Source organism: Malus sylvestris, chromosome 1 (genome assembly GCF_916048215.2).
Source record: "Malus sylvestris chromosome 1, drMalSylv7.2, whole genome shotgun sequence".
Lineage (NCBI taxonomy): Eukaryota > Viridiplantae > Streptophyta > Magnoliopsida > Rosales > Rosaceae > Malus > Malus sylvestris.
In genome coordinates, this window is record NC_062260.1 from 24502831 (window position 1) to 24572444 (window position 69614).

Genomic DNA, 69614 nt, shown 5'->3' on the forward strand with positions numbered 1-69614 from the left:
TTATCCACACTAGTGACCGAAGCAATCTAACGAAGGTCACAAATTTGACACTTTCTGTTGTACCAAAGTCCTCACTGATTTTGTGCATCAACAGATAATTTCACCCGATGCCCTTTGGTTTTGTACGACGATCTATTACACAATATTGACGATGTTACTACCCGATGCTCATAGAATATCTCTCATTCCACATTATTTCACCATACGTTTGGAAGGTCCATTGTTGGTTAGGTTTCATGTTATTGCATTGCGACAAATACAAATAAGGGAAGTTAAGTTATCCTTTGCCTCAAGACATTTGCCATCAAAACCAGCCATCTATCCTGTTACTTGTGTCAGACACATCTGCTTGGAGTCCTCATTAGTATTTGGGCTGCATCACGGATTTTTACGTGGAGTAATAAGGGCCGGACATGTAATAAAGTTAGGTGAATAGATGCTACCCATTTCGACATGCTGGTAGTCTCTATTTCTAATTTGAATGGGGTTTCAGAAAGTTCCAGATGGTCATGCACCATGTATCTCTTGAGACAGCCGTCCTCAGTTTTGTTAGACATCAATCGATGAAATAGTCAGTACGTAAGTTGTTCTCGTGTCTATGTGAAAAGGGATACGACGCTTCTTTGCACTAAGCCTTACTGCTTTGGATATCATTAGAATGGTCAAAAGAAGTGATCCGGCTATAGAGGAAACACGGTTCATAAGGCACAATTGGGAAATGGCATCGTTTAGCGGCACAAGTCCTAATTCAAGATTAAGCTTTTTTGTTCTCTCCTCATACTCTTGTTCATCATACCTACTGCCAAAATTAAGCTCCTTAGTGTAGGGAAATAAAGCTCGGTAAGCATTTCCATTTGAAAAAGCGCATCTTAAATGGCAATATCGGTTGTTAGCAAAGAATCCCTCTACATAAACATTCACTACATTAATTATCACAGTGATGAACTCTTCGTTATAGTTGAAAAGCTGGATGACTTGGAATAAGCGTTCTTGATATTCCACCCTCGACGCTTCACAAAGCACTGGAAATTCATGTACTGTGGGCGCATTAGGACCAAGCACCGCATCAAAGAGCTCTGATGAAATCTACGCTTGCAGCATGGTCATCTCCAACTAGATGGAACTTGAGACCTAACATGTAGTATAAAAAATACTAGCACTTTCATCATCATGTTTGAATTTGAATGTGATAGAAAAGTATGTGAAATTTGACTGTTGAAGAGCATTTGGTCAAAGGTCTAACTTAGTCTCACTGATCTGATAGTGATGTGATATCAATTTCAAAATGACCTAGTATTTATAGGCAAAGAGACTTAGTCATGTATATGGAACTAAAACCATGCATGTCATGTTCTTGTTCTTCGTCCTAAGTTGCTAGTACAGTTAGAATTCAGGCTTCATTGATGTTAACCTAGTTATGCAAAAAGTTTTCTTGCACTCATATCCAATTTGTTCACTCGCGCTCTCTCTTTCTCAATGAACCAGAAGCAGTACTGTCATCATCGATATCAGCTTGCTCTATCTCTGCCATAACTTCCTCCCTATCGCCGCCTACCATAGGTTCCACCTCATTTTGCACTTAATCAGAATGAATTTTAGGTTCTTGAATTGCTTTGTCTGGTTCAACTGAATTGTGCACCGTGGATTGTGGACATGGATACGTTGAGACTGTCAGCATAGATGTCGCCAATAGATTCTACAAGCAAGAAAATGCTAGTTGTAATGCTACGAATCAAAAGTTCTAAGAAAATTAATATGCAAGCTGTAGATTTTATATACTTCAATATTAGTTTCAGAAAATGTAGGACAAATTTGACGGAGGATGGAGCTGATGTTATTATAGATTAACTCTCCCGCATCCTCTCCCGCATCTAAGATAACACCAACTCCGTTTAGTAGGGCAATTTCAAGGACCATTTGTAATGAAAACCCCTAATTTTATATTTCAATATCATGTTACTAGTTATTTGGAACTTCATATAGTTCAATAATGTTCTCATATGTGAAATTTATAAACAATTTTTAGCTTCTCTTGTACTCCTACTTATTTATGGGCATCGAATTGAATAAATCAAACATAAATTATAAGCATAATTAATTAAATAAAAGTGTGAGAAAATTTAAAAAAAAAATGTTATCATTTTTCTTATATATACACACACACACCATGGAAAGGGATCCTCTCCAGATCCCTTCCACCAAATCTACACAATTAATCAATTCAGGTCCTTGAAATTTGATTCAACGGCTACAAACAGGGAGCTCATTTAAAAGTTATAATAACCTTAGCTGTTTGATCAAATTTCAAGAATCCAAATTAGGTGATTGGATGAATTTGGTAGAAGCGATCCGAAGATGATCCTTTCCATACACCATAATCTGGAGCTTTGATTTGTTCAAAGTCTTCCTCAATAGTCCATCATATGGGTCTTATCCAAGGTCTTAAATGCCGATAATATCGGCAATATTTCACCAATATTATCGGTTTTTCACGTTATCGATATTTTAATAGGTATCCAACGGGTTTTCGTCAAAATATCGCGATATTTCCGAAACTATCGCGATATTTTGGAATTGTGCTAATCGGAGAAGAAAGCTGGAGCTTCTACAGCTCCGAGCGACTGTAAAAGAGCATCCTAGACTCCGATCTAGGTATGAAAATGAAATAGAAGACGAGATGAATGTTTTTATAAATTCTGTTTGCCGTGAAACGGTCGGAGGTGTACTGAAAGTTCGTCGACACCCACGGCCTCGCCGGAGATGGGTGTGCCTATTCCCGAGCCGATTTCGTCCCAAAAACCTTGCAAAAACACGATTTTGAACTTAAATTTCACATATAAGCTTCAATCTAGAACATAAAGAGGCAAACCCGAAGCTTACCTAACCGAAGAAATTCAAGAAACTCGCCGGAGTTCCTGCGTTCACCGAGTTGCAGAGACGAGAAGGAGAGGGAGAAAGATGAGGTTACTGATGATGATGGGTGTCTTCCTGAAGCAGGTGCGATGGTGTGCGTGTGTGTATGTGGGTCTCGGACCCTCGGTGCAGAGAGAAAGGAGAGAGATGGCGCCGACAAGGGAGGAGCAGAAGGAAAGGTGGACTTATTCTCGAATATTTGAGATGAGAGAAGCTGGAATGAGGATCGGCTACAAGAGAAGTGGAGACTAGTGTTGTGCTTTTGTGCACTGGAAGGAAAGGTTCTGGAGGCGGCAAGAGGAAAAGATGGTAGAGAGTGAGAGTGATAAAAGTAAGAGTTTTAATGGGGAGAGGAAAAGATGGTATGGAGAAAGAAAGAAAAGTAAATAAAAATATAAAAAGGGATGACAAAACCAAGATCAAGGCACAGAGTAGAAAATTAAATAAAATATTAAAATGATTGATAGAAAAACTTTACAAAAGAGAGAGAGAGAGGGAGAGAGAGATGGAGTGTTTGAGTCTGATTGATGACTACACGAGAACCGAGAGAGTGGGTCACGCGGACCAACATCCAACAAAGAAAGAATATTAAAATAAAATTACTACATATTTTCTATACTAATAATGTTTGACAGCTTGTTATATAATCAACTTAAATCAGTTAAATTCATCATGCAATGTATTTCCTTCCAATTTTTTGTGATAAACTAATAGATAATTGACTAAATAAACATCCTGCAAAGTTTCAATAAAAATTTCCAAGTTTTTCTTACAATTTCCGTGGTTTCCATATTATTTTTATCGATATCGATAATATCCTGATATTTCCATTGATATTTCCGTGTTTTCAAACTACCGATATTTCCGATATTATTTATATTTATTACCTTGGTCTTATCTGTGGGGTATGGGTCTTATTTGGGGGGATTGACCAAGTTCCTTGATCCAACCACCAAAATGCAGGATGCAGCCTTCTTTCAAGTTTCATGTTTCAATTACTCAATATTAGAGTACTGTTTTTTTTTTGTCATGCTTTTCTTGCGTTGTAATTATTTGATATATTAACTTTCTTTTTTTATTTGTTTTTGTTTTGTTCCAATAATATATAGGACCTTCTATATGTCATATCCAAAAATGAAGATATAAAAAGAGGTAACACAAAATAATGATATACTAACTTCTCATGCTATTTTCGCAATCCAAACACTTGAAACCTACATTATATATCGATAAAATTCAATTATAATTCAACAAAAGACTAGCAAATATATCGATAACATCACGAGAAAATTTTCATTGTGACGGGAACATGGATGGTACACCACATGTTTTTATGTAAGTGATGGAAAATTTTATTTTTTAAGATATTAACTTTTTAACACACATATTCCATCATTTATATAATGACACATGATACATCACCTCTTATACTGATCACATTGAAAAATATCTCGTAACATCACGTAACAAATACAAAAATGGGCCATAGAATAAGATGGGGTTGTGCAGTTTAAGGCCAATGGAAAAAAAAGAGGCGATGATGATGTGATATCCAAAAATGAAAGATATTAAAAGAAGTAACACAAAATAGTGATACATTAACTTCTAATACGTTGTCATTTTCACAATCCAAAAACTTCTAACCTATCGTTATACATCGATAAAATTCAATTATAATTCAGCAAGAGACTAACAAATATATCGATAACACCACGTAACAAAAACAAACATCGGCCATGGAATGTGTTGGGGTTGTACAGTTTAAGGCCAATGGAAAAAACAGAGGCGATGATGATGTGATGTGGGTGCCTGCTGACTACAATCGCATACGCTTTACATCCACGCAATCTCTTGCAACAAAACAGACGCCGAAATTCCAGGTGGATTTACTCTGTCTACGTGGATATACAAATCCTAACAGCTCTGCCAACGTGTCAATTCTCTCTAGATTCATTGGTCGAGCTTTCCACGGGGCGGTCCCGGCTGTTCCAGCGTCCGCACTGCAGGCAATTTCCACGAGTCACCACGTGCCACGTCCGCCCGTAGCCAAACGGGACCCACCACTCCCCCTCCATTATTTCACATTCCACTCAATCCATAACTAAAATGTGCACGCCACAATTTAAAAACTCCAACACCCTTGATCTGACCAGAAGTCATCACCACCAACGGCCCAGATCATATGATCATGTTCCACGCCAAGGATTTATACTCCGCGCCCACGTGTACCGCGTGGGGACGAAGCATCCGAACACGCGCTGCCTCGTGCCGTCTTCCTTTATTAACCGACTCTTTGAATTCTAACCGGTCTCGCAAACGAGAAAAACTGCAGTCAGTTTTGGATTCGGAAACCAACTCCGCCACTCTCCGCCGTCTATTTAACAGAAACCGCCACTGCTTCCACCACAAAATCCTGACTCAGGTTCAAAGACGTCCGCGGCAAGAAAACGTTTCCGGGAAACGTTTCCAGAAAACGCTGATAGTTGCTTGGACGACGACGTTTTGTCTGTTGTTGCTAATGGCGTCGCTGGGAGTCCAGTTCGGAGGGAATAACAACGCCGTTCTTGATCACCGCCGTCAGAACAGTCTTTGCATCTGCAGTCCTTCCAAACAGAGTGTTTCGATGATACGTGGATCCGGGGGCAAAAGAGGAAGTGAGGTACTGGCGATGGCGGGGGCGGGATTGGAGGCGGTGGGGCGGGAACGGCGACGAGGCGGTGGGAGCGACGCGGCAGCGGCGGCGTATGAGAAGTTGGACGAGTGGATGAGGGAGTCGGTTGTGGAGATTGTCAAGAATCTCCGGGAAGCACCGCTGTTGGTTAACGTGTACGGGAGAAGCACGGACGGGAGGCCGAGGCTGGAGACGGAGAAGCGGGTGGAGGAGGAGAATTGGGACGGGCTCAGACGGAAATGGGAGGCGGGTGTGGCGCCGTTCCCCGACGGCGTTATCTTTGTGGAAGAATTAGATGATGATAACGGTGACGGTAGCGGTAACGACGAGAGAGGGGATGCGATCACGAGGGCGTGGGGGTTAGTGGTGCAGGGGAGGGGGGAGGAGAGTGCTCCTGCCTGTTACTTGTTGAAGACGAGTAAAGTGGATAGCGGGCCGGGTTTCGGGCTGGGAATGGGTTTGGGTTGTACTCATTTCTGTTTGGTTCGGGTCAATAGTTTCAGGGAGAAGGCCCAGTCGCAGCTCAAGAATTGTTGGCTATTGCAGTCCCAGACCCAGGCCCAGGCCCAGGCCCAATGAAACTAATTCCCTTTCCATTCCAGCACAATTGTAAATTAATACCAAATTGATTGATCTCTCCAGAAGAAAACAAAAATGTAAAAAAGGGGGATGAATTGATGTTAAGTTGAATGATTTAGTTCATGATGATTATGATATACCAAGAAGAAAGCAATTTACTAGAAAGGTAGAAACTCATTTCCTTTGGTTTTTGTTTGTTTGATTATTTTAATTATATTCGAATTTAGGGGCGTATGTAATTGAGATTTAGGTTTTTCGCATTAGATTTGGCTGTGAAAGTACATGGGGATCTCTTCTATAAAAAAGGTTGATGAATACACAATTAGAGGTAAGATTTTAAGGCAGTTCCATTCACTCTTTGTTATCTCCACACATATTTGTTAATATTTTTTTTCCATTGATGTTCTTTAATATATTTGATATGATAGCCGGAAATTGAAAACTCTTGTTAAATCTTGTTCATTGATTTTCTTCGATTTGATGGCCGAAAAAATGAAAATAATGTGTGAGGAACAAGGTATTAAATATCGGTAATATCGGAAATATCGGTATTCCGAAAACACGGAAATATCGATGGAAATATCGGTAAAATATCGATATCGATAAAAATTACATGGAAACCACGGAAATTGTAAGAAAAACTTGGAAATCTTTATTGAAACTTTGTAGGATGTTTATTTAGTCAATTATCTATTAGTTTATCACAAAAAATTGGAAGAAAATGCATTGCATGATGGATTTAACTGATTTAAGTTGATTATATAGCGAGCTGGCAAACATTGTGAGTGTAGAAAACATGTAGTAATTAATGAAAGAAGTTTAAACACACCATAATCATTTATATATAATGCAAATTTTCAAAGTATAATTCGTGAATTAATGTCTAATTGACGATAAAGAGAAAAGACTCTAATATGGAATTAACCTTCACCTTGTCCATTTGTTCTAACGCTTAAAATAAACTATGGATATTAACTTAAAAACGAAAATTTTTAACTTGACACAAAAATTAAAAACCTAAAATTTCTTATTTCCCACCCTCAAACTTAAATCACACATTGTCCTCAAGGTGTGAAAAATAAATAAACTGTAAATAAAAAGAACCTAAACTCAAATAAATATACTAAACTAAATAAAAACAGGAAAAGAACACAAAAAAAAACTAAAAAGAACTGAACTAACAGAAAAACAAAAGAAAAAAAAAATTAGATATGAATTCACATGGGATGCTCTGCATCCCTCTGCCTCGAGACCAGAGCCGAGCCAACGGCTCTTTGCATCAACCCCGAGCCCAAAACAGCCCTTGATGTCCTTTCCATTTTTTTTATTGTTTTGTAGAAACCAAAACAGCCTTTTAGAAAAAGGAGAAAGGCTCTCTCTCTCTTAGACCCCTCACTCTCTCTCAGTTTAGTTCTCAACTCTATCTCGTTCTCTCACTCCCGTTCTCTCACTCCATTTCCCCGATCGCACCCACACCCAGGCACACCCAAATTTGTCCACCCCGATGCCAGCGCAGCATCTCCACCACCCTCCTGAACTTTCCCTCCCTCTCCTCCGTCTCTGGGAAGCACGGCGACGTGTAGAGGAACGCCGATGACCCCAATGACACCCAGATCCGACGAGGCCGTGAGTGTCGAGCCACTTTCTGAACACCTCCGACCGTTTCACGGCAAACAGAAGTTATAAAAACGTTCATCTCGTCTTCTATTTCATTTTCATACCTAGATCGGAGTCTAGGGTCCTGTTTTACAGTCGGCCGGAGCTTCTACAGCTCCGGCGTTCTTCTCCGGGAAGCCTGTTTCGATATTATCGTAAATTTCGATAATATCGCGATATTATCCCGAAAACCATTTGGATAGTGCAAAAAAAATCGGTACCCCTGAAAACCGATAATATCGGCGATATATCGCCGATATTATCGGCATTTCGGACCATGGTGAGGAGATAAAAATGAATGTTTAAATAGCACCACCCAAGATTTTAATGTGATGTGAGATAAAGTCCTAATTATTATAAACATTACTTGACGAAAACTGACCGTACGATGCACGATGAATTGATGTGATTTGAGGATCTCCAAGATCCTCACAAAGAGAATCCGACGAGGATCCTCTCTCAATAATTTTGAACACCTAAAACCTATCCATGCAACCAAACAATCCCCTAATAAGGAACGCGTGGGAAAGGAAAAGCATGACGTGTCCCCCTTTGGCCCAAACCAAACAAAAACCCCTCCATCCCAAAACCTGGTTTGAATTTGAAAAACAACCCACGTTGTTTGCCGTTGTCAAATCTTAAAAGCTTCCTCCCAAATCACAATTTAAAACGAACAACGTTTGTAACTCAGTAGCGAGAGAGTGCGCGCTCTTCTATTTTCTCTGCAAAAATTCAAATTTGATAATCTCGAAATCGAAATAATAATAAAAATGTCCAACGGAGATCTGCCCTCCTGCGCACCCCCAATCAAAAACCGTAACCCCAGCAACCCCACTTCCCTCCCAATCGAAATCTCCGACATTGCGCTTCCGATTTCTTGATTTCTGATCGGAAGAACGAAGACTCGTCGTTTTGGGACAAACCCTTTTCGTTTCCGGGTGGAAAGTTTTCAAATTTTCGCGCCCATGAGATAAGTTTAGTGGTTCTTGCATAAGGGTCGCTCTGAAAGTTTCGTTTTTTGAATTGGGTTCGAAGGTTATGGAGAATCGATGCGATTCGGGGAGAGTTTCCGACGGGGCAGTCCCGATACATAGATTCGATTCAAAGGTGGGTTTTTTTTTTCCTGCGCTTAGTTCAAATCTATGGCATTTATGTTCTGGGTTTTGATTCATTTTATTGGGTTTTAGATTGCTGGCCAGAAGCGAATCAGTACTGAGATGGGACGAGAACGTGAGCTGGGACCTCGCAAACGGCCGAAAATGCGAGATCTTAAGACAGTGTGCCGGTTCGAAGGTAATTTATCTTAAATTTTAGAAATTTCTTGTTGCTGTATTGATTTTATTGGTGTGGAATGTTGTCTCCCTTTTCAGGAATGATTTTGCAATTATTTGGCGCTTAAAATGTTGATTTTTAAACCTATTAAATTTTAATGTTTCATGTGCTTTTATTGTGCTATAGAAATTGTTCAATTACAAGTACTTGTGCAAATTGCACTCAGTTTACAAGTCAGAGTTTAATGCATTTGAAACCCACTGAAAATGTATGATTTATCTGAGACTTTGATGTCCAAGATTTTAAGTAGGAAGTAGCTTCATGGGCTTTGCATTTGAGTTGTGTTTGAATATCATTTGTGAATTCGTTTACTTAACGAGGTTGGTTTTGGTTTGTGATTTGGAGTGGTTTGGGGTTCATTGCTTAACTCCTATTCTTTATACCACAGTAATCCAACATTGTTGAAAAACAAGGAATCAAGTGATCAAGTTCAATATGGTGATGATGAGATGTCTCAAGTTACTGAGGTGCCTATAACTTTGGGTGTAGATGCTTCCCAAGCTGGAAAGTTTTGGAGAAATACACTGTCAGTACCAGTCAATCATGCTTCTAGACTAGATCTGACTACTGGTGCGTGCATTGGCAAACGTACGGTTCTAAACAACAGTCAGCAATGCACCGAGAGTTTTGAGATCACCTTGCTTAGGGATCAGAGTAAATGTGAAAAGGCGAAAGGCATTGGATTGGATCTCAATGCAGCAGATGTTTCTGCTTCAGAAAAACAAGATCCATTTTATCCTTATAAAAGCACCAAATCCTTGAAGCCAAGAGCTGCCTCTGAATGTGGGAGTTGCACTGGCCCACTGGAAGAGAAAGATCCAATGAATGTTTGGAAGGAGATGAAGCAAAATGGTTTCCTATCATCCACTCATGGAGGCATACCGGTGCCAAAACCACGTCCTAAGAAGACTAAAAATGACGAGGTCAAGAAAAAGATGGAATGCGCAAAGAGGGAACAAGTGGACAGGTTCGCGAAGATTGCTGCTCCAAGTGGACTGCTCAATGAACTGAACCCTGGGATTATCAACCATGTCAGGAACAGAAAACAGGTCCGTTCAATAATAGAGTCCCTTGTAAAATTAGAAAGACTTGAAAATGACCGCCTGGGAAACAAGCAAACAACCCATCCGAAGAGTGGAACTTGTGAAATTGGGAACAGGCAGGACGTTGGAAATATGAATGATTCTGCAATACATCTCTATCATGAAAATCAGCCTCCAAATACTATCCATCATGACTGGCAGACAAGAGGGCTGCCTATATTGACGAACAAATCTTCTTTGATTCCAGTAGACAAAGGTGGAGATGTCGAACAAACCACAGTAGAGAGGTTTAGTGGTAAAAGTCTTGAATCGCACTCCATCCCTGAAAGAGAGGAAGATTTGCTAGCATTGAAGTTGTCATCATCAATGCAGGCGCCTGAGGATGACAGCCCTTTGTCTAGTGAGGAAACATCATCCTATCTCTCTATCAAAGGTCATTTTTTTTCTTCATTTTTTTTTATCTTAAATGTTCAGTAATTTAGGTATACTTTATTAATGCATGAAAGTGGTATAAGTTAGTAGTTAAGTGATGGTTAGGGAAGATCATACATGAATACACTGTTGAAAAAGGTTGAATGTGATATCTGATCTAAGTTTTAGTTCTTTTGCAGCTGCTACCATTGCTTCTCAATGGTTGGAACTTATTCTTCTGGACGTCAAAGGACGTCTTGAAGGTAATGCTCTATCTCTTATATCACTAGTGGATCTCGTTGATGGAGCATATTCTTATCTGTTCTTTATTATGTAACTGCAGCATTGCGGCGCAGTAGGAAGAGAGTTCGAGATGTAGTAACTACAGATTTGCCATCTTTGCTGGCAAAAGAATTTTCACCAGATCAGGAGAATAATTCTCAGATCACGAAAACTTCCGCCCATGGATTTTCTAGATGTGCTATTGCAGATATGCATAGAGCGAGATGGATTCCGCTGTTTGAGCAAATGGACAAAGCACTTTCTGAGGAAGAGGAACAACTTGTGAGTGCTCGAAAAGAAACCTTGAATTCATTTCATAGCTTGTTTATTGCACGCATTTCCTTACAGAACATACTGGTAATAAATTTCAGGAAAGTTGGTCGAACCAAGTAAAAGAAATGCAGCTTCACTGTGACCAGGGCCTTCAACTTGTCCAATGGAATGCTGCTCCCGGCATTCAACATTTCGGAACATCTGAAAATGGTGCCAGGTAAATGTTTGCTTTCATAAATCTAAGCAGAATTCTTCTCAAAAATTGCTTAGAGTCGATTGCAACGCAGTTTTTTCAACTAAAGCAAATGCTGTAATCTTATCATTTGTCTTTTTGTTTGTCTTGCAGACCACTGATGTTGGATAACTCAGAAAGGGCATTAACTGTTAGGGCTGCTGCAGCTTCGATTTACTCGACGTGCAACTTCCTGTTGTCGACAAACGTGCCGTGTTTCTGATCTTGTTCAGGACTGCAGTCGTTCCTTCAATCTCTGTCTAATTAAGTAGATTAGGTTCTTGAGGCTATGTTCATTAAGTGTTTGAGTCTGTAACATTAACATGTAATCTGCCGGCTTTTTCTTGAGATTTTTCACTTTGATTTGGATAACAATGAGATATCGATTCTCAGCTTCTTTTGAAGATTTGAATTCTAAATCCGTTTGGAACATTTGGCGGTTTTATTGGATAACAATGAAGTGATGACATGTAAGTTTTTGTCCACATGTTCTTATTTTATTGGCACGGGACGTGCTACATAAGTTCTCAATTGATCAAGAAAAGAGTTAAACAAAACGTCAAATTCCAGATTAGCCAAATTAACGATTTTCCTGACCAATTTGACGAAACAAGATCACATTAAACACAAAATGAAAAGCAAAGTGCGATTTTCTGCGAAATGCAAGGGGCATATAAGCAAAGAATGGAATATCAACCTTCAAGGGTTTACACAGGATTCAAATACAACAGTGCTCAACATAAAGACACATAGATACATAATTTTTACAATCTAAATTCACATTTGTAGGGGCTTCTATAATTTACAACGCGGAATGTCACCATGTTTGCTCGTGATAAAATACAACTTAAACAGAGGCAGAAACTTCTTAAACAACCAAGTTAGTTATAGCGTGGCATATTGCCGACGAAGTAGTATGGCCTACAGCCAGTTAGGTGCCATCTTGCTTGACGTTGGCTTGGATGTTGGGTCGTCGGCTACCTTGGCAAGGGAACGATACTGCAATTTCACGCTCTCTGCGTTATCCAACGTCTTTACCACATACCTGTTGAAGCAATTTGTGTACATTAAAACAAATCTAAGCCGGCATCTCATTTGACAAAGGTATGTAAGGCAAGCAATATATATCATTAAGGTGGAATAAAACTCGAAATATGACTAACCATCCGTTTAAGCATTGTGTTGTCACAACAGCCTCGCGTCCGACGAAGCGTTGTGGTGTCCTCTTGTTCCCCTGTGACAATATCACTCCAATTATTGGTTCGAACAAACAATGGAACAAGAACGAGAGCCAAGATTGGGACTTTAGTCTGCTAACCTTTATAATAACTCTGTCAGTCACAGCGAACGGAAACTGAACACCTCTACCCCTTGGAGAATCCATGAAAGCTAAATCACCACCACCACCCTTTTCCTACATGAGAAAATAAAGGACTTAGTTTTGAGGTTTTGATAATCTTTTCCTCAGTTTCTTTTAAAACCTAATGATGCAACAGTTTCTGAATCATGAAAAAAGACAAACCTGGTCAAACCTTTCTCTTCTTCTTTTGGATGAGCGATAAAACTGTAACTCTTCTTCCCGACGGAATGCCTGTACAGCAGCTCGAAGAGCTGCACGTGTGAGACAAAACTGTTATACTAGAATGATTTCTAAAACAAATCAATGTTGTACAGTTTGTCATCCGACAGTTATTCTTTCATCCTTTTTTTTCATCTATAGGATCCCCAAAGCCTGATCTTTCCACTTAAATTGTCAATGTTTTTCTTTTTCTAAGACACTTGATGATCCCTACGTATTTTACTCCAACGTTTCTGATTCCATCAATCTCTTTGAGAATTCAATTTTTCCACATTTTTCCTACACTGGAGTTTTACTAAATAATGTTTACATCAGAGAATATTACACCATGGATTCCAAGCACATTAACATTAATTCCTTTTTTTCAGGCTACTGATGCGACTTTGGCATGGAGAAGTTCAGCATGTAACAAACAAAACCAAGAAATCGGGAAATGATTGTGCTGCCTCTTCCATTACATTGACGATGTGCAAGCAGTATAATTTCAGTTATGGTTTGTCAGAAAGAGATGTATTTTGACATGGTAAGGGATTATAAACCATCAATGACAAACTTTTACTTACAAAGATTTGGAGCAATTGAGTCTTCTGAAATCGACTGAGAACAGGTGCAGCAAGCTTTCTGGAAATTATGAAAGAAAATAAAACTTCAATTTGACAATCAAAACGAAACAAGAATTTGCAAGTGATAGGGCACAACTTCTTATTGGTTCATAGAATCCCACATGCATGTACCAGATATACTTTGCAAGCAAAAGGTTCAAAATAATGAATGCAAAAACATATGCTTATGAAGCCACACTAGGTCTCGTGCATGCAAAATAAATTTAACGAGAGCCTTTTTGTCTTTGCCAAACCATTTAGCAGCAGTAGCTCTCTTCATTGAGTGCCGGCCACGGAAAACAGTTAATGACATGCATATATGATAACTTGTTGGCACCCTGAAGAAATGGAAACAATGAAGGGAACTGTAACGAAAAGCTCCCGGTACTGTTCACTCTAACGAAAAACCACATTTTTACACTAAAAAGTCAATCCTGGAACTATTCACTTTACTCTTTATTTTGTCCTTATCGTTAAAACTCAAGTTTTCAAGTCCTTTTCATTAGTTTTCCTACAATTAAAAGCAACAAAAATACTATGGGCCGTGACTATCTTTGTTTCTAAGTTTTAACCCGAGATTGTAATTATGCATGTTATTAGATTTGATGTAGAACCATATGCACATACACAGCCAAAATACAGCAGAGAACATATGTTAGCTTGTGGTCTAGCTTTAGAGGTTGTGACGAAAGTTAACATTCCCAGCAAGAAAGCAATGATGTTTGAGATATATATATATGTTTTTTTTGTGTAGGATCGTCCAAATATTGTCAAAGCAAACAGAAACGATCACATCTATATATGAGAGAAAAATGTGTGTCCTACTCCGAGGAACTCACCATTCTCATAACATGCTGAATTCCACCACCTCCAAAGGAATGTCCACAAGGCAATATCATTGCGTCATCCATCAGACCTCCCCTGAAATTCAACACACAGCAAAGACTCGGCCACAAATTCTATAAATCGATGAATCAAATGCAAAACCAGTATATGAAAACACAAAACTCACGTCACAGGATCAGAAAGAATGGCCCTCAAAGAGTCTCCAGACTCGCTCGAGTACATAACATCCTTTCTTCCACTAAGACCACAACCGTTTTCCACAACCAAATCCTTCGGAGCAGAACCAGACCCGTCAGAGCCCTGCAGATACTGCGAATAATACATGTCGCCATCCGGTTCAGCAACCGTGACGGCATTGTGGTAATTCCCCAGTCTTCCTTGCTGCGCATTACTACTGGGACTAGCCCTTGTGTTGTTATTCACTGTTTGCTGCCCAGCACTATGTTCTTTCACCAACACTTCTCTACTTGATCCTACTATTACAGTCCCACCTTAAAATTAACAAAAAAAAAAAGAAAAGGAAAACAACATTCCAAAAAATCAAACATTCGACAAAGGTTTCCAAAATTAGAAACTAAATTATGAAACGATCAAAACTTTCCACAAAAATCTCTTACCAAAAGAAGAAAGGTGCTGCTGCTGATGATGCTTAACTTTCCCGTTTACCATTTTGTCCTCCCCATTACTCCCATTATTACCGGCAATGCCCTTGTTTCTGCTCTCCACTCCGACAAGCCCGCCATCACCTTCATCATCGTCGTCCACGTCATCATCGTCGTCGTCGTCGTCATCGTCGTCGTCGTCCGATCCCTCGCCACTCGGCGTCGTATCAGCTCCGTTCGAGTTCCAGTTTCGCGGCTCGGGCGGGTCCCGCCGATCCAGGTTCTCGCTATACATGCTCCGCCGGAAGTCCGAGCTCTGTGGCGCGAAGAACCGGTCGTCGATGAACCCGGTGAGCTCGCGGGTCTTGGGACCCGTTTCCCCGACCCGGCGCTGCGGCGGAGCTCCGCAATTGAATCGCAAGTTCTCGTCTTGAAACACGATTGGAGAGTTGAGCCCGTTCTGGGTCGAAACCAGACCCAATTCTTCGGAGGACATGCTTGGGGTTGGGGGGAATTGGGTAATTGGGAAACTGGAAACCCTAATTTGGGGAATTGGGCATGATTTTGGGATTGAAATTAGAGGAAATTAAGCTGCTTTTGGAGGGTTTGGGGAAAGTGAATTAGGGTTTTAGGAGAGTGATTTGGGTGGGAAAAAGACACACTCTACTACTCTAGAGAGTGTTTACTTTGCTCACTTACATGGAATTTAGGGGGAAAGTGAAAAGGTGGAAAGGTTCTAAGATTTGGGGAACTCAGGTGGAAATTAGAAAAGATGAAGGACTTAAATCTCAAAATTTTAATTGCAATTAGGAACACTGTAAAATTGGGAAATTACAAAATCATCTGAATTTTCTTCAGAAATAGAATTCTCCTCCTTGGAGAATCGGTTAAGCATTTGGAGCAGCTGGCCATGTCATCTTGGAACAGTGTCGAATGAATGAGGTGGCAATGGTGTTTGTGTGATGAGACAACAAAGGACAGAACTATGAAGGGACTAAAGACGTTGACGAGGATTGAGGAAGATGGAGAAGACAAGGAAACCGACACACATACAAACCAAAACAAGTACATAAAATCCACATTGACACTGACGTTGACACTGAAATGAATGAGCTGGAAAGTTCTTAGATGTTACGGTGTTATATTTCGCTCCCTCTATCTCTCTCATTACGTGAATTTAACGAATGAACGTTTTATGATTTTCATTTTTCATTTCCTTCGAATGTGGTAAGTTATGAGTATTTTGCAAGTTTGAGGTAAGGGGTTTAAGTTTTTAGAGCCAGTTCTGGTAAAGGCGAAAAGAAATGCAACTGCTTTTGGAGTTAATTTGTGGTTTTACTGTGGTACTGTTTGTTGCAATTCAACCTTAGTGTCAATGGTTAAGATGCAATCGTCAAATATGTGTCAATTTTCCCCATCAGTGACTCCACAATCTCTTTACTTTTTGAACGTGGGATGGGACAGTTCTTCACCTTCTCGCATTGGTTTCTCTTCATTTATCGAGAATGATCGGATTTTTATCGTGTGTGAAAGATGAGCGCAATGCATGCTCGTGTATAAGTTATTTTTATCGAGAATGATCAAACCAAACCAGCTGATTAACCAAATTCAAAAAAATTGATGAAAATCGTTCGAGAATCAAAGACCAGCTGAAGGCAATCCTGTGAATGAAAGTTTGCTTCAACTATATTTCCAATGTTTATTCTCAACATTGTTGTGTTGCCTCTGAACTCCATCGCGAAAGCGATCATTTGAATGTTTATGAATGGTTTGGTTTGTGTGTGCAGTAATCATGATGTTCTTTTCGGATTTAGTTTTCTTAATAAAACACATTCAGGATCAGATTAGTTTGGTACATGTTCTTGTAAACTGATCACTCTCTTTAACTGATAACCTTGATCAACTTGGTGAAAATATGGCTTGAATCCTGAGGCCATCTCCAACCGAAGGGTTCAAAGGGCAAGAGAGCCGAAAAACGCCTGAAAACCGTCACCAACCGAAGGCTAGGCCAGAGAGCTCGTGGGCCCCACGGAATCTGAAATGGCCAAAGGGCTAGCCCAATCCAGATTGACCAGAAATGTGAGCATTCCACCAAATTTTTAAATGCAACGGCTAGCTGACGTCAGCTAACTGTTATTTTTTATTTTTTTTATAGTTTTTTTTTATTCAATTTTTTTTTTCCTATAACTTTTATTTTTAAATTCTATTTTTTTCTATAACTTCTATTTTACAAAATTTGTTTCGTATTATTTTTAAATTCTATTTTTTTTCCTATAACTTCTATTTTACAAAATTTGTTTCATAATTTTTTTATATTCGGAAGCGACATCTGAAATCCTCTTCTGTGTATACTGAGTTGGGGTTGAAGTAGTTGTTCATCAGATTGGCATGCGTCATCGCTTTGTTTTGTGGTTTATAAGAGCGACTAGCAATAGAGCCACCACATTGAGGTTGTTCCTCAGTTGGCTGACACACCATGGCCGCAACCATGGCTACTGCTCTGTTTTGTTTGTTGCGCCTTACTTGAACTTCTTCGTCAAACTCCTCATCTTCTTGTCTCATTTGCGCCCATTTTTCTTCCAATTTGGAATTGGATGAGGACCCCCAGTTGAAATCCAAAGAGGATCCAAAGTTGGAATTCATTGCAAACTTGAATTGAAAGAAATTTAATTGAAATAGATTGAATTCAAAGTTGTGTGAATTATAACCCAATATCCACCCTATTTATAGCAAAAAAAATTCAAATCCAACGACCAACTGACGTCATGCTGACATCACTTAGCCTTTGGATTTGAATTTAAGTTGTATTTTTTTAATAATAAATTATGTTTGGCCCTATGATCCTTTAGACCTCGGTTGAAGACGGTTTTTTTGTGACAGGGCTAAAACGAGCCCTATGGCCCTCGATTGGAGATGGAGGCAAATATAGCCATGTACTATTCATTAAAATATTAATTTCTTGGAGTGCTAGAGGGCTAAAACGAGCCATCTGGCTAGCCTTCGGTTGGAGATGGCCTTATATTTCATGGTTTTAGTAAGCGCTTTGAGCACACTTTTGAGAATTCGAGCTTCCGAGATCAAATTAATCGCAGTTGAAGCATTTGGTCTGATATACTTCTCACCTCCTAAACCCTTGTTTATTTCTTTGAAGCTCTTATTTCTACAAAAGAATTGCGTCCTACTTTGTTGGGGTACACTAATTTTTCTTCAGTACGTGTTTGCACTAAACACAAACACATTGCGAGAAATATAGTAATGTTGGTGTTTAAAGCGGTAGTGTTGATGCTTCAATTGAGTGTAATGCACAATTTCGAAAAGGCAATGCACCACTCCGAACAATGAAACGAATAATGTACTTGGACGATGTGAAAAATGAAATAATAGCATCAAATTGTTAGAGGGCATGTGCTGGTAGGTGATACAAGGTGGTGCCCCTACCATCAAGGCAAGGCAACCCAACAGCAATAGGCACCAGTTTCAACTGCTGTGAGACCAAAAGCTAGAGACTTCTAGTTTTATGAGGACGGACTTGGATTGTCTGCCATTCTCATTCCATGTCATTCCCATGCGTTCTTATATTATGTGGTCACGGTTAAGTCACGTCAACATTTTATATTAATTTTTTATAAAATTAATAAGACAAAAAGTAATGGAAATATAAAATATTGACATGACTTAACCGTAACCACTAAATAAGAGGGCATGAGAAGGGTATGAAATTGGAAGGGCAGACAATCCAAGTCCTATGAGGACATCGTGTTGTTGCCCCTCACCAAAGCAAAAGCATGAACAAAGAAAACTACCAAACAAAAAAGCAGATTTCTTTATTATCTCCAAACAATGGAAGCAGCAAGAAACAGCTTTTTACAGCTTTTCGTCTAAGTGCTTTTCCCTTGGTCTGTAATTTGAATGGTCCTCCCAAGCATTTAGAAGTACTTAAATTGTGAAAGCAGAGTCTTTACCTTGACTGACTGCCCATACCAAAGCACTTCTTGGGCTTAATGCTCATGTTTTGGTCCCATCAAAGGTAGTGGGTTTCTTCACTTTCAAGAACATTACATGGAAATAAACATTGTGAGAATTAACAAGCAAAAGATAGATAAAAGAGGATGTACAAACGGTAAAAAAGTAGATTAATTTTTCAAGAAACACTTCAAAATAGAAGAATCTATCTCTGATTCTGCATCTCATTCTCCATTCTAATAACGAGAGAAATAGACAAAATGAAATAACCAACCGGTTACAATACAAATTGCTTCTTGAACACGCACTAATAATATTTATATAATTATAAATAAATAAAAAATTAGAGCATTTGATCCTTGTTTCTTTGACCTGCATTAATCATCCAAATCCAAAGAAAATCATATAATTTCTGAAGGAGCCATGTGTAAGGTGATAATTCAAATGCCAATGTATTTATAATTTAATTTAATTAATCTCTTGGGCCCAAAACCATATATTTATTTGGCTGAAAGCATTGGCTAATGACTAGGGACAACTCATTGGCATTGGCATTGCTCAAAGTCTATGCACATGGCTATGCAAGTTTATTATATTCTTTGACCACCCTTTACAGATATGGGCGTTGTGGTTGTTAGGAGTGCCACATTTTTTATTGTGCTTTTGGAGATATTTTCTTACGTGTCAAGGAATATAGTTTCGTATACTAACGAATATAATATAAATGATTGGATATTTAAAAGAAAAAATTTATAACCACTTGTATTATGATTTTTGATGTACTTAGCTGTGTTCTCGACATATTAAAAAAGTTTATCGTGCCTTTGGCTAGAGGAGAGAGAAAGATGAGTTAGACCGTTTTTCTGATTATTTGATAACGACAAGCATATTGATATGTTATCAAGGGAAGAGATCCTCTTCGAATCTCTTTCACCAAGGCCACTGGATCCAGTGATCTGGGCTATTGAAATTTCATCCAACGGCTAAAAATTATTTTAGCTCTTAAAGAGTTAAAACAGGTGGGCCGTTTGATGAAATTTCAAAAGTCCGGATTACTTGATCTATTGGCCTTGATGAAAGAAATCCGAGGATGATCTCTTCTCTGTTATCAAATCATCGGTATATTTATTAGTGAAGGTTTACATGACAGATAATTAATAACGAGTTCTCGTTTTATTAATTAATCTGACCATTCAGCTGATTAGACGCTCTAACTAAATTTTACCCAAGAGGAGGGGAAATCTATGCAAGTTACCATCAATTCATTGGAAAGAAAAACATTGGGGAGGGTATAAAGAGGAATAAACAAATAGCTTCTGCAGATAAATATAAGATAGATAAATGGGTGGTAAAATATAAAAACATAGCTTCTATTCCGACAGGGAGCTCCCTAATCTATATATATATATATAATATTAACGTACAATTGTATATGCCCTACCACTTTGGTTTCTTCTTGCTTTTGCATTATTCTACTGAGCTCTTTAGATTTATTTGACTTTAAAGTGGGCACTAAGATTCTCTGGTCTCAGGCCTCTCTACTCACTTTTGACTTCCAGAAATTGTATTTTATTTCCCATCATTGGGACACACATGGGGGCAAGAATAACAACAAACCACCTTCTCAAACGTGTCTTGGGAAGTCAATTCTGTCCTAGACGGGTGCCACCGTGCCGGTATTTTCAACACAACTGCGCTTTGTCGTGCATTTTAACTTTTTCTTACTACGCTATTTGTTTTCCTTGTTTTCCTTTGTTTACAACGCAATTCGCTTAAAGCGTTTTCCTTTGTTTACAACGCAATTCGCTTAAAGCTTGAAATACCGTTAAAATGACATTCACGTGGATAGCAATCAGACAAACTAAAATGTAGGATCAGTGACATGTTGCGAAAGTTTCCAAGCATTTGGAAGTTGACAAATAGAATCAGCTCTTAGTAAGAAACACGAACGAAGAGAAATTGGAAGAGTTCAGAAGATTAGTCGTGACAATTTCTGACCGGGACTCGAATCGGAATCCGGCAAAGGAGAATCTGGTGACCTAGCTACTTGTAGCATGGAGGAGAAACTACAGAAATGTATCACAAGAAATCCACAACAGAAGGATAACAAATACAACAATGCAGAAAAAGAAAAACCTTCAAACAATTAAAATTTCCTTCTCCCTCGATGGAACGAACAAACTGGATTCTTCTGTGCCGGATAACTTGCTGTGAATCCCTTCAGTGAATATCGGTTAAGATTAGTTTAATGCATCACAACTCCTCTTGGCCTTCGGAAGGACATCGGATCATCTCCAAAATGTTGACGACCTCCCCCATGTCTGGTCTGTTTGATGGCACTTGTGACGTGCATATCAAGCCTAGTTTCATCACAGGTATAGCCTCTTCTGATGGGAAAATTCCTTGGAGCCGAGCATCAACGCATTCTTCTACCCTGCCTTCTTCCAGTGCTTCTCTCACCATGTCACAAAGCACCACAACATCATCTTCCATGTACTCGACAGGTCTTTTCCCGGTGACAATCTCTAGAACCAAAATCCCAAACCCGTACACATCACATTTCTCGGTTATCTTTACCGTTTTGCAAGCAAACTCTGGTGCCATGTAGCCAAGGGCGCTCTGAATCTTGCTGCTCAGAACATATCGGTCAAGCATTGGCAACAACCTAGCCAGGCCAAAGTCTCCCACTTTGGGTTCGCCTGAGCTGCCAATCAGGACATTGCTGGACTTTATATTGTAGTGAATTATGTTCATCTGGTGCAAGTGAGCCAAACTTTTCGCAGTTCCAAGAATTATGTTGAACCGGTCATTCCACGACAGGAAGTTTCCACCTGCTCCATCATGAAGATGCTTGTATAAACTACCACCGGCAACATATTCGTATATGATGAGCTGTAATGATGGAGTCCAGTAATAGCCTTCGATCTCCACAAGATTATCGTGCCTCACTTTCCCCAATTTCTTCACTTCCCTTTCAAATTCTCCTTGAGACTTCACAAGACTAGAAACAGTGAGCTTCTTGATTGCAACTGGTCGTCCATCTCGAAGAACAGTCCGATAGACTGCTCCAAACCCGCCTCGCCCAAGCTCACAGTCCTTGTTGAGCAGTGCATGTGCGCTGGTGCTGAAGTCAGGCTCACCTGAGAACATGACAAGCTTACCAGAGTTTCCATCTGTTGTAGGGGAATGGCTGAAGTCATCCCCACCTGAAAATGCGAGGGCTGCCGCCGGTTGAGTTGTGGAAGAGGAAGACCGGACACGGAGATTAAGCACGGTAATGGCAATTACACCAATGACAATGACAGCGGCTGCAGCAATGGCAATAAGCGAAGAAATACTGAGTAAGATTCTTCGATGACCAAGATTTGATGAGATTTCTCCTGTGCTGGAATCAGAAGAGGAATTGGGATTGAGGACAATGGGTTTGGGAAGGACTCCCGGGCAAGACTTATTAACTGCAGAACCACAGAGAGATGGATTTCCAGAGACGGAGGAAGGGGAGATGGTGTTGAAAAAGGCACCCGCAGGTAGTTCACCCTGGAGGTTGTTGTGGGAAATGTTGAAGGAAAGAAGGTTGGGAAGATTGGCTAAATGCTTCGGCAGGCCTCCCGTGAGGCTATTGAAGGACAAGTCCACATTTTGTAAGTTGGTAAGTTTGGACATTGCTGCAGGTATTGGACCAGTCAATCTGTTCTGTGATACAATTCTGGAGAATTCAACCAAAACCAATATATCAAAAACCAACAAAAAAATTGTCGAAGAATCTCAAACAACAGAAAAACATACTAGGATTAAGGTAAACACGATTCGTGCGTAAAATCATTCTCATATCTTGATTAAGTAAGTGCAGAGGATTTCTAATATTAACAAGTTACCACCCTTGTAGATTAAGAAAAATTAGGACACGAAAATGAAATGTAAGAGAGAAAAGGGAACTTACAAAGTGGTTAGAGAAGAGCAATTCTCGATTGAAGTTGGAATGGTTCCATTGAGCCGATTTTCGCTCAAGTCGAGATTGTCCAGGACCTTCAAGTCTCCAATGGCCACAGGAATAGGACCAGCAAGAGAGTTACCAGAGAGGTTCAAAACGTGCAAGCTGCTTAAGGCCCCAATGTCAGACGTAATTTCACCCGAAAATTGATTAAGGGATAAATCCAAGACTTGGAGATTCTTTAGTGCATTTCCTGCTGATGAAGATAGAGGGATGTTCTTGCTTCCACTTAGTTTTTTCTCTGAAAGTGAAACTTCCTCTGTACCTGCCGCGAATATCCACACAGGAAGCTCACCCGCCATCGAATTCTTGCTAAAATCTAAAGCCATAAGGTTTGTGCAGTAAGACAGAGACTTTGGCAAGCTACCAGTGAACCCATTTGCAGAAAAATTCAATACTTTCAAAGACTCAAGATTGCCTATTGAACTTGGAACTTCACCCGAAAATTGGTTGCTAGAAAGGTCCAAAGTCTCAAGGCTCTTCATCTCTCCAATCCACTCTGGAACCTCACCGGAAAACGTGTTCTGGTGCAAATTCAGATAGCTGCACAGGCCAAGTTTCTGCATTGTCTGAGGGAGATTACCCGAGAACGAATTCTCGCTCAGGTCAATGGACCTCAAGAGCAACCAGTTTCCAATTCCATCTGGAACTTGCCCAGTAAACCGATTCCTGGCCAAATTAATTCCTCGCAAATTATTCAATCCTTCAACCCCCTTTGGAATTCCACCCTCCAACAAGTTATCAGACAAATCCAGTGATCTAATCCCACTCAAGGACCAAACCCCAGCCGGAACCGAACCCGAAAACTGGTTCAACGACAAGTTAACAGAAGCTAGACTCGGACACGAGCCCAAACTCTCCGGAATTTTCCCGGAAAACTTGTTTTTCGCCAGAGAAATCACTCTCAGTGACCCACATTGCCGGAAAAACTCTTCTGGAACATCACCGGAGAAACTGTTCTCACTCAAATCGAGGACTCGGAGGTTGTCGATGTGAGCAATGTTAGGCGTTAAGCTTCCGGTGAGATTGTTCTTCGAAAGCGAGAGCTTCCGGAGCGCTTGCAGTTGCAGAAGGCCACGCCCGATGTGACCCGAAAGCGAGAAGTCGTCGAGGTTGAGCTCGATGACCCGGTTGGATCTCGGGTGGCATTTTACCCCGACCCAACTGCAAGCACTGTCGTCGTCTTCGCTCCAAGACGATAACTTTCCCTTCGGATCTTGGATATTCGCCTTGAACACTATCAGCCCCAACACGTCGTCGTTCAGAGACGGGTTCAGAGATCTCGCGAGAACCGGAGACAAAACGACAACGGCGAATAGGAGGAGCAGCGGTTTCATGCCTGAAAAGGGTCGCATTGTTCGGTACTCAAGGGCTCCACTACAAGGCCATAAAAACCAGAGAGCTCAAAGCTAAAAGAAAGAAGACAACTCTGTCCAACGGCTAGATTTATGGGTGTGAAAAGAACAAAATGGCTGAAAATGCTCCGGAAAACGGCGCCGTTTGCCGGTAAGAAGCCTAATAAACCAAAAGACGCCGTGAAATGGGAAAAATTCACAGCCAAAAACCCCAGAAATTAACCGCTCCCGAGTGAAGAACAGTCGAGCTACAGAGCTCGAACAGTCAACAAAAGTCAAAGAAGAAGCTCCGAGCCTGTTCGATATGAGAACCGTCAAATGCCGAGGCTGGAGTTTTCGAATATCAGCCGGGGAATGCTGCAATGGTGGGGAAACACGCCGGAATTTGCAGCGGGAAAAGCTCCGGCGACGGGGGAGGAGAATTAGGGTTTTGACAAAGCTGAAGGCTTTGAGTATTCGGGGAACTTTCTAGAGAGCTTCACTCTTTCTCTCTCTCTCTCATTCTTTCTCTCTCTCTTCTCTCTCCCTTCTGTGTGTGTCTGTGACTCTACCCATTGTATAAAGTCTGATGAGCTTCTGAAAAGAGAAAAATTAAATTAAAGTTTCTTGTTAACGGCAGAGCAGGGCGGGACCGGCCTGGTAGATGGGGGCTTTTTTTAAGAGACTTCTAAAGACTTTGCATCAGCATCTAACGCATTTATCTAGTCAAATAAACAGTAATAGACAAAAACATCTCCACCTTTAACAAAAAATAACCTAGTCAATTTTATTAAAATATTATTATTTTTTATTACAATGGTCCTCTTGTCCGACTCGTCATCGTCAACCTCTGTACATTCTCCGTCGTCCTTCACTTTCGCTTTCCCTTTCTCCTTCTTGTTCTCCACCTCGGCCTCCACTTTCTCCTTCCCTTTCTTCTTCTTGTTCTTGTTCTCCGCTTGGGTCGGTGCTGAAGCTGTGCCAACCAGTCTCAGTCACGACCACCAAAGTGTTCTCGTATCGTGCAACGACCATGGCTCTGATGACGGCGCCAACCATCATGTCAAGAGGTTTTGGTATCGAACGCCCATGGTGAGGTAATCTTGGAATCCGAATGGGTGCTTCTGAAACAAGAGAAACTCGGCCTCCGCCTTGCTCTCGCCGGAGTTGTCCTCATCTTCCTTCACAGCTTCCTCTTCCGCTTTTTCCGCCTCCACCTCTTCCTTCTTCGCCTGCTCTTTCTTCTTCTAAGCTCCCTTGACCTTCTTCCTCGCCAACGCCACGGGTCACCAACTTGATTTCGCCGGCGCCACTAGCTGATTTTCTTCTCGCTCAGTCGTCTTGCGTTTCCTCGGCGCCATTCCCACAAAACGCACACTATTAATAGGCCGGTCCTTGGCTCTGTCAATTCTGGGCTGGCCTGGAGACCAGTTTGGGCTGGATGCCAGGCAATTGAATGGGCTGGAATGGATTGACTGAGTTCCAACCCTTTTTTTTTATTAGGTGTCGGCCTAATGGTGTTCTGGTGGAAGTGCTTTTAGGAATGAGCATCATCTCCGTATCATTTTTGTGAGGATCATTGGAATTCTCAGATCATATATGTTCATCATACATCATGCGATCATAAATTATTTTAAATATTTTTATTTTAAATTAAATATGAATAATACTTGACAAAAACTGATCGCACAATATACGATGAACGAATACTATTTGAGGATCTCCAGAATCCCGAAGGGTGTACGGTGTCCAACGTGGAACACGCCTAGTCGTCGTTACCGGTGGCGCTTTATGACGGGGAACGCACAAGTGGCGGTAACCGTCGACGGAGCGGAATGTGACTGAAAAACTGTGTGTGAAGTTACGATTATGACATGTTGCTGCTAACATTTTTCAAGTAAAATTGTTTATGCAACACAGGCATATGTTATAAATTGTCTTTTAATTCTCTGCTTTACTTGATCCAAACATCAGACATAAATAAGCATAAAGAGCAATAATGATGTATTTAAATTATTTAATTTTTATATTGAAATTTTCGGATTCATTGCATAAATTAAAATAAAAAATTTCGATTAAACAAGATTATGAAAATGGATTAAACAAGATTATGAAAATCATGCAAAGCTGGATAACGGGTTGTATTCAATTGAGAATTTGAGAGATTTTAATGAATTTATATGGTGTTTAATTTATTTGTAGAGATTCCATATAAAATTTTGATTCAATTCCCTTGAAATCTCATGAGGAGATGTGAGATTTGTGGATGCTTAAAATACATTAGAAATCTCTATAATTCCCTCTAATTCCTCAACTTTATGAAATTCTTTAAAATCAATTTCTAATTAAATACATCTGGAATGTTATAAACTTCTTAAAAATCTTAATTAAATACATCCTAATTTTCTTAAAAATCCTAATTGAATACATCCGAATTTCTAAGTATTTTAATAAACTATCTTAAAATTCTAATTGAATACACTTTGAATTTCAGATAATCACTTAAAATCCTGATTGAATACCCCTAGATTCATTAAAAGAAGGGATGTGATATCCACACACCCCATTTTACTTCTCACACACCTTTTTAATTTTCGGCCGTCGGATCGGATGAATTGAAGAATATCAACATGAATTATCAAGAGGTGTGCGAGAAGTAAAATGGAGTGTGTGGATAGCACACCCCTAAAAGAATTAAAATCCCTCAAAATCCCAATTGAATACATCCCCTAAAACTTGATCCCTAGCAATTCGATTAGGAGTTTGGTATCTTGAACTTAATTTTTTGTTTTGTTTGCACTTGTTCAAACTTAATTATATAAGCAATAATGCAGATTACCTAAATCAATGATTCAGTCTTTTAGACTGGCAGTTGATAACATAATCATAAACTAAATTAATAAAGAAACAAAAACTTGGCTTGTACATCAACATTTATGTTTATTTGCCATTTTAATACAATGTTTATTGGACATCCGTGGAGACCCAGCAAACGGGTGATATTTGTCATGTTTGGCATGAAAAAGATAAATGAAATATGTTCTTTTATACATATGTTTCTAAAGCACTTTCCTATGTTTCAATTTTTGAAAGATATGAGGATAAACAAAATACCAACCAATTGAAAGGATAAATCAATTGAAAATATTTGTGTCGTTTTTATGTCATATTCGTTATCTTAAAGGATTGTGTCGAGTCAAACTTGTTATCTTAACGGATTCTTAATAGGTGACCTAATAACGACTCAACTCGTTAATAAGCCGTGTCGTTTCTTGTCAAATTGATTGGTCATGCAAAAAATTGTCATGCCTAAAGTCTAGACCGGACAAACAAGTTGTGTTCATGTCGTTACATATCATACCTATTATCTTAACGAATTTTTAACGTTAACCTGATCATAACCTGAATCGTTAACGGATTCTAAATAAGTGACCTGATAATGACCCCACTCATTAACGAGTTGACCTGAACCTATTATTATTGTGTAGTTTTGTGTCGGGTTAACAGGTTGGCTGAAACTTTTTATTTTCGTGTCAGATTATGGGTCGTTCAAAACATCCCGGGCATTGTTGGCATGTGGGAGTAATTGTAATTTTCTGGTGCATAGGGTTTAATTTGCAAAGTTGCTCGCTGCATAAACAGAAGGCACAGCTGAGCTGAGTGAAAAAGTGAGGTGAGAGTTGGGTGTGCATAGTGGATAAACAGAAAAAGTGGAGGCAAAAAAGCTATGAAGGCAATTAAATAGTTGGTGAAAGGTGGGTGGTGTAATAAATAAAGAAAATGTGACAGAGAAGAAGTGTGGTGCAGATTGCTGGGTTGTGACAAGGACTCAGCTTTCTTCGCCTTGATTTTTCTTAAATTACATTGCATTATTAGATTTAGATGTTTCGTGGAAAATCAGAGTTGAACCCATTTTATGCATGTTACTTTCTAATTTTAGAGAAGGGCTTTTTTTTTTAATTCAAAATTGTTTATGAGATTGGTGTAACTCATCACTTTGGTCTTTGAGATTTAAAATTGATAGAAGTGATTTCTGAGTTTGTCCACCATTAATCATTTTGATTATTTCCTGAAAAAATTCCACTAAGTAAGGACCAAAATGACAAACATATCTTCAATTTAATAAACAATGGGTCAAATGATATGACAAAAATTGAGGGTATTTTTATCATTTTATCCTTATTTAACAAAGATTTTACGTGAAATGACCAAAGTGATTAATGATTGACAAATTCAAGGATCAATTCTATTGATTTAATATCTTAAGAGCCAAGATGAAGAGTTATGACAATCTCATAGACCATTTCGGCTAGAAAGCCTTTAGAGAATGAACTTAAGATTTACCAACACTTGATATCCTACCATAGCGTATGGGAAGGTGTAAAGAAGTCTTTCTCGTGTTTTAGAAGAGAGATGTTTATAACAAATATTTCATTGTAGTGGTAATTATGTGTTAAAATACATAGTATCGTATTTGATAATTTGAAATACCGTTATAATAATGTACTTGTCTACGTAAATCAAATTGGGCATTCCCTTGATTAATTTTAAGATCTATAAATTACTTACTCACTTCTCGATCTTTACTGATCTTTACAGATGCAACATTATCGATGTTCAAAATAGTTTTGAAAGGGATGTATAGAGAGGGTTGTGAATTTTTGGAATTGGAGTAGCATTTTGTGTTGTTTTATGCATTGAGGTTTAGTGCTCACCCTTTTATGGTAAGAATTTGGAGGTTACTCAACTACCAAAAGAATGAGTCCATTCTGCACTACAAATTTCAGGCTGTCAAGCATTTTCCCCAACTGCTGCCGCTGTCTCCACCCTCTGCAACACCGGACCAAACTGTTAATTCATCTTCCTTTCTCCCTCCCTCCCTCAACAAACCCTAGTTTTTTGATAATTCAATGATTAATTAATTAATTCAAAATTAATCCCAATACAAATGAACATGTGGTGACTAAATGTCAAGCACTATTGCCCAAAAACCCTAACCCTAAACCTCATTAGAGCCCTTTTTTCCACCAGTTTTGTAAGTGGCAGTTAGGAAGGAGAATTCTCTCTGTGCCAACTGCTTTATCTGATTGAGAAATGTTAAGAGAACTCTTTTAAAGTGGAATTTTCGATGAACCATGTGTCACATGGAGTTTTATTGTTAATTTATGTGCCAACATTATAGAAGATTGAGTAAAAAACATGAGGTGACAAAGAGTTCATAAAGAGTCTCAGTTTTAAGAGAGTCCCTTAGCATTTCTCTTATCTGACTTTATGATAAATGTTAAGGGGTCTCTCACAAAGTGAGACTCTTCAATAACGCTCTGTTATCTCACAGTTTAACGTTAATTTTCGTACTAATATTATAAAATATTATACCAGTCATACAGATTACATAAAAACTTTTCACTTTTGAAATAGTCTCTTTACTATTTCCCCGCAATTTATTATTTGATATTTTTATTTTTACTTTTCACTTTTTTTCTCTTATCCCAAGTAAAAAGTATGGAATATAGACAATTGACAGTAAAACGACATGGTCCAATTGATGCACCTTCTGCAATTTATTTACCTTTGCCTTTGTGTTTATAACTTGCTTTTTCTGCAATTTATTTACCTTTGTCTTTGTGTTTTTAACTTGCTTTTTCCGTGGTGTGCCCTGGTTGACAAATTCTCGACCAAAAGAATACCGGCTTTGGAAGGAGGAGGAAAAAACTAACAAGAACAAGACGATGCATGAATGGGACCATTTTTTTAAAATTTTTTTTAGTGGAGGGACTCTTCATAATCCATATAGTCGGTAAATGTTAGCCTTTGAATTCTCTGTAACAACTAGGGGTGGGTACAATCCGATTTAATTCGCTTTGTTATGAAAAAACTTAAGTTGAACCGAGCCGAATAATGTGATGTGTTTGAGTTTGAGTCAATTTTTGTCATTATCAAAGAAATTTTTTCATGCAAAGTCATGCACGTTCATCCCACTTATGAGACTTAGGATAGGTTCTTCAAATGTCAATCAAGCACTCCACATTATAATAACCTAACAACTACAAAGACTAATAGCTCAATAGTTTTCTTTTCTATTACCTCTTTTCAACAAAGTGAATACCTAGTGCCACTGAATCAATAATCATGTGCGCTATTTAGGGGCGGATGTATATTGGGACCAAGGTGGTCACAAGACCACACGGAGTTTGAAAAATATACATGTGAAGGTTTTTCGATTATTCTCCAATATTTGGTGCGAGTTTCTTTTGTCCTTTCCAAGTGTTTGATATGATGCTTGATGGGCATACCTTGACAGTTTGTGTCAACAAAACTTGACAAATTATCTCGATATCACTCATCAGATTGCTTTGATATATGTCGATATTTGTTGATATGCATGCAACATGGTTTGGCTAACGAAAACAAGCCCACCAAGTTGTTAGGCGAAATGCCTCAATGAAAAAACGAATTTTTTTTTTGCGCACTTCGCGCTTTGTTTCTAGATCAACCCTATGACCTCCCAAGGATCGAATCCTAAATCCGCCACTAGCAATTGCTCAATATTATGAAACTACATGGTACAATATAAGTGAGTAACATACTTAACATAACACGTTGTTGATAATTTTTCAGTGTGACGGTGACTGGAAAATGACTTATTTACTCCCATTCACTTTATTTATTTCTCATGGGCTATTTGGGCTTTTCAACAGTGTCTTCATTTATGGGTGAGCCCAAGGAAGCCCAAATCATACAAAAACCCTAAATCTCCCAATTGAATTTGCACGCTCAACTCTGAACTGAGAAATTGTGGAGCTCTGATTTGTGCAGGGAAGAGATGGCAGCTAATGGAAGCACCAGCGTAAGCAGAAAGCAGCTGATACTATCGGCTCTCTGCAAATACTTCTCTCTCGATCCTGTAAGCAACTTCATCTCTCTCAATCAGCTTCAAGTTTTTAACTTTTTTGCCACTTTGATTGCTCAAGTTTTGAGCTCGATATCTGCAGAAATCGTTGCCGGAAAACATCGCTGGCGATGAAGTCACGAGCTTGTACTCAACCGTACTGAAATCAGCCAAAAAGGACGCTGCAGGGGAAGTGAAAGATGGGGTAATGTTTTACAGTTTTACTGCCTCAAAAGCTTAGTTGAATTGGATTTCTGGTAACTTTTATGTGATCTGCAAGTAAAAGTTTCGTGTTTTGGGGTTTGTAGGTGGTGAATTGGATAAGATATGCAGAGGGTTTTCCTACAGATTCCCAGGCATGCTCTGGAGCTCTCAAAGGGTTGAATGAAACCTTGGTTGATGTGTCAGTGCTTTTGGGCTATGGGTTCACCCCCTCTGAAGCTGATGCTGTTGTGTTTGCTGCAGTGCATTCTTCTGTGGTATGGATAATGGATTGTTCTTCTGCATGCATGCGTTCGATCTTGTTTTGCATTTTTCGATACTTTTGCGATTTGTAATTCTGTTGATGTTTTTGCTTAAGAAATGCAAGACTTTTTAGTTGTTAGTATTTTCTGGAATTCTTTTTGAATTCGTGCACGCGCATTTTGTTCCAATGTGGCTGCAATGGCGCTTGAAATCGTGGTGATTTTGTTGAGTGGTTTATCTGCAGATTGGACTTTCAAATTCAGATAGGCAAAAGTTGCCGCATTTGTTGAGATGGGTGGATTACATCCAGGTACGTCCCCATGTCGTGGGTAGTGCTGTTATCTTTAATTCAGACTCAGTGAAGGTTCAATCTCACTGTCCACTGTCCAGGGCTCCCCCTTAATTTTATTAGCAACACTTATCAAAGTGTGACAGTAATTTCAGGTGGAATAAAGTACCATGTGGTTACGAACTTCTGTCATTAGATGCAAAAACATGAGCTACTTGTTATTGTTTCCACGCGTAGCTTTCAGAAATGTTGTAGGCGACTAGTGCTCACAACTCTTTTCTCCTCCAGAACAAGGTGGATTTCGGGGACATACTTGAGAAGATAGTGATAGAGAAGGATAAATTTGATTTTCGAGTAAGTAAAATCTACTATTTTACTTGAATCCCTTTTACAGTTTTGCTTCTCTGAACCTGATATTGCAATACAAGGGAAATATTAAATGTTGAAAAGATAGTAAAAAAAAATGTTTTCTTGTGAATCACAAAGTTGACTTATGTTACTCTGTATCCTTTGATCGTGATGTGTGCAGAAGTTGGATGAATTGATGGGAGCAAAAAATGCAGGTAAGGTAGAAATTGATTCAAATGCAAAGAAGACTGTTCAAGGCGCAAAAAGTGCAGACAAGCCAGAGGCAGACCTGAACACGAAGAAAAGTGATGCTGGGGTACATCCTTTTAAATTTTCACCTGTTCTTTATCGTGTACAATCAAATAATCTTACCGACATATGACATGTTTCTTTGTAATCATATTAATTGTAAATTTTATGGCTATACCTACATGCGTAATGATGCTTCAAACATGTAGTTAATAGAAAAACTCAATTCATTTGAGAAGAAAATTTAGATAGTTATCTAACTTATCTTCTAACAATGCTTTGGATTTCCTGCAAGCATGAATTCATGTAATTTCTTTTTAGAAAAAAAAAAAGCATAGAATTGTGAAATGATTAACGGTACCAAACAGTGTAGTAGAGTATGCTCATGAACCACTGTTCCTCATCTGAAGACCAAGTAGCTAGATGCATAATTATGGGTATCCACCACCTAAGTTCTTTAACTTTTATTACAAGCAGTACCCATTCTACTATGTGAGATATCTGTACAAAACTATTTTAGCTGTATAATTAAACCTTCTAGATAGAAATTTCTATACTGTTCCTTTCAAATATAACTGGGAATAACCATATTGCCCTTCATCAGTTAGTTGACCAACATTATATCTGATCGCTCTATTTCAAATATAGATGGTTGGGTTTGTGCGGTAAACTACTACAATCCGAACAAATGCTTCTACTTTCAGATTTCCTTAGTATACTGTTCTTTCCCGATGACCTTTTTATTGGAATTGTTAGGTAAAGGCAGCAGGAGATGAGAAAATTACTTCGGATAAGAAAGCGGATAAGAAAGCAGATAGAAAAGCAGATAAGAAAGCTACTGAAGAGAAGAAAAAATCACCAGAAACAGAGGCAGTTGAGAAAGACAAAGAAGTTAGTGTCAGTTTATTGAATATACAGGTTGGCCTTGTGCGCAAAGCTTGGAAGCATCCGTCTGCCGATAGGTGTGTGGGCAACATTTTTTCTCTTTCTTTTTGTCTAGGTGAAGAGGTCGCACTTGGTGCGATGGCAAGTGCCTTCGCCCATGAGCGGTAGGTCTCGGGTTCGAGACTTGGGAGCAGCCTCTTCATAAATGGGGGTAAGGCTAGCCGACATTCACCTCTCCCAGACCCTGCGTAAAGCGGGAGCCTTGTGCACTGGGTACGACTTTTTTTTTTGTCTAGGTGCCCCATTAATTCATTAAAAAGCTAATTAAACTGCTGGCTGTCTTACCTTGAAGTTTGGACTCTGAATGCTATTGCATATTTGGAGTATGCAAAATCAGTCATAACCCATGTTTTAAAACTTGATACAGTTTACTGGTTGAGGAGATAGATGTCGGAGAAGCTAAATTACGGCAAGTGGTCAGCGGCTTGGCAAAATATATCAGTCCAGAGGAGTTGACAGTATGATTACTACTTGATCTTTTGGAACTAGACAGTTTTTTACATAATCTTTTGCATATTTTCTGTTCATTTTATTTTCATAGTTGTTAAGACAGATGAATGTCACACTTAATTTCTGATGTATCCACTCGGTGCATGCACTATGCAGAACCGTCATGTTGTGCTGATTACGAATGTGAAACCTGGGAAGTTACGGGATGTGATGTCACAAGGACTGGTATGAGTGTTCTCATTTAACTCATATTTTTCGCTGCTGAGGTAGTTTTATGAGTTGGAAAGGGGATGTTGTTTACTCCTACACTGCTTAACTAGTGATCAAAATCATGTCTTCATTTTCATATCTATACTCAAAGTATTCACGTTTTCACTCCAATCGGTCATAGGAAATATTTATAATCCCACCTACTATTCTCTAGTATAAGATTCCAAATTGGCTTATGAAGAGTCCTTTTTTAGTGAAAGCTGAATGTTTCTAAACTTAGCTTCTACTAAACAAATATAAAGGTATGGATTTCATTTGTGTGCATGTATTCAGGTGCTATGTGCTTCTAACGAAGATCACACCCTTGTAGAGCCTTTGCTCCCTCCACAAGGGGCTAAACCGGGGGAACGTGTATCATTTTCTGGGTGAGTTAGCTGAAACTACTTGGAGCTTAAACAGACATTTTCTTTCATTGGTAACTTCTCTTGACATGCACTTCTTTCTATTCAGGATTGATGGAAAGCCAGAAGATGTTCTGAACCCAAAAAAGAAACAGCTGGACAAGATCACTCCGGTATGTTTTCGTTGCTCTCGTTTTGTGGATCTTCTTAGTGTGATTAGGGGACACCCATAGATGTGCTGCCTAATTTAATTAGACTGTTCACTACTTATATGGAAACTTGCAGTCCACAAATTACTGCCCGGCTAACCATTAAAAAGTTCACTTTAAAATTCTGGGGTACTGGAGGTGTCTCAATCCGTGTAGGAATCAGTTTGTCGATAGGCCTGTGTTTCTATTGTTTGTGAATCCATTCTTGCATTTCTTTTACGTATTGGAATTTTACGGAGGCATTGACAGTTATTACAGTTGTGGCAATTTGGTCAGAATAGTCATAATCTCCCCTCTCATCAATTTTGCATTAAGTATCTCTACAACATTGCGTTTATGATGCTTCAAAGTCAGAATTGGGCATATGAATCTCATGTGTTTCATCGTTGCAGCATCTTTTCACCGACGACAAGGGCGTGGCTACCTTCAAGGGTATTCCGTTTATGACCTCGGCTGGGCCTTGTGCATCATCCATCCCCAAGGCAACCATCAAATGATCATAACTTGCCCTTACAACCAATGTAACTCTCATTATTCAACGAATTTCTCGCTCACCATGTGGTTCTACTTATTCGATGTGAAGATGTTATGGAATTACAGGTTAAAGAAAATTGCTTTCATGTCGCTTATACTGTTATATCAAACGGTTTCACGCGATCAATTTGAACCCGGAGATGAAGTGCCGATGTGCCATTTCAAATTAGGCTAGAAGGATTCCGAGAAAAACTTGCCTGCACTTGTTTTTAGGTCGCTTGCACATAATTGTACGTGCGAGAGACCATTTTGTGAAACAGAAGTACAAACGAGCAGAGTCAATTTCTACCCTCATTAGGATAAGAGGGAACCAATCACGAGAAATTTAATGCGTGCTGCAATGCATTGTATGTCTCATTTTGAGGTATATTTTATATTATAACATGCGGTGTATCATTTTCTATTCAAGTACACCGAAAAATCTACCACTACTCACAACAAGATGGATATAACTCACATTTTCCCTTAGGTACCGTTTGGTACGCAGACGGGACGGAACAGAACGGGACGAGATGGAACAAGATAGAGCGGATGATGTAAATATTGAAAAAGATAAGGAGAAATTTTATCATAAAATGTTATAAATTTGTGTTCCACAGATGTGGAACGGGTCGTTCTAGGGGGAAGAGGTGGAACAAAAAATCGGCCAAATTTTGTCCCATGGGACAACCCGTTCCATAGTTTTTAGGCGCACCAAATGTGGGACGGAACGGCTCGTCCCGTTCCGTCCCGTCCCGTTCCGTCTCATCCCACGTACCAAACGGTACCTTAAAGCTAGCAAAGCCATAACAAGTGGACCAAACGGCAAGGACATGTCAACGTCAGTTACCAAGAAGTTGTTATCCGTTATAGATTTACCAGTTTTGTCTGTAATCTGTTGTTGAAATTGTACTGTATGCTTTGTAAATTGCAATTTGCAGAACAAAGCATGCATTGAAATTTAAAGGTTCAGCTCTTCACCCTAGTCCGCAGGCACCAACTAGTAATATTTTAAAACAAGTAATGCAACATGTACTACGTTGTTAACTTGTTAGCAGCATGTTTCATCCAAGATACACTTTCATGAAATAAATTAGAGTAAATTGTAGTAATGATCTTTCAACTTTAATCAAATTAGAGCAATGGTCCCTCAAGTAAAAATCCATTACTATTGGTCCCTAAACTTATCAAAATGTGTAATTATAGTCATTTTCATCAATTTCGTCAAAATTTTGTCAAAATAAGTTAGGTTGGAATAACCATTTATATAATTAGGGTCCCTCAACTCATCAAAGTGTGTAATTATGGTCATTTTTGTCAACTACGTCAAAATTTTTGTCAAATCGAGTTATGTTGGAAGGACCATTGCTACAATTGGGTTAAGGTTAAGGGACTATTTCTCTATTTGAATTAAAGTTGAGGGATCAATGGTAATGAATTTTTTGTTGACGGATCATAGCTGCACGTTTTGATGAGTGGAGAGACCAATGGTAATTGATTTTTAGTTGAGAGACCATTGCTCCAATTGAGTTAAAGTTAAGGGACTATAGCTACAATTTACTCAATAAATTAATGTCCAGAAACAAATACATCAAACTCGTTTTATGTAATATTTGAGTTTTTTCTTTTCTTTTCATCTTACGGTTGAAACAAGAATATTTAAGCTCACGATTCATATAGTGTTCGTATGAGTTTGAGAGGAGCAAAACATAGTTTTATTTTAGTACATTGATATTTTTACACTATGAGGAGTTCGGCTAAGCCACATAACAGGCAGCCTAATTTGGTATCGAATTCACCATCCATGAAATTCGAACCTGAGACCTCTCACTTCTAAACGAAGAGGAATAATACTAGACCATAGTTGTTACTGAAGACTCACTATTTGGTCCATGCAAATTAACTGTTGTTGTTTTTAGTATTGAGTAGAAAGAAAGACATGACAAAGGTTCTGTGTATTTACGCATGTAATATGTAATATGTAATGAGTAATACTATTCATACCATATTTTTATACCACATTTCTATACCACCTTAGGTGGCATCTGATGTGGACAGTCACATCATTTGAAAAATTTGCAAAACCCAAGGAAAGGAAGAAGAAAGACTCATCGTATACCACAATCATCATTTAATTAACTATTTTTTCTTAATTATTAGTTTATTAAATAATGAACTAAATTTTAAAATATGATTAATTCAATTGATGTGGCTATTCATATCAAATGTCACCTAAGGTGGTATAAAAATATGGTAAAAAAACATAGTACTCAATATGTAATATGCATGTATCGGATATGCATGGATTCTACATCAAGACAGATGGGATTCGGATCTTTTTGACGTATGGGGATATGGTGTAGTAACTCCACCTCCTCCATCCTTTGACCAGATTTACTCAAGCAACCACCAATTTTGCTGTTTTTCAATCCAATCAACCTTTTTCAAAACTATGAAAGGAAATTCAAATTTGAGTCCGTTTACATTAACGTAAATCTGCTCATTTCTTTTTGAGTACCTATATGCACTAACGCTATCACTATTTGACCGAGCAATCTTGTTTCACTCAATTCAAGTTATTAAATCAAATTCAATGGTTAAATATGCGTTGTGTCAAATGTTTGTAGATACTTAAAAAAAATTAAAATAAAAAATTTGCTTTGGTGCTCTTGTCCTTAACCATTAATCGAAGTTTTCATAGAGCACTAGTTGATGTTTCTTCCTAAATAGAACTAGCATTTCGAAAATTATCCTTAAAAAAACATGAAAATCAAGATTCACAAATACAAAAGATGGGATGCACTTTTTTAAAATGTAGAATATAATTGAGTGATATAGAAAATGAGTTGCTGACATTGAAAGTAGAAAATATACTAGTAGTACATATTAAATATAATAGTAAAAAACACTGAGTTCTACGTAACATTAAAGCCACACTCGAAAATTATAGATTTTAAATTTGTTGAGGGTTTGAATTTATGTCACAAGGTCATGGTTATCGTTGTATCAGCAGCCAGCAGCAGTAAAAACCTGCTATAAAGTGAATCAAATGACATAATTTAGCAGCTGTATCCATGCAGATTGCTGAATTCTGATACCGACTAATTTTCTCTGCACGCAGAGGGAGAGAAAACCATAGAGATAGAGAAGATAATAAAATATACCAAGTCACAGATATTTCGTGATCTTCTTTGGGTTTCTACCTTTGATTTGATTCAGTTCTCTCTCTCAAATTTTCTAGCAGCATATCTGCATATGCATTTACTTACCACAGTCTCTAATCTCTATAAATAAATACAAAAATCCCACCTTCCAGAATCCACATTGCATGCTGTTCATACATTTCCCATGAGTTTGTTTGCTTTATGTTTTAATATATGAATTTGAATCCCCATATGCTTAATTGTTACTGTCAGATTCAGACAAGTCGTTTCGTTTTTGGTCTTATGTAATTAAATCTTGTCTGTTACTGCAACTGCGTTTGTTATAAGTCTCTCTCTCTCCTCTTCTGCAGTTACGTCTTTGCTTTCTTTTGGCTATTATTTTTGTAAGTTGGTGGGTGAGAGAGTGAGAGGAGTTATTATTTCTAGGGTTTAAGAAATATGGAGGCTTCTTCTTCTTCCTCCTCCTCAAAGGGTTTCATGGCAAATGTGGAGCAACCCCATGTTTTAGCCGTCGATGACAGTCTCATCGACCGAAAACTGATCGAAAAGCTGCTCACAAATTTGTCTTGCAAAGGTAACAATCTATCTGCTTGAATCCTGCACAACCCTCCATTTTTTTTCATTCTTTTTTATAGTTTGCGAGATATTCTCATGCTAATTTACTTGAAAATAAATGGTAGTGAATGTTACACTCTTGTTTTCTCCGTGCAAGAGGAGGAAGTGTAAGTGTAAGAATCACCTCCCGGAAGAAACGCTATATTGTACATTTTAATGGTTTATTTATTGCTTAATAGAAAGATTAAGAAGACTTTATAATGGTGAATTAAATTAATATTAAGCTGTTTAATGGAAATAAAGTATATTAAAAACAGAGTCTATTTTTGCTTGCTAAAATAAAAAAGCTAATGATTTTCTTCTATTTGGTGCAGTGACAACTGCAGAAAATGGGGCAAGGGCGTTGGAGTTTCTGGGCTTGGGAGATCAACAACACAATAGCTTGGAGAGTAATGTGAGTAGCTAATTACCATTAATCCATCGTATTAATTCAATATTTAAGCTTTACACTGAGAAGGGAGAAGGGTCTTGTTCTTACTTGCAGGTTTCAAACTCAAAGGTAAATCTGGTAATTACTGACTACTGTATGCCAGGAATGACAGGCTATGAACTGCTCAAGAAAATCAAGGTATTGCAGATTTTTTGATAAATTTTTAGCATGTAATTAATATGGTTAAATATATAATCATGCTTTATTTTCTTACCCTTTTGCAAGCAGGAATCATCAATCATGAAGGAGGTTCCGGTGGTGATTATGTCATCTGAAAACGTACCGAATCGGATTGACAAGTAAATATGAACTGATTATTTGTTCTTTCCTTTTATTTATTTATTTATTTATGGTTTTAATTTCTAATTAACAACAGGTGCTTAGAGGAAGGAGCTCAAATGTTCATGCTAAAGCCACTGAGACAGTCTGATATAAAGAAATTGAGATATCATTTGATGAACTGCAATAGCTAGAAAAACGTTTTTCTTTTCCTTTTTTTTTTCCTGGAGAAAGAATTGGAAATAGCCTAAGAGCTAGTTGAATTACTAAGTTTTTCTGTGCAACATAGCATGGTATGCACTGGAGAGCTAGTCTATTAAATTTTTTTATAATTTCCTTATGACATATGAACTTCCTTCAATATGCTAATTTTTAATTTTGGGTTTTGTTTTGTTCAGGACTTGTTGTCTCCACCTTTTTAAATTATTGTTTGAGGCACAAATACTTCCAATTAATATTTATCTTGTTTAGGAATTAAAACTATCAAATTGACTTTTTAGAAAAATGAAGGAATGCTATTCTATTGCTTCTCCTTTGATGTTTTTTTCGTTGTTTTAACTTCAGAAAATTATTTATGCACACTATATTTCACCTCTACACACTTACGTTTTTGTTTTATCATTGTTTTGAACAAATCGAAAGAAATTCAACGGTCAAATTAAGAAGAGTGCAGAAGTAGAAATCACTCATCATGTCATGCAATTTCCTGAAATTATTATATATATATATATATATATACAGAATTTGTATATAATGATTAAAAAGAAAAGAAAATGGACAGGAAAATTAGAGTCTAAATTCAATGAACTATATGATTCTTGGATAATTTACTTTAAAAGTTGCAGAGAAAAAGCTAAAGAATCATGATATGTACAATCAAAATCAATCATATTCGAATCAAAATTCCTAACTGCAACAATTTCTAAATTGATGGGATTTGGATTCTTGTAGACTTTTGACATATACCAAATCCCTAATTTTCTATGTATCTAAATGTGTTCTTCTCCGCAAGGACCCCAAACCTTCATCTTCCGCAGGAGAACAAGGAAAATATCGTCATTCACTTCCTCAACAGAGACAAGGCCTTGAAAGTAAACCTCAAATACGCGCAATCACCGGTGTATGCTTTTGTCCAACCCTTGGTCTTTCATTGACATGTATATTTATTTACACAAGGATCCAAGACGTACCAAATACAAAATGGAACTTTAACGAAAAATCATATTTTTACACTAAAAAATCAATCCTGGTACACTTCACTTTACTTTTTATTATGTCCTTATCATTAAAATTCAAAGTTTTCAAACTCTTTTCATTAGTTTTCCTAATAAAAAAAAGATGCAGCAAAACCTCAAAACATTTTCACGACCGCACAATTGAGGTCATTAAAACTCATGGAAATGTCTGTGGTGGTGGTGGTGGTGGTGGTGGTGATAACGGTGGCAATCATCTAATCCAAAGCACTGCATGACAGGAAACAATGTCACGAACACACATCTCCCTATCCCTCTAGATAATAGACACTGCAAACCAATGGCACGTCCTCTTTGGATTTCGTGGGCTCTTCTTTACTCCGTTGTTGGAGTGATCATGGCCAACACAACGTTGATGCTTTCCCATTACCAACTAGCAGTCACCTTAAAAATCCAAAATTCATGCATGCATATCAAAAAACTGACGACCCAATTGCTTAAAACAAAAAAGAAAAAAAAGAAAAAAAATCAAAGTTCATAGCTTTTTTCAATTTTGTTTAGCATACCTTGCGAAACTCTTGGTGATGGTGATGGGGAGCTTCAATTTTCTTTCTTGGTTTTGACAAAAGAGAGAGAGAGAGAGATTGAATCACAACATGTTTAGCAATGCAATTAGATTTAAAAGGTTGAAATGGAAGCTGCTTAAAGTTAAAAGATGGAGTTTAAAAATTAATTAACTGATTGATATTGTTTAATTATGGATGGATGTGATTAACTAGAAGCCAAAAGAATATGCTTTTTTTTGATAAATAGTGATCAAGGTTCTTTGTTATTTGTACAAGCAAGGTGCATCTTTTTCTTGCGCGTTGCTTGTCTGGTTGACAATGGCATTCCTAAATCTTTTGCCATTTTAGTCAATTTTTTGTGTGTAGAAATTAACTGTGGAAGGGTAAATGCTCTGTCGAGTCAAACATCCTTATTGGACTAGAATGTATTAAAAGTCTAAGTTAAGAAACTACATTTGTAATATGTGCGCCATGCCCGTCCGAACGGATCAGTGATGGTAACAAGACCCCCAGGAGCGATATGCGGGAGAATGGGTCTAATGCAACGTTATATAGGGAGTTTTATTCTCACATTAAAGATCGCGATTTTCGACGGTTCCTCGATCTATGATCTTTTAGTTTCCTGGGCTCTACTCTCATCTATGCTCTTAACACATTTGGTGTCATTAGGTGCAAAAGGAAAGATTAAATTAGACATTAAACATGATCAAGGAAGTTGTGTATGAGAAAGAAAATCACTTTGAGGTGTATAATTAGGGTTAATTGTAATATTAGTTCTCAAATTAATACCCGAGCTTCGTTCCCGCAGTTTATTTGTGATTATGTGCTCCTCAAATTTGGTCACTTATTGCACATTGAGTCATTTATGTCAATTATGTCTCATTTCTAGCATATTTTAGGAGGGCAATGATTTTTTCACGCTCCCTCCAAAATTTGTTACTAATAACACATCACACCCCTCCCCGACCATCACAAACCCCACTCCTCCCCTCCCCACTGTCAATCGGCCTCGACTTCCCCTCCACACCCACTCTTCTCCTTAGAGCAACTCCACCGTGGGTTGTTGCTCGGGGGACAGGCCAGCAAACAGGGCCCTAGAGCTCGGCCTATTGACTCCAGCGTGTGGGAGCCCGAGGGACAGTATAGGCTCAAGCACCAGACCTGTGAGGAATTGCCAACCCGCTAGCCCGAAGTGGATCTGACGCAGGGCTAACGTCATCCAAGCGTCAGCCCATTTTTTTTTTTCTGTCAGGCGCGTGCACCTCACCCGCGCGTGGGGGCACGTCACCCGACATGTTTTTAGCGACTGGGGCCCGCGTCGTAGTTTCAAAAAGTTACCATTGGGAAGCCACGTGGCTTCCTATGGTCCGTTGGATCTCAACGGCTAGATAATGTGGACCGTCTGATTTGCAACGGTAAAAATAAATAAAAAATTCTTATTTAATATCAACCGTTGGATCTGAGATCAATGGTTGATATTATTCTCCTTTATAAATAAAAAAATAGTTTTAAAATTAAAAAAAGTTACCGTTGTGCCATGTGGCATAATCTGGAGTGTTGGAATTCAATTTTTTTAAATCCAACAACAGGGATTAATTAGTTGAATAAAAAAAATTTAAAAAATTGTAAAAAATAAAATAAAAAAAATTGAATTTAAAAAAAAAAAATTGTTTTTACTTTTCTATAAATACCTTCTCATTATCATCTACCGTACACCACAATTTCATATTTTCTCAACTACTTTCAACCACATTCCTATCTTTCTCTCAAAGTTTCAATCCAATTTTTTTCAACAAAATGACTACTGATGCAGGTACGAATTGGTCGATTCTTGAAGATGTTGCATTGTGTACTAGCTGGGTTGAAATTACTCATAATTCGGTTACGGGTAATGAGATGTAATTGCGACAAATGTGGAGTCTTATTCATACCAATTTTCTTGAGAAAATGGGTGGGAAAAGAACCAAAGAATCGATGTCCAGTCATTGGAAATTACTTAGCCAATCGTTTAATACATGGAGAGACGTCTTGGCACAAGCTAGTGGTAATATTTGAAGTGGGGAAAATTTAGCGGATCAGGTAACAATATATTAATTTGTTAGATACTTTGATTATAATTATTTGTTTGTATTATTTATTTGTTACCTAATTTGATTATAATTATTTGTTTGTATTATTTATTTGTTGCCTACTTTCATTATAATTATTTCTTTTCCCTCATTGTGTAGGAACTTCAAGCACAAGCTTGGTATAGTGCCAAAACCAAAACAAAAAACAAATCATTCATCCGGTGGGAATGTTGGAATATTGTTAAAGATTGTCCTAAATTCAGAGTTGTGTCTGTCGGTCCAGAATTTTTTATGAACAGCACCCTTCTACACTCTACACCCGGTCATGGCTCGCATTTTCATGAAGATGATGCAGAAGAAGTGCCCGAAACGCCCCTCCCTGAACAAGCGTTGGGTTCGACCTATTATCCAATTAGGCCTCAAGGTAAGAAGGCTTCAAAGAGAAAAATGAGTGCTTCCAAGAATGATTATGCAAAGTACATGGAAGAACTTGCTTGCCAAGGTAAATTGACTTTGGCGCGGGAAATGACGAAATTTGAGGTTGATAAGACTAGAAAGGAGGCAAAAGTTGCAGCTGTTGACAGAGCATTTCAAGCTAATGAGAGAGAAAGAGAGCTACTTAGGCAAGAAAGGGAACATGTTAGAGAAGAAAGAATAACTCAACGAGATCGTGACATTATGAACACACATTTAGAAGGAAAGTTCCAAATTCTAAATATTTTTAGAAGTCGGAGAAAAAGGACGTGGTGCGAAGGAGGTGTGCAAGAGAAGCGAAAGCAAGAGGAGATGGTCCTAGCACGACAAGAAAATATCATTCTAGCACCACAAATTGGTTAAGTGATGATGAATAAAGTACTTTGGGTTGTAATTTATTATTTATTGAATAGAGTACTTTATGTTGTTTCTAATTTATTGAATTTAGTACTTTATTTAAAGTGAGAGTAAATTCATTTAATTTGGTAATTTATTTATACTAAGAGAATCTTTATTCAAATGACATAAACACACCAAATAAAATTACATAAACATACCAAATAAAAAAAAACTCACTAAATGAACTAAAAAAAACACACCAAATAAAAACAAACACACTAAATAAAAATTAAATAAACACACCGAATAAAAGCAAACACACTAAATGAACTTAAGTATCTTGAGTTTGTTTCAATTGTCACTGGTGCTCTATCAAGTCAATTTGCCGGGCATTGTGCATATATGGCCTTTGAAGTGCAGTATATCGTTGAATGAGCCTTTCATTGTAACGTCCATCCCTTTCTAATGGCTCATGTTGCACGGGTTATTCGGTGGTGTCATGAGCACAATATATTTATGTTTTGGAATTGTTTATCGTGTCTGGCTCATATTCATCAACGGCATCATAATCGTACTCATCTTTCACAATCATGTTGTGAAGAATGATGCACGTCATCATAATGGATCGAAGCGACTCTACATCAAACATTCTAGCAGCACCTCTGACAATCGCCCATCGAGCTTGGAGGATACCAAAACAATGCTCCACATCCTTCCTACACCCATCTTGACAGCTTGCAAAGTGTTTTTCCTTTGCACTTCGTGGACGTGGCACTGTTTTGACAAACGTTGACTACGTTGGGTAAATGTCGTCTGCTAGGTAGTATGGCCCGTCATACTGACATCCGTTGACCCAGTACGTGACTTTTGGTGCCTTTCCTTGCAGGACATCATTGAACACTCATGATTGGGCAAGGACATTGAGGTCATTTTAAGCTCCTGGAATCCCGAAAAATGCATGCCCAATCCATGTATCAAAAGATGTCACCGTTTCCAAAATGATGCTTTTTGCTCTTTTTCTATCCCCATAAGCGCATTGCCATGCTCTTAGACAGTTTTTCCAGGTTCAGTGCATACAATTGATGCTTCCAATCATCCCAGGAAAATCTCGAATCTTGCCCTTCTTCAGAAGACGTTGCAAGTCCATCTCAGTAGGTTTCCGGAGGTACTTTGTGTTGTAGATAGATTCGATTGCTCCGCAAAACCTCATCAGGGACTCAAGGATGATTGATTTCCCCATCCTCGCTATCTCGTCCACTTGGTTTGCAGATGCTCCATATGCAAGCATCCACAAGGCAGCAATAATTTTTTGCACATGAATGAGACCCATAGCACCAAAAGCATCATTTTTTTGCACAAAGTAAGAATCATGGTTGCAAACAGTAATAATGATTTTGTTGAACAAGTGTCGTTCCATTTTATAACGACGTCTAAAGTACGTATCAAAGAATGCACTGTTACGGACAAAATAATCGTCCAAGAGTTCTATACCTCGTCATTGCCTGCTTCTATCGAGGTTTGCAGAACAGTTGGGCCTGCAGATCTGAGCCATAACTGTTGGAAATGTGCCCTAAAGCCAATCATGTGATGATACTTTACGAACATTTCACATGTTAAACTAATCTAGTTTTACATATAAAGGGCAAAGATTATTGTTTGAGCCGTCTCATATAAATGTTATATGCTTAAACGATAAAGTCCAAGGAATATGTGATTGGGAGAATGTAATCTAATGAAGTTAGATTCATGAGACCATTCTTTCGTAGACACATCCTAAATGTTCCTGATCATAGGATTGCCAATTGGGCGTTGACAGTCCGTTAAGATTAGTACGTACTATGTCTTCTCTCAGGGAGAGTGATTAGTCTCGAGTCATTGGTGTGTGTGACATCAAGACAAGTACGGTAGGTGCTCAATAGAGAATGAGTTCACTGAACGCGATCAACGAAGGGTTCTCATATTCCATGTCACATGAGAACTCATGGTTGGGATAATGCAAATTAGTCCTTTGACCTGAGGCATCATAGTTGTCTTGTGGTTAAGTCCTTGATCTTTGATTATGTCAAAGTCACTCCATCAGGAGGGTGTCCACGGCATCGTTGGGGTCAAGCCACTTAGCTATGGAGACAAGTGAATGCGCAACAAGGGATCTCTAACCTTCAAACCGTTTGAGGGAGAATACTCTATGATATGATTTGAATCTCTGGCCAGAGTATGAATGAGATTAGGGAATGCGTTCCGAATCACATTCAAGGTAATCATATAAGCACAAGACACACATTGGATAGTAGACATGAGAAAATAAACTATCAAACCAAACAATGTGGTCAAGAGTATTAGATTAGAGAAAGACCGTATTGCATTTGTAATCTCAAACTGAATAGGTTCTCTAACCTCTTCTGATTAGCTTGGATAACCATGATATGCTGCTAGGTGTCACTCATGGTTTGTGGAAGCCCTAAACGTGTGTAATCACTAAAGGGAGAATTGAAAATAGTTTCAATTCACAATCGATGTAAAATGGTTTTAATCGCCCACTACCTCGCTAAAAGGAACCTAATGGATCGCACACCATAAAAGGTAGAGATTGGAGATTAAACGGAAATGAGTAAGAATGATTAAATGGTTTAATCATTTATTTATGGCAAGGATTAATTAATATGTTAATTAATCAAACGAATAAGTTCGTTAAATGACTTCGGGATAGTTTTGGACCTTAAGGCCCAATGGGCTTCGAACGTCAAGCCCATTAACTTAAGTTGTATGACAATTTAATGAATAAAGATTCATTAAAGCCCAAAAGCCCAAAAATCCCTAAATGGCCAGCCATATGGAATGAATTAGGGTTTTGGTTATTTAGGTCACTTAAAGAAGTGACTATATAAATGACTTTATAGCCAAATATTCATTAAGGATTAAAAGGGTTAATTTTGGGGGAAAATTGGTGAGAATTGTCTCTCCATTTTCTCTCTAAAGAGGCCAACACCTTGGAGGGTACATCTAGCAATCCTACTACTCCAAGGTCACTCATTTCTTCTACAATCTAACCTTGGTGAAGAGACTTAGAGGTTCTCAATTTTGGGAACTTGGAGAACCTATTCTTCCATCCAAATCCATGGATCTAAGAAGCAAGGAATGAAGGCCCTATCTCTTTGGGTGATTAGCCTTTGCTTATGCAAAGAGGAATCTACAAAGGTATTAATTTCAACTCACTTTGTTTTGAGTTGATTATTGGTTCACCAATCTACTAGGCTTTGAATTTCATGGTAATGTTTTGTTTTTGAGTGCATACAAGCATGATTCCGCCTTTAATTGTTAATTGCATGCTATATGATGTTGCTCAAATGAACATGTTTTCCCAAAAGATTTCCTTCAAGTGGTATCAGAGCCTAGGTCTAGTAGTTGGTGAATCCTTTTGTGTTTTGTAGTTCATAGTATGTGATCTAAAAGTTGTAATTGTTACAAGCTTTATTCTTGCTTCTTTGAAAGTAAATTTTGTTGGAAAATTTGCTATCTCAAATGTTGTAGATGTTGTTCATATGAGCATGAATATTGGAGCTAAAATTTGGTGCCATGCTTTTGGGAAAATTCGGCCAAAACCAAAGGGTGGATTTTTGGGTTCTTGTTTGACTTGTTAAAAGTGTTTTAATGTGTTCTTTGGAACCCCTAAGTACCCTAGTTTGGTTAGATGTTATTTCCCTTAAGTAAGAATGGTTTTGGAATGTTTTTGGGTGAAAAAAGTTCATGAAAAAATTTGGGTTTTTCATGGATGTTCTTCATTGTTCTTGATGTTCTTGCCAAGAACAAAAAGGTTTGGTGTTTTGATTCAAAGTTTTGATTTATTTCATAAAGTTTATGTGATTTGTTTTTAAATGATTTATCATGTATTTAAAGTGTTAAATATTTGTATAAATGATGATTGAAATAATTGTGATTGAATTATTTCAAAACTTATCTTACATACACTTGCATGCTTTTGACAAAACTCACAAATCAACACACACACCAACCTTATCCCTCCCCAAAACCAGCCACTCCCTCAAAGGGAGTACTTTTGGGGCTTTTATGCAATTACATAAAGTTTTGATACTTTTGTGTATTTGCACTTTGGCCCAAAAGTTTACGTTTTTATGTTTAGGTCCAAAAACGCTAAAGGACAAATTGTTTTGTTCCTTTAATGAAGTTTTTGCATTATTAAAAGTTTGGGTTCTAGTTGTATTTACATGAAGTTGTGACTTTTGTGTATTGTACAAAGTGACCCCAAAAGTTTTTGTTATTGCAATATGGCCCAAAAGTTGAGGTTAATTGCATGATGGCCCAAATAGGATGAGAACAAAATTGTTTTGTCTCTTTAAATGAGAATTGGATTTTCATTTTGTTTAGCTCCATTTAAATCAATTTTATGGATACAAAAACCAAATGAAAATGTTGCATTCAATTTAATTAGTTAAAGTGTTAATTAATTAAAGGGTGATTATGAACCTAAGCCTAATATAATTGAGCTATGTGAAAGGCGTTTCAAATTTGTTTGAACCATGGGAATGTGTAGATTAGATTTTGGTTGTAATTTGATTTGATCAAATGTTGTAAAAGGGCTTAAGCTCTTCTTTACTTTAAAGTAATTTGTTATATGCAAATGTTGTAATGAGCATAAGCCCACCTTTACTTTGAAGTACTTCTTTCTTGCTTTATATGATATGCATGAAAATGAAGTAGTTGGGTCCAACGCCCCTAAGACAACACGCCTTAATGTGATTAAACGCGTAACTAAAATCAATCACCATCCCTAGACCGAGATTCAACACAAGGCTCGTGTTGAATCTAAACAAAGGTTCATAATCATCCTAAGGCCCTAAGGCAACTATATAGTCCATCAAATGAATGCAAAGTTTATGTTAGTAGTATCATATACTCTTGCTTTAAAAATCGTTTTATAAGCATAGTGGGAGTATTATATACAACTAAAACAATCAAATGGACCAATAGTTGTAAGAGGACCAAAATTGTTTTAATAGAGATTAAAATGAATATTTATATGTGATGAGACCTAAAACCCTCAACCAAATCAATATTAAGTTGATAAGCGAGAGATGTTTAGAATATCTCTTCGTGGCCTTCCACCGTGGTGGGATCCAATCGTTTATGACTTGTACACCGGCTTCACCCTATCATGGGGGAGTACAAAGTGCATGCTTATACTCAGGAGGAATCCATATACATATGATGAGGTTGGTGTAGGCAACGAGGATGGCCGACATCGTATCATCGTGAGGCTATTCTTGAACCCCTTCACGAACTAAGCATGGTGGGAATGACTTAACTAAGTGAAATGGAGCCAACATCATATCATTGTGAGGTGACATTCTCTAGAGGCCAAATAAGATGGGTACTTGCATTAGTTGCAAATGAGTAAGCGTACTCTCTCATTATTATTGTTGCTAGCCATACATCGTATCATCGTGAGGTGGGCTTGGTAATATTGAGCCTCCCATAACCTACTAGGAGTTTCATCCAAAACTCTCGAATTCCAATGAGGGATATGGAATTTGCCAAAAATAGTGGGTGGTGCTATTTTGATTTAAAGACCCGAATCAAATGGCTTAAAATCAATCAATTTATATTCGTTATGTATTTGATTACCAATATATTTGCAAACGCTATCCAACACTTGATAAAAGCCGAACGTTTAGTTTACGGACTTGGTACTACAAAACCATAGATTGTCTTTAATGGCTTGTAAAAGTACCAAAGTAGTCTCATCCTCACAATCTTCCTATTGATAATGTATCATTAGAAGAATATGTTAGAAAAGGTCTATCATAAAGAGGACAACACTTTTAATGTCATAATTCTTCAATTACAAATTGTTGTATGAAGAAATAGGAGTTGCTTTGAACAACCCTTAGTCAATGCAAACACTTAGTGCTTGTTTCTTTGTTACATGAACAAGGAACTTGAGAAGAAAGCACAAGGGCATGGACACTTTATGTGCCATGATTCTTCACTTACAATTTGTTGTGTGAAGAAATAAGAGTTGCCTTGTACAACTCTTTAAAGTTTGTAATTATGTTTAGAACATAATGGTTGGTTGACAAAAATAGTCCATTAACATGGATTTATAATGATTTTGAATCATTAAGTGTTGAAGTGATAAAACCACTTAATGAGACGGAAACTAGGCAAGGACTTCACCTTTGTTTCCCTATCCTAATCGTTCACTAAGTTTATTGTAAACTATGTAGTGAAAAATAACCACATGCTCTCCAAAATGTTTGATGTGTATAACACAATTGAAAAAGGTTTCAAGAGAGATAGTGGGAGTTTAGGGACCATGACTATTGTAGTCAAAAGGAGAAGTCAGATAAAGAAGATAAATAACTCCAAGGGAACAAACTTTCTTTATGAAAGGATGGATATTGGAAGGGGTATTTGCAAGAAATGTCTTGCAAGTGTCAAGAACACACCTTTCGAAGGTGTTGTAAATTGTTCTTGAATAGTTCAAAACAGTTGGTTCTTCTACTTGAATGCTTGATTCCGTATTAGTAACTATGTTTTACAAATCGTTGTAAAAGTGTGACTAATAAGAAGTAGAAGATATATGAGTGAAGAAAAGGTGTTTCACATTCGGAAACGTGAATCAACTATAGATCTCTGCGAAAGCAGATGGTACTTACTTCCTCATATGAACTACCAAAGAAATTGGAAAAACATAGATTGTCTTTATATTCCAATTTTAAGGAACTAAATTCCGTCACTATGTGAAATGGATAAATGTTTTGTTTGACAAAACAATGTTCTTTATTAATCAATGATTGGATTATGGTAATCTAATTAATTATCTCTATAGTAGAGATAATATGGTAGTGTTAACTGTTTAGAAAATAATGATGCTTAAAACCCAAAAGGTTGCAAGGTAGTGACTAATCCCAACTAAGTTGTGATTCCTCTAAAAACATAAGTTATGAGTTGGTGAAGATGGATGCTTTGGATCGTTAGATCCGGATCCAATACCTTCTTGTTAAAATTGTATAGAGGCGAAATGTTCGAATCTTTATTCTTTTGGAAAGAAGAAAGAATCACAAAGTTGTTGAGGTTAATTCACTTAGATGTTAGTGGCATTTGTCCACAAACATAAATACTACTCATGTTGATTAACATTCACCGAAGATCACTCTCGGTTGGACTATAGTTTATTTTGAATAAACACAAGTCCGAATACTTTGTAAAATGTTTCAAAGAATTCAAGTAATGTAAGTTGATGAGTAAGACATCTAAAGTATTTACCTCCTTAGATTTGATCCAAGGAAAGGTAACATTTTAGATGAGTTTCCTTGAAAGATATCAAGGAAATAAGCATCATAAGATAATGTATTTCTCCATTAGGAGAAGAACGAACTCGAATAAGATTTAGTTCGTTAGATGTTATCTATTACCCATATATAGGATATATACTTCTAAAACAATATGATTGTCAATGAGAAGATCTTCCAATATTTTCATAACTCCATAAGATGTAGTTGGAAAGAAAGACAAATCTTAAGCATGTTAAAGATTTGGGGTTGTGTGCTAATAAGCAATATTTGTTTGATAACAATCTTGTAGGATATCCTTAAAATAACTTTTGGATATCGCTTCTATAAACCAACTAACAAAGGTTGTTTTGTTGGGTAGTTCATTGTAATTCTACAATGTGATTTGCCTAAAAGCAAATGAACGAGAGATAGAACTCGAAGAATGGGTTCTTTGAGAGACAAGATAGTAATCAACAAATATAACAACCTAGTTCCTATACCTCAAGCTCCAAGGTAGTCGATAAGGATTTATAAACCGTCTCAGTTGAATGGTTTTGAACTTTATGACTACATTGAGTGCATATACGATATACACTCAAGAAAATGGTAAAGTACCATTTGACTCGAAATAATGAAACCTTCATAGCTAATTGGTAGCTTAAGGTGACTACAATCAAAGAGAATGGTTGACTTTAAAGGAACCATTTTTGACGTAGTCTTAGTTTTAATTAATTCGAAGATTGCTAGCTACAACTAAATGGTGATTCAATGTTTGGACATAATATGGGTTTCCGAAACCATTATTAAGATAGTCTTGATAATATATGTCTAAAACTATAAATCACAAGACATTTAAGTTGTAGAGATCCATCCATCATGGATCTTAGCAAGTTAGTGGGAGCTATTTGCATTTTATGAGGAAAAAGGATCAAATCGTTTGATTTCTCATAAAGATGTAAATGAATCTTTTGTTTACTAGTTTTACAAAAGATTAGTGGGAGTTAATCATGTTTCTAAAAATTTAAATATATATGATATATTAATTTTGGAAATGAAAAGAATACTTCTTCGTTAAAGTTATGACTTTAATACATTATATGAAGATATAATGTATATGGGAGATATAGTCTATATACATGGGATGGAAATCTATAATGATATATTTCATGATATAATTGGATTATATCAATCCCTAATAATAGACAATGGATGCTAGGAAGTTTCTCATATGATGATAAACTTCAATAAGAAGGACGATTCTAGTGAGACTAGCAAGTTGCCCTTCTCAAAGGGAACGTACCCTTTGACTCCCAAAGAAATAATGCGTAAATTGAATCCTTTATGCATACGCAGAAAGGTTATTTATGTATTTCATATTGTATGAAAAACATTGATATGAGTTGTACCTAGAACGGTACAAGACGATATCAGTGCAAGCCCAGGATCAGAACCATGGCAACTGTCAAGTGAGTCCTTAAGTATTTAAGAAATACTAAAGGATAGATTCCTCAAAGAATGAGGAAGAATTAGAGTAACGTAATGGAAGCGTAAATGTATTAGATTATGAATCTAATCCATCATTGGATGTTTCTCCATTATGAATGAAGAGATAAACAGATATCTCTTTATTATGACTAAAGAGATATTTGGATGGAAACATTAAAGTAATGACTTTAGTGTGTTCCATTATGAATGCAATATATATTGCCATATAGAAGTTTACAACAATGTTGTTTGGATGGGAAAGTTCATTTATGAACTCTCTATTCGGTTCCAACCAGAAAGTGTATGACACTAATGGGGCGATAGCTCAAGCCTGGGAATCAAGGTCTCATCAAGATCCGAACACAAATGAGAGACTGAACCACATGATTGAGAATCATGTATAATGGTGACGTCGTTATTCTCAAGGTTGCTTCTATAGATAACACATATAGATATCCACTGTCTAGGCCTACTATTCAGCCATTTATGAAATGACTACAGAAGAGGTATCATCAAGATGACCAAGCTGATTGGCTCTAGTGCAAGTGGGAGATTGTTGGAAATGTGCCCTAAAGCCAATCATGTGATGATACTTTACGAACATTTCACATGTTAAACTAATCTAGTTTTACATATAAAGGGCAAAGATTATTGTTTGAGCCGTCTCATATAAATGTTATATGCTTAAACGATAAAGTCCAAGGAATATGTGATTGGGAGAATGTAATCTAATGAAGTTAGATTCATGAGACCATTCTTTCGTAGACACATCCTAAATGTTCCTGATCATAGGATTGCCAATTGGGCGTTGACAGTCCGTTAAGATTAGTACGTACTATGTCTTCTCTCAGGGAGAGTGATTAGTCTCGAGTCATTGGTGTGTGTGACATCAAGACAAGTACGGTAGGTGCTCAATAGAGAATGAGTTCACTGAACGCGATCAACGAAGGGTTCTCATATTCCATGTCACATGAGAACTCATGGTTGGGATAATGCAAATTAGTCCTTTGACCTGAGGCATCATAGTTGTCTTGTGGTTAAGTCCTTGATCTTTGATTATGTCAAAGTCACTCCATCAGGAGGGTGTCCACGGCATCGTTGGGGTCAAGCCACTTAGCTATGGAGACAAGTGAATGCGCAACAAGGGATCTCTAACCTTCAAACCGTTTGAGGGAGAATACTCTATGATATGATTTGAATCTCTGGCCAGAGTATGAATGAGATTAGGGAATGCGTTCCGAATCACATTCAAGGTAATCATATAAGCACAAGACACACATTGGATAGTAGACATGAGAAAATAAACTATCAAACCAAACAATGTGGTCAAGAGTATTAGATTAGAGAAAGACCGTATTGCATTTGTAATCTCAAACTGAATAGGTTCTCTAACCTCTTCTGATTAGCTTGGATAACCATGATATGCTGCTAGGTGTCACTCATGGTTTGTGGAAGCCCTAAACGTGTGTAATCACTAAAGGGAGAATTGAAAATAGTTTCAATTCACAATCGATGTAAAATGGTTTTAATCGCCCACTACCTCGCTAAAAGGAACCTAATGGATCGCACACCATAAAAGGTAGAGATTGGAGATTAAACGGAAATGAGTAAGAATGATTAAATGGTTTAATCATTTATTTATGGCAAGGATTAATTAATATGTTAATTAATCAAACGAATAAGTTCGTTAAATGACTTCGGGATAGTTTTGGACCTTAAGGCCCAATGGGCTTCGAACGTCAAGCCCATTAACTTAAGTTGTATGACAATTTAATGAATAAAGATTCATTAAAGCCCAAAAGCCCAAAAATCCCTAAATGGCCAGCCATATGGAATGAATTAGGGTTTTGGTTATTTAGGTCACTTAAAGAAGTGACTATATAAATGACTTTATAGCCAAATATTCATTAAGGATTAAAAGGGTTAATTTTGGGGGAAAATTGGTGAGAATTGTCTCTCCATTTTCTCTCTAAAGAGGCCAACACCTTGGAGGGTACATCTAGCAATCCTACTACTCCAAGGTCACTCATTTCTTCTACAATCTAACCTTGGTGAAGAGACTTAGAGGTTCTCAATTTTGGGAACTTGGAGAACCTATTCTTCCATCCAAATCCATGGATCTAAGAAGCAAGGAATGAAGGCCCTATCTCTTTGGGTGATTAGCCTTTGCTTATGCAAAGAGGAATCTACAAAGGTATTAATTTCAACTCACTTTGTTTTGAGTTGATTATTGGTTCACCAATCTACTAGGCTTTGAATTTCATGGTAATGTTTTGTTTTTGAGTGCATACAAGCATGATTCCGCCTTTAATTGTTAATTGCATGCTATATGATGTTGCTCAAATGAACATGTTTTCCCAAAAGATTTCCTTCAATAACTTGGATAACCCGACGGGAATGTGAGGTTCTGGCCATTCTTGCTTTGTCATCTCTCCTTCTACGTTCCTCATCATCTTCCATCTCATTTTGGGCCACTTGGAGATTGAACATTCATTATGATTGGTTAAACAATTCTTCCTCTTGCTGATCGATTTCCCACATCATCCTTGAGGAAAAAGAAGACATTGTAAGAAGGAAGCAAAAACTATGAATAATGATACAGATTTTGATTTTGGTGAAGAATGAAGCAGAAACTATGAATAATGATAAAGATATTGAGAAAATTGGTGTGAGATTTGTGAGGATGGATGGTGGATTATATGGAGGATTCAGAAAGGATTAGGTTGTAGATAATGCCAAGTGGCATGTCGTCATTCGTTAAAAATCTGACTGAAATCTATCCTCAAAGATAGTAAACGAATTGTGACACGTGGCACCACGTGATTGGTTAAAAATCTTATCGGAAATCCATCATCAATAATTGTATTTTCGAATAATGACACATGGGGCAACAAGAACAATTAAAAATCTTATCGGAAATCCATCACCAATAATTGTCTTTTCGGATAATGACACGTGGCGTAACGAGAACGATTAAAAATCTTATCCGAAATTACAAATAAAATTATTTTGTATTATTTTATAAATAAATAAAAAGTAATATTTTATTGCCAATTGCTAAGGCTATTCAATGTAGGGGTGGAGATGCAAAATGATGTTACTGTTCATTAAGGGCAGTTACTGTTCACTTGGTGGATTGAATAGTGAATAGCATGGGGGAAGGGCTCCCACGCTGGAGTTGCTCTTAGAGCATCTCCACCTGTTGATGGAGGGTAAGGGCAATAAAATTGCTTTCACTATTTACTCTAAACAGTAATTATCTTTGTGTAAGTTCACTCGTTTGGAAGGAACAAAGCAACGACAATTACTATTCAAATATATTTTTTATTTTTTAATCTTTGCTTCGTCTTATCCTCACATATTTTTATTGCTGTAGATTTTTGGATAATGTTAAATGTTTAATTTGCAAGTGTGTTGAACTTTGTAAGATTTTTAAAATGCGAACTTTGTAAGTTTTTTGAATTTTTTGAAATTTTTTTGGGTAATTTTATGATTTTTTTAGAGTTAGATTAATCATAACTATTGGATTGGGCAATTTTTCGAAATCAAAGATCACAAAGAACCATGTAGCGAGCTGAAGCATAAAAAAGTCAGCTGGGCTCAGCTGGGCTCCCCCTCGCCCGGGTTGGGGGTTTGTCTGCTTGGCTTTTACTCGGGCGCAAGCGCTTGCAATTGTTGAAGGGGCCTTTTTATCTAATTGCCTCCCACAATTTCCACCGGTTGACCACATTTGTTTGTATTGCATTTGCAACAACTGATGCCAAAGCTGCTTTGCCGGGTGCCGATTATCTCTTTCATGCGGTCCCTGTGCAGGTCTTTCATTCCCATTCCTATCCTGGTATTGCATTAATAACTTAGGGTGTGTTTGAGACTGCTTCTATAGGTTAAAAGCGCTTTTCGACAACCAGAAGCTCTTCTGACTGCATTTGGCAGAGAAACCTAAACTTGATTATCGTTTGTAGAAATGCACTTCCAAGTTCCAAGTGTGCTGCTCGAAGAAAATCTCAATCTTCTCTAATATAAGCTCTTCTTACCTTCCTACAGAAGTAGTCCCAAACGGGCCCTTAGAGCTTTTCTCAATCGATATCTGAAAAGCACTTCTGCTTTATAGGTTTAGATCAAGCTCTTTCCTATCAGACACTGGAAGATTGGTGTACTGCTTAATCGACAACTTTGAAAATGCTTTAGTCCGAGGCTAGTACCTGAATCCTTGTCTGTGATATTGCAGTTTCGCTCGTCGCTTCTTGATGGAATTGCAGAACATGTACGTCCACGCTTGCCCTTCATATCAGTTACCAGGGGCCTAATTGAGGACCATGTCTCAGATCATCCCCCAAGCATTTAACAATCACTGGCCTATCAGGAATTTGGAGATGTTATGCTTACATGCTTTGTGAACCTTTCCAGAAACAGAACAGTTGGTGTTCGTCACGGATCGGGGGAGCAGCTTGACGATAACTAAGCTCCATGAATCAGGTGGGGGTGGCAGATGGTGTATCAACAGCAGGAGCTGTGATTGCACTGGCACAGAAGTTCAACGTGAAGATGCCGGTTTTGACCGCGGTTGCCCGGACTATCGACCACGAACTGACCCCGAAGAAAGCGGGTCCGGAGCTGATGAGCATCCCTCAGGCCCTCCTCTATTAGATAACAAGAAAATAAGTAAAGGTTTTTGGTTGAAGAAGTCTGAACCTGTTGACTACTTCAAGTGAGAGTTTTTGCAGAATTCAGCATACATTTATTTGCAGAGGTTTTTACATACACTGGGATTCATCCCCTCTGTGCTCATACATCCGGCCAAATTCAAACGGGACAACGATTTCTTGTTGATCTGGTCAAGTATTCTTCTTGATCTGATCGAATACTTGACGCTGACCCATTAGACAAATGCAACATAACATAGCATATTATATATAAAAGTTGACTTACACATACAACTCGTTGACTTACACATACAATTTGTTGCCTCGGTTCATTACAAAAGAAAAGAGAAGATCTTGTGGGTTATATACAACAAACTCACAACACTTAAACCAGCAAACATGCTGGAGAGGATCTTTCCTGCAGGCGGATGCGACTGCAACTGCTGCGACGGTATTCAAAACTAATCAAATTGTTTTGTGTAGTCAAGTATGAAGTCTTCTCAATCCGCACCTCTGATATTCCCGTGGCTAACGGTACAAGCCAACAAGTTATGAACTTCCCTCTTCAAACCAAGCAGCAATTGCCTGAGGCTATTACTCGCGCTTTCCCCATCTGATTGGTCCTCTTCATCCGACGCACCAACGTCCGACCCCAACCCCGCCGCTGACTCTGTCGGATTCACACCACCTCCGGGCGAAACAAGAGTCTCGCAATACACCGTCTCCTGCAACCAGTGATTCGCACCCTTGATGTCGACGTGTTCGAATGTATTGTCTTTTGTATCTAATGTCACAAACCTCTCCCCTCCAACGCTCATCAGCACAGCTCCCTTCTTGGTAAAAGACAGCGGCATGTACCGAAACGAATCGAGGAACGGGTCTTTGGTCGGAATCCTCGGAAACTTCGAAGTGGTGATGATCTTACTCCAGTTCTTGTCATCTTTTGTTCCCCAAACATGAACATCACTCAACCTCCGAGTGTGCACGACACAAAGGTGGTCTTTCAAAGATCCAATCCACGCTATACTCCGACCACTCTCATCTGGCGGTGGCGGCACCACCTTAAACTTCTCCTCGGCCAAATCGAATCGCAGGATCAGACACCTCCCCGAATCGTGGTCCTCTGCCATCCAATACAATCCGCCATTCACTTCCGTTGATTGGAAAATATGCTCAATGAAAAACGGCGGCGTATCCTCGTCTGGAATCTTCCTCCAGAAATTGGTTTTCAGTTCCAATACCTCGACCTGCGGCTTGTAACCCGTAACTTTCAGCCGGCAATAGTTCGACGGGACTCGAACAACCTTGTAATCATCGATTGACGCATCGTAACCCAAACCCAGCACCTCCCTCGTACTTCTGAAGTTCTGAGGAGAAGGGAGCTTCCGGTACTCCTGGATCGTCGGGTTGTAAATTACAGCCACACCCTCGATCCCATCATTGATAACCACACAGAGCAGCCCATCGGAGTGTCCCTTTACGTAATACGGCAAGTTCCGAACCAGAGCGAAGTCAAGCTCGACAGTCCCGACAACATTGTTGTTTTCGGACTCCATCGACAAAAGGGTGTCGCAGTAACGCGACAAAATCACGCGGGTGCTGGTTCCCAGCTCGGATTGGAACATGGCTCGGTTTTTCTTCAGAAGGGCTCGGACGAAACTCGGGCTTTTAATCAGAGAGCACCATGGTTTGCAGACGCACCTGAATCGGACGAGGGATTTGGGGGGAAGCCGTTTGAGGATGTCGACGATGAGTTCTTCCGGAAGCTCCATTGGGCTTGGGTTTAGCGGCGGCGGCTGGTGTTTGGCGGTGGTTGGGGTTGTGTGTTTTTATTCTTGGGTTAGGTGGAGTGGCGGCGAGGTGGCCGTCTTTGCATTGGCTTCCGTGACTAAATAATCTCAAAGGCTATCACGTATTCCTGGCTTGGCGGTGAGGTGTCGGTGCTGCGCCGTGGAAAGCTTTCCATGTCTCCCGAGACGATGAGCGCCCATGTGATGTGTGTAAAGCAGAGTGATGCCGCGTTTCATGCTTTCTTTGTGTTGTCTTCTGCTTCCGTCAGTTTGTCACTCTTTCTCTCTCTCTCCCCCACGCGTCTTCTTTGTCGTTGTCAGATTTGGTATTGGGAGTTAAAAGATAAGTGGACAAGCATTGTCTGCCCTCCCACTTTTTGTTATTTTGTGTGATCGTAGTTAAGTCACGTTATCATTTTATAGATATTTTTTTATAAAGATAATAAGATAAAAATGAATAATAATATAAAATGTTGATGTGATTTAACCATAATCACATAAACAGTAGGGCATAGGAGGGCACCAGAAATGGGAGGGCAGACAATCATTGTCCAAGATAAGGAGCATTTTTGTTCACCATCATTTAGTGTATGCTCACCATCCTTGTTAGAAGAATTTGAATTTTAAGATATTTCAAGATTCGTGTAGTAGATAAGCACAAATCCTAAAATTCAAACTCATCTAACAGTGATAAATAAGATGATGATCATAAACCATACTAAATGCTGGTGAACAACAATGCATAGCGTTTAAAATGGATCTCTTTTATTTTTTACTTTTGATATTAAATTCAAATGTTAGCAATTATGCACTCTTAGAAAGCAAGAGAACTCATTTCGTAGATCACACGTAGTTGAACAACTTGAATTTGAAGTATTGATTCTATCTTTTTTACGTGATTAAGAGTGTTTATCTATTTTGTAGTTTTTTTGTGTTCGATTTTCGTCACATGATAAGAGCAAGGCTATTTATTTTGCATTTGAGATCTTGTGTTCGATGATTTTCATCATGTAATGAAGAGTAAGAGCATTTATTTAAAATCTCAAGTTGGATTCGTTATTTTTTTAATATTACTTTTATAATATTGATATAAAAATTGACATTGAATTGTAAAGTAATAGAGAATGAATCTCACCTTAAGAGTGTTCCTGTAACATTTCTCAATATATAATAAAAATTACTTTGTGGTTAATCGGTCGTTTGGTTGGGAAAAGGATCCTCGTCAGATTCTTTTACTAAGGATCCTAAGAATCTTGTGATCTTGACCATTCATCGTACATTGTGCGATCAATTTTCGTTAGGTATTATTTATATTTAATTTTAAATTTTAAATTTTGAAATGATTTTTTACCGCACGATATACGATAGTGAACGGTCACGATCACGAAATCTTTAAGATCCTTAGGAAAAGGATCCGGTGAGGTTGGGTTGTTTGTTGGTTAACCATCGTTATGTGAAGTCGAATCATCACTGCATTGGTTGGTCTTCACGTCACGATGGTTGGAGGCCGCCGTGTTTGTTAAGTTGATGCCTTCAAAGCTTCCACTTTCCTCTCTTTCGTACTTCTTTAACTGCTCCACTTGTATTTTTCTACTTTATTTTTCCCTTTTGCCCCGAAACAGAAGAAAGAAAAAACAAGACGTATGACGAACTGCTGAGAGAAGTATAATCCTCGCCCCTCCTATTACCATCCTTATTGCCCTCCCCCGAACAAGAAGAAAGAAAAAGCAAGACACTTGACGATCTGTCAAAAAATGTAGAATTTTCTCCCTTCCTATAACCGTCCTTATTGCCCTGCCCCGAACAAGAAGAAAGAAAAAGCAAGACGTTTGACGATCTGCCGAACCACGACAGAAAATAAAGAAGGAATAAAATGAGTGGCTTATCGCTTTAGGCCAATCCAATATGCAACCCCCGACCTCACGTCACTTCCACCCACCTTACCAAATATACAGGTTGAAAGCTCTCAGCCACAGACAAGGGCGGCAGGATTTTTATTTTTCGGTGGGTTAGTTGAAATTAGTACTATAAATTATATGTTTAATTTTTTGTTGATATTAAATTATATAATAATTAATGTAAAACAATGGGATAAAGCATTATTCTTACGGTAGATCCAATCTCATGTTGCATGCGGAAAGGAAAAAGAATATCACGTTCTTCATTTTAAATTATTCTCAAAATCGTAACTTTAATAGACAAATTCGATGCGTATAAATAACTTAACCTTCTGATTAAATTAAAAACGTACCAAATGCGACATTCAGTAGAGAATCTCATCGGAAATTAAGAAATTTGCAGAGATATGGATTTTAATGGTGGATTAAAAAAAAAGATTTATTTTTCTTTTCTAGAGTCAGAGGCTAAATTGGATAGGGTAAAATGTCTATTTCTTTACGAATAGGATCAAAGGGTGCGGAAGAAGAGAGAGAACTCACATATTATTTTTAGCATCAGAAGTACTTTTTTATTAACTATCTCGCATTATATATCTGTTTGGGCCCAAAATTACACAATCGGTTTGAGTAATCGAAGCCGTTAGATGAGTAGAGTTTTAGACCGTTGGATGATAAAGTGGTTAAGATGATTTTCAACTATTATTAAAGAATAATATTGTGGTTTTAATCATAATATTATCTCTTAATATATGTTAGATTATCTAAACCTAATATTAGCTATATCCAGCTGGTTGTTTAAAGCTAGATGAGATGCAAATTATATTTCCAAAGCAAGTAATGCAGTTCAATTTGATTTGGGACTCTTGGAGTTTGGACGCATGGTGGATTGGAGGATTAGAGCGTTTTATCAAGAGTTTTAATATATTGCGGAGTTGGTTGGCAAACGGATATTGATTGGCACAGAAGATTAATGCATGCGTTTAAATGGGATGCCAGGATGCGTAATCAACAGAGAATCAACTCCACGTGTGCTTGGAGTTGGTTAGCCGTGCATGCAGGATGTGGTATATTTCAAATTAAGATACTTAACAACATAAAGATATGTGCTAATAATTGGTACATGCTATTAATTAGCACATGGTGGTGTCGTGCTGGTAAGTGATAAGGCATAACAATCTTTTATTTTGCATGAAATTGTTATGCAAGAGGAAGCGTTGGAATTGACGGCAGTTTTACAACACGACGATTATCAAGATGATAGTCCTATAAGTATGAGATGCGTAGAAAACAGGAGGCCCCCTTCAATTCAACACACAACTGCCCTGCGCAAATTCTCTCAACAAACTTGAGACTTTTTCCTTTGCTTTTTTCACCGACACACCTTCAGTTTGGTTAAACATGAAGGCAACCAGTGATATCTTCAGTTGGCATAGATAACACTGTCACCGTAGAACCAGCCGGTCTCGCAGCATCTTTAGTCGACATAGATAGCACTGCATCGAAGGTGACTGGTTATCTATCCAAGTCTCGATCGAAAAGGATTCCTGAATCCTTATTGGTCGAGGTCATCTCATTAGCCTTCTCGGCGAAGTGAGGTGTTACAATTTATTAGGCTTGGCACATTGCACGCCGAGTTAGTTTATGATTGGATACTCTCAAGTGGGATTTAGAGTTCGGTATTCCGACGGTCGAACCACGTTTACTGTTAAGACATATATCCGCTTTGAGTATTTGTGCCCTTACACTTTGGTATCGATTCGACGTGAGTTTACTCTGACGAATACCATCACTGTAACCGAATCCGACGACGACGATTTGGGAGCTTCGTAAGAATAGTAGCCTTGTGTTCAGGTTCGAGAACCCAAGAGGTTGAGATGTGTTCCATCCTCGATCGCAATCGCAAGACGCAGAAGTCGGCAGCACACTCATCACAACATCAGCATATTTTACTCCTCGGCCGAGCTTGGCCGACGAGTTGGCACGCCCCGCATTCAACCGAATGACGTAATTAGCTCATAGATTACTCGGCCTACGTGCCACGTAAGCTTGGTAGTTTTTAAGGTCAACAATATCTTATATAATAATTTGTATTGAAATTGAGCGGGTTATACATGCTACATATATTAACATAAGTCATTAAGGATGAATTTACCAAAAAGTTACCTGGGCCACAAACCCACTAGCCTTTTGGGTGGCTTCCCCACTAGCCATCAAGAATTATATCGGTGCAACTAGTTGCATATTCATATCTCTCTCTACCTTTCTCATCAAGTCGGCGAGGAATACATTATCAGTGACACCCAAGATTATGCCTTAGCTACATGGAATTACACCAAATTTTAGGGCCGATTCGGTATGGGATACCGAACCGAAAACCATATCCCGATTCCCAAACCGAAATTTTCGGGAATCCTAATTTCAAGACCGATCCCAAACCAAATTTTTGGGAATCCTGAAATTGTTTCGGGATTTCGGGACAAATCAGGAATCCCAAACCATTTCTCATGCTAATTGAATTTCTGCAAAACTCACTTCTTTCGCACCTTTGCACATGAGAAATGTTTACTAACTTTACTTTTACATCACAATTACAGAATTGATCTAATCACTAGCAGCAAACGAATCACCACCCTAAAGACCTCAAAAACCCTAGGATCAAGCTTCTAGTGCAGGGAATGGAAAAAAAAAACCTGTCGTTCGACGTCAACTTTTGTCGTTGGGGTCGCAGCAAGGAACACTTGCTCAATAACAGGTTCAGTCTGCAGAGCAGAATTCCCCAAGTCTGAGTTATCTGTTGGAACAGATCGCCACCCCAGAACAGTGTGTCCAAGGGACTCTGCAACCTGAAAACAGATGAACAATATTCACATAAATGCCGTCGGACAAGAAATGAATGTCACGATTAGAGATAGCAATTAACACTATTAAGGTCGACCTAACAAGAACAAAATGACACAAACAAATTAAGCATTCTGCAGGACAAGCGTGTAACATCCAATGAGAAATTATACGAAATTATTCCCTTTTCATTTGTACATTTGGCTAAGCAACTGTAACAAATGTATAATATGTATTGAGTTCAACAAAAGTGGTAAAGCTCAAATTGACGTGCGTCAATGCAATCGTAAGACAATAGATAATCAACGGTTCACCAGACTAACAAAAAGAAAGCAGATTCCCATTTTCTCTTTGGAGAGAACTAAATTTCAATTTTTTTTTTTTCAATCCTCAGCTCAATCAAACACCAATCTGTTGATGGAACCAGATGGAAAAGGGGGTTTTGAATCTCTCCAAACTATGACCAAAAAACTAGCTCTTGCAAGTTTTGAAATTAAATGACCTAGAAGCCTAGAAACTGGGAAAAGGAAAGTTGCAGAACCCCTTTTAAGATATTCTCAGATGGATATTCTCAGATGGGTACTCCAAGAAAGACCAAAAGGCATCAAATCAAATTTATGCTTCAATTGTGACAGAAGAGAAAATGGGCAGGGTTTTAGCTCAGTCCCTGAATTGGGATTTTGATTTTACCTACAAAGGAATCAAATTTGACAGGAAAATCCCTATTCACCAATTGGGTATTTGCACAAACAGAAAATCCTAATTCACCAATTTAGGAGAATAAATTGAACTACCGTTCATCATCAACCTCCATATCAGTATCTTCCAAGGGCTAAATTTCACAAACCCTAATCTAGAATTCGAACCCTAAATTAAATTTCAAACCCTCAATTAATTCCAAAATTTACCTGATTTCATCATCAACCTCCATATCAGTCGAGATTGTGTGATGTGGGTGTGGCCGGATTCGAACACGGAGAGAGAAATCGGTGAGGAGGGTGGTGAGGTACTGAGGTCTGACGTGAGGTCGAGACATCGAGTAGAGACGGAAAGAGAGAGTGACTGAGTTCTGAGCGACTGTGAGTCTGTGACGGTTTGATTTGTATTCAACGGTAATCTCAACCAAATCCAACGGCTGTTACAATTTTAAATATATATTTAAAATTAAATAATATATATATATTTTATTTTGGTTCGGTTCTGGATTACCGAATGAATGAAAATGTGAGATCTACTCCCGTATAGAAATTTAGGGATCGGTTCGGTATTGAGTGTTGAAATTTTTGAAAATTTCGGTTTGGTTTGGAAACATTTGGTATTTTTTTTCCACCCCTACAAAATTTTACACGAGTGTTTAATTTCTATCTAATTTTAGGGTTGAAGAACATCATTAATAGAAATGTCAAAAGATAAACGTTCAATGTTAATTTGATGATTGACATAGTCAGATGACAATGTTAAATTTTTACTTTCTCCAACCCATATTTTTTTTGTTATAATAATATGTATAAGATCTACTTAAAAAAAAAATCAATTAAGATATATTTTAGTGATTTATAATTAATGCATGGGATCCACACAACAAAACAATTTAAAAAAAAAATTAATTAATTGACAGCCCCTTTTCTCATATGTCAAAATTGTCAGTAAAAAGCTTTTATGTCGACTCACCTAGAATTGACATATCGGTTAGAGCTTCTTTCTCCCGTACAACCCTCCCACCTCCTCCTCCTCTTCTCCCTTTTCTTTCTCTAAGGGCTCTCTACTAGACATTGACAATATGGTGAAGGTGTGCATTCCTGCAAACGAATGCTAATATCCAGAGGGACTCAAACGGAAATATAGGAAGAAAAGCCGGTCTTTATTCTCTCTTATCCTCCTCTAGATCTTCTGCAAGCCCAAAGACGTGATGATCTGCTGCGCTCGAGGCCTTCCTTTCTTTTCTCTCTAACTTGGCTGCCAAGTCTCCGCCCGCCACCTTAACTCCACTTCCCGTGAGTGATATAGCCTCGCCATCGAAGTCATCAGCAGTCTCCTCCGAGTATGCATATCTGCAGAAGCTCGCATTAAGTCATAATTCAAAGTATCCTCACTAGGTGTATCGGAAGCTCGTTAAGAAAACTGAAGAAATTGAATATCTAGAGAACGTCTTGTAAACATCGCTCAGAGAGCATTTTGATGCATGATTACAAAACTCTCTGAAGAAATTGAATTGGACTAATGTGAGCAGTTTTACAAGTGCTTGATAAGCAAAAGCCGAAGGAAGCAAACTCAGAAAGTTGGATGATGCAATGAAAAGGAGGCTTAGAGCGTACCCGGTTGGGTTATGGGATGGAGCCCAAAGAACACATATCACCACCAACAGCAAATAAGCAAGCAAAGTCCAGAAAGCTGGGATGATCCAGGCTCTTCGCCACAGTTCACTCAACGGATCAGTCGCGTTGAAATACAACTGAACAGACAGAGATCATAAGTTTAATTATTAGTTATACAGATCGTAATACTGTACAAGAAAAGAAACAGAAGACGAGTGGAGCACATACACAAGTAGAAGAAAGAAATAAAGAACCAAGAAACAGAAAATAAAACAAAACAAAACAGACCTCATAACCAATCCAAGCAACAGAGAGCAGCACTGTTACTGCAAGGAAATTGGTAAACTTCCGGTACAGCTCAAGTTTGGCCATGCTTCTTCGAATCTGTGAGCAGAGTAGACACATACATATTCACTTAGTTTCCTCAAGCTGAATACGAAGTGTTGCATTCAAATGCAAGCCAATAAATCTTTATGTATGTAACAGACATAAGACATTCTCATATATATATATATATATATAGATATATATATAGATGCTACCAGGCTTCTAAGCACTAAAATAACACCTAGGTAAAACAAGGTAGTCATGTTGTAAAACACAGATGGATTCAAACTGCAACTTCCATTGGAAATATATCGGCCAGGTATCTATGATGCATACACACTTCCAAGACAGGAAATCCAGATGCCTTAGTTACCAAATGTGCTGATCAAGGTCAAGCCAAAAAGTAAATTCATGTAGTGATAACAAGGTAGGAAAGGATGAACATGAAAAATAAGGTTACCTGAAGCTTCTCCAAAGTTTTAGATAATGAGGAAAAGATCCAAAGAATAAAACAGGCATCCAAAAGAGCAACCGGTAGCACCAGAAAAAGCCTTGCCTTTCCAGAAAAGTCATTGATATTCCCCAAATGTTCAACAAGTTCAAGTGCTTCTGATGCTACAAAATATATTACCCCAAGGAGAAGTACTTTCGAGGTTATACCACCAAGAGTTGGCCGTACAACACCATAGCCCATTGAAACCACCAGAAGAAGAAGCCGGGAGACAGTTTTCTTAACAGCGCTGAAGGTTACTGCCCATATGGTAATTCCCATTGGTCTGCTTCCGGTGGAATTAAAATTTGCATATTCAAAATACCAAAGGGCCATTTCACACATTCCAAGTCCAATTACAGCACTGATGTGGTAGTGCAACTGTATTATGTCTTTCCAATACTGCAAAAAGCGGAGAAACCAGAAAAGACCGAGGACAAGATATGCTAAAGACATTAGGCCAAAAAATGTCATCAATGGGGACATCTTTCCGGGTAAATAACCGTCAGGGTTCCTCCAAACAGTTCTTCCGCTGATTAATGTGCCAACAAGTTCTGGATCACAGAACATAAAATAGAGATAGTACATGCCGGTGCTGTTGATCTCAATAGTTTGGATATCCATATTAGCCTCTTCATTTTTACCCTCGAAGAAGGTCTGAATCCTTTTGGGCCCATCAGGGTTGTCTGGGTTTTGTTGGATGATAACCTCTCCCACCTTGCAGGAACCATCCTTGGAGAGCTCTGGGGTGCAGCATATTGCTACGGAGTTCAAATAAGAACCTCCAATCTTCTCCCTGTCCCTAACCTCGAGTACAATAGCCTCTACCAAGCCAGTCCTCTGCTGCATCTCATTCTTCTTTTCAGTAGATTCCCGGGTTCTTCGAAATATGATCGATTCGAACCTGCATTCACATATGGAAAGGATGGATAAACCCCTTTGAAATGTTTCGTTTATACACAAAAACCTACAAATACTTCCGACCGAAAATGGTTAACCTACAAAAACCTACCTTTGAAATTTATCATATATTGTTTCCTTTCAAGTTTTTGTTTTCGTATAATCTCTTTCATTTTCTCCCTCCTACCTCCCACCAGTCCCTGCATCCTTCTCCGTTCCTCATTTCTCCTACGTACTTTCTGTCTATCTCGAGCAGAAAACATGAAAACTAAAATCAAAATGGTTATCAAACGCGCCCTACATTAGTGATACAAGCGGCGTCCCCTCATTATATTCATTCCTTCATCCCTAGATTCCAACTTCATAGCATGAAGCACTGCCATTTCAACAGCCAACCCTCATTGAAACAAATCAATCACTGCACAAAGCATTGCAATTTAACCCATAAACCCCAACACAAACCCAATTCAATTCACTCAAAAATTCAACTTTTCCCAATCAAAACAATCACCAATCAGCAAATGCACATTATTTGGCCATCTATGACAGTGTGTCCGGCCCCTTGTACCCAAAGTTCTAACCCATCGCCCCGTAAATTAGATTAGTTTAGAATATCGTCTTATCAAACAAAACAAATAGCAAAGAACCCATAAATTATTTCCCCCAAAAAACAGATCAAGAACAAAAAGGTGGAAACTTAATCGATTTACCTGATGAATGACTTGCCATTGAGGGGCTTATCCTCAGAGCTAGACTTGTCATTGCCAGAGTCGAGCTTGGAAGCGTGAAGGCCCTCACTTCCGCCATGGAAGAAGAAGGAATTGGAACGACGGATGAAGGACTCGTCCTGGTAGTCATGGATCGAAGCAGATGCTAAAATAATCAAGTGCATCAGCACCAACAGTATAAAATATCCACATGAATTTGGAGAAGGCAGATCTCCGTGACCCATTTTGTCTTTGTCTCTGTGTGTCACTTCCTCTGACAACGTTGTTAATCAATCACAAGGAATGATATAGAATCATGGGATCTTAGGATTTTTAGCACACTTCGAGATTTGGCTTAACCGGGTTAACAGACACTGTTAGACATTTCAGTAATTCAGTTTACTCTCTAAACTTTCTAATTTTAGGAAAAAAAATTCGGTGTGCCACACTTAGGCCATCTTCAATCGAAGAGTCCAGAGAGCCAAAAATCGTCTCAAACCGATGCCAGGCCAAATGGCTCGTG

The 69614-nt window shown here is 38.2% G+C and overlaps 8 protein-coding genes across 10 annotated transcripts; 4 read left to right on the forward strand and 4 right to left on the reverse strand.

Annotated features, from left to right (window-relative positions):
* The first annotated feature begins 5080 nt into the window (after positions 1-5080).
* Positions 5081-6328, forward strand: LOC126617809 (uncharacterized). The gene has a single exon (XM_050286186.1). The coding sequence runs from the start codon at positions 5096-5098 to the stop codon at positions 6161-6163; it is 1068 nt and encodes a 355-aa protein (XP_050142143.1). The 5' UTR covers positions 5081-5095; the 3' UTR covers positions 6164-6328.
* A 2088-nt stretch (positions 6329-8416) lies between these two features.
* Positions 8417-11824, forward strand: LOC126626382 (uncharacterized). Its single transcript, XM_050295705.1, has 7 exons — positions 8417-8926; positions 9007-9112; positions 9278-10627; positions 10806-10868; positions 10949-11169; positions 11259-11377; positions 11507-11824. The coding sequence occupies exons 3-7, from the start codon at positions 9601-9603 to the stop codon at positions 11613-11615; spliced, it is 1539 nt and encodes a 512-aa protein (XP_050151662.1). The 5' UTR covers positions 8417-8926; positions 9007-9112; positions 9278-9600; the 3' UTR covers positions 11616-11824.
* A 242-nt stretch (positions 11825-12066) lies between these two features.
* Positions 12067-15959, reverse strand: LOC126626391 (U-box domain-containing protein 62-like). 3 transcript variants are annotated; one of them, XM_050295732.1, is made up of 8 exons: positions 15037-15959; positions 14586-14892; positions 14413-14494; positions 13535-13592; positions 12915-13003; positions 12711-12806; positions 12556-12626; positions 12067-12437 (listed from the first exon to the last, which is right to left on the reverse strand). In XM_050295732.1, the coding sequence occupies exons 1-8, from the start codon at positions 15515-15517 to the stop codon at positions 12314-12316; spliced, it is 1308 nt and encodes a 435-aa protein (XP_050151689.1). In that variant the 5' UTR covers positions 15518-15959; the 3' UTR covers positions 12067-12313. The 3 variants fall into 3 exon arrangements, with proteins under 3 accessions (XP_050151689.1, XP_050151682.1, XP_050151672.1); XM_050295725.1 differs by having other exon boundaries at positions 14586-14895; XM_050295715.1 differs by having other exon boundaries at positions 14586-14910; positions 15037-15955.
* A 4937-nt stretch (positions 15960-20896) lies between these two features.
* Positions 20897-24886, reverse strand: LOC126632729 (probable LRR receptor-like serine/threonine-protein kinase IRK). Its single transcript, XM_050303200.1, has 2 exons — positions 22925-24886; positions 20897-22690 (listed from the first exon to the last, which is right to left on the reverse strand). The coding sequence occupies exons 1-2, from the start codon at positions 24328-24330 to the stop codon at positions 21238-21240; spliced, it is 2859 nt and encodes a 952-aa protein (XP_050159157.1). The 5' UTR covers positions 24331-24886; the 3' UTR covers positions 20897-21237.
* Positions 24887-31047: 6161 nt separating this feature from the next.
* Positions 31048-35388, forward strand: LOC126629048 (tRNA-aminoacylation cofactor arc1-like). Its single transcript, XM_050298948.1, has 12 exons — positions 31048-31213; positions 31302-31403; positions 31507-31677; positions 31908-31973; positions 32241-32306; positions 32482-32616; positions 33306-33511; positions 33862-33952; positions 34101-34169; positions 34488-34579; positions 34665-34728; positions 35157-35388. The coding sequence occupies exons 1-12, from the start codon at positions 31133-31135 to the stop codon at positions 35259-35261; spliced, it is 1248 nt and encodes a 415-aa protein (XP_050154905.1). The 5' UTR covers positions 31048-31132; the 3' UTR covers positions 35262-35388.
* Positions 35389-38361: 2973 nt separating this feature from the next.
* On the forward strand, positions 38362-40162 carry LOC126625527 (two-component response regulator ARR17-like). Its single transcript, XM_050294598.1, has 5 exons — positions 38362-39015; positions 39371-39450; positions 39541-39624; positions 39715-39785; positions 39863-40162. The coding sequence occupies exons 1-5, from the start codon at positions 38880-38882 to the stop codon at positions 39957-39959; spliced, it is 468 nt and encodes a 155-aa protein (XP_050150555.1). The 5' UTR covers positions 38362-38879; the 3' UTR covers positions 39960-40162.
* Positions 40163-58071: 17909 nt separating this feature from the next.
* LOC126589993 (putative F-box protein At3g16210) lies at positions 58072-59933 on the reverse strand. Its single transcript, XM_050255491.1, has one exon. It carries the CDS (start codon positions 59596-59598, stop codon positions 58327-58329), a length of 1272 nt encoding a protein of 423 aa, XP_050111448.1. The 5' UTR covers positions 59599-59933; the 3' UTR covers positions 58072-58326.
* A 3652-nt stretch (positions 59934-63585) lies between these two features.
* On the reverse strand, positions 63586-69491 carry LOC126589691 (uncharacterized). Its single transcript, XM_050255098.1, has 6 exons — positions 69095-69491; positions 67455-68388; positions 66956-67051; positions 66668-66804; positions 65261-66403; positions 63586-64357 (listed from the first exon to the last, which is right to left on the reverse strand). Exons 1-5 carry the CDS (start codon positions 69334-69336, stop codon positions 66214-66216), a joined length of 1599 nt encoding a protein of 532 aa, XP_050111055.1. The 5' UTR covers positions 69337-69491; the 3' UTR covers positions 63586-64357; positions 65261-66213.
* Between the last annotated feature and the right edge of the window lie 123 nt (positions 69492-69614).

What these genes read in the sequence shown, in the direction of transcription:
- LOC126617809 (XM_050286186.1), top strand. Translation starts at nt 5,096, where the DNA reads ATGATCATGTTCCACGCCAAGGATTTATACTCCGCGCCCACGTGTACC.
- LOC126626382 (XM_050295705.1), top strand. Translation starts at nt 9,601, where the DNA reads ATGTCTCAAGTTACTGAGGTGCCTATAACTTTGGGTGTAGATGCTTCC. An exon ending in CGTCAAAGGACGTCTTGAAG is followed by an intron (nt 10,869 to 10,948) that starts GTAATGCTCTAT and finishes ATGTAACTGCAG; the next exon opens with CATTGCGGCGCAGTAGGAAG. An exon ending in CTGAGGAAGAGGAACAACTT is followed by an intron (nt 11,170 to 11,258) that starts GTGAGTGCTCGA and finishes AATAAATTTCAG; the next exon opens with GAAAGTTGGTCGAACCAAGT.
- LOC126626391 (XM_050295715.1), bottom strand. Translation starts at nt 15,517, where the DNA reads ATGTCCTCCGAAGAATTGGGTCTGGTTTCGACCCAGAACGGGCTCAAC. An exon ending in ATTCTTTCTGATCCTGTGAC is followed by an intron (nt 14,495 to 14,585) that starts GTGAGTTTTGTG and finishes GTTGAATTTCAG; the next exon opens with GGGAGGTCTGATGGATGACG. An exon ending in ACACAATGCTTAAACGGATG is followed by an intron (nt 12,438 to 12,555) that starts GTTAGTCATATT and finishes TTGCTTCAACAG; the next exon opens with GTATGTGGTAAAGACGTTGG.
- LOC126632729 (XM_050303200.1), bottom strand. Translation starts at nt 24,330, where the DNA reads ATGCGACCCTTTTCAGGCATGAAACCGCTGCTCCTCCTATTCGCCGTT. An exon ending in TGCTCTTCTCTAACCACTTT is followed by an intron (nt 22,691 to 22,924) that starts GTAAGTTCCCTT and finishes TGAATTCTCCAG; the next exon opens with AATTGTATCACAGAACAGAT.
- LOC126629048 (XM_050298948.1), top strand. Translation starts at nt 31,133, where the DNA reads ATGGCAGCTAATGGAAGCACCAGCGTAAGCAGAAAGCAGCTGATACTA. An exon ending in CTGCAGTGCATTCTTCTGTG is followed by an intron (nt 31,678 to 31,907) that starts GTATGGATAATG and finishes GTTTATCTGCAG; the next exon opens with ATTGGACTTTCAAATTCAGA. An exon ending in AGCTGGACAAGATCACTCCG is followed by an intron (nt 34,729 to 35,156) that starts GTATGTTTTCGT and finishes TCATCGTTGCAG; the next exon opens with CATCTTTTCACCGACGACAA.
- LOC126625527 (XM_050294598.1), top strand. Translation starts at nt 38,880, where the DNA reads ATGGAGGCTTCTTCTTCTTCCTCCTCCTCAAAGGGTTTCATGGCAAAT. An exon ending in CACAAATTTGTCTTGCAAAG is followed by an intron (nt 39,016 to 39,370) that starts GTAACAATCTAT and finishes TATTTGGTGCAG; the next exon opens with TGACAACTGCAGAAAATGGG. An exon ending in ACAATAGCTTGGAGAGTAAT is followed by an intron (nt 39,451 to 39,540) that starts GTGAGTAGCTAA and finishes TCTTACTTGCAG; the next exon opens with GTTTCAAACTCAAAGGTAAA.
- LOC126589993 (XM_050255491.1), bottom strand. Translation starts at nt 59,598, where the DNA reads ATGGAGCTTCCGGAAGAACTCATCGTCGACATCCTCAAACGGCTTCCC.
- LOC126589691 (XM_050255098.1), bottom strand. Translation starts at nt 69,336, where the DNA reads ATGGGTCACGGAGATCTGCCTTCTCCAAATTCATGTGGATATTTTATA. An exon ending in AATGGCAAGTCATTCATCAG is followed by an intron (nt 68,389 to 69,094) that starts GTAAATCGATTA and finishes ATGTGAATGCAG; the next exon opens with GTTCGAATCGATCATATTTC. An exon ending in CCATCCCATAACCCAACCGG is followed by an intron (nt 66,404 to 66,667) that starts GTACGCTCTAAG and finishes GAGCTTCTGCAG; the next exon opens with ATATGCATACTCGGAGGAGA.